Genomic DNA, 72089 nt, shown 5'->3' on the forward strand with positions numbered 1-72089 from the left:
GATGGCGCAATGCAGAGTTCAGATTCCTAGCCGATACACTCGGCACAACTAAACTACACGGAATCACGAAACCCTCAGTAAACCCCGCCAACAGCAACCGAGCCACCTCCCTATTTGGATACTTCCTTAAATAGGGGACCATCTGCAGTGTCCCAGGAGGTCAGTAGTGTAGCTTTAGGTATGCTGGGCTTTGTAGTGCAGGGTAACCCACTAACCTGGGACTCACTGTCGTCTTCAAACGGGTCAGCACTGGAACAGGCAGGTGATGAATGTCGTGACGCCAGTGCCAAGTAACGGTGGCACGCCTTTTGCTGATAGCAGGAATAACTGAGGAACCACGTAATAATAAAACAGAACTTGAACTTTACTTGTTCTTTAGTAGTCATCATGCATGGACATAGTTGGAAGCGCAGTTCCTTTGAAGACAGTTAGTTTCTGTACATTGAAGACAGGCCTTATGTAGCAAGGTGACTTCAGAGGGTTAAACACAGGACTTGCAGTACAGGCGGCTTGCACTCTATTCCTGACTGATCCTGAAACATGGAAACTATTCTCCAAGGCCCGATGCCCTAGCTCTGGCGTATATCCTTGGGTCTGTACTTATCAAGTACCTCCTCTGCTGCTTCGAGTACCTCTCGCTTTATTAGACTTGCCTCTGCTTCTTTCTGTTTCCTCAGGCTGGTTAACTGTGGCGTTCCTGCTTTAGCAAATAAGGACTCAGGAGGGGAACCTTCTCCTTGGATCTGGAACCCGGTTACAGGGATTACAATACCCTCTTCTAGTCTGCAGGCTCCAGGCCTGCTCTGCTCTCACAGGCCCATGGCCTGGCCTTAACTCGGACACAGTCTAATCTCCCTCTCCCTATTCTTCTCCCTGACTGGGCCTTATATAACCTAGGGCTCCCTAGCTCCCTCTAGTGACTCAGAGCTGGAATAACACCCGTAGCAGGCCTGCACATGCACATTTCACAGTAACAGGGAAGTACATAGCATTACATTATGAAGATGACTTATACCAACCTCCCCATAAATAAGGGGAAACGACAGCACACAAGTGACCCTTCTGTAGTGACGGGCATTACAGCTCCCGTACACTACACATCTCTTCCACCTTCACCGGCGTCACCCCTCTTCTGTGTAACCTCGGGTCCCTTACCCCTCCCACGCCGGAAACACTGCGACAAACTGTGGGAGCCACCGCAACCGGAGCACTCGTGCTTGTACCGGCAGTCCGACAAGAACCTGCAATGCCCTTCATTATACTGCCAGCAACAACCCTTTCTGTTCCTTCCTTGAAATTCCGAGGCCGAGGGACCCCCGGCCGCTCCCTGAAAGGGCTGAGAACCTCCCCTAGGCGCCGCCATCAGCCGCATCCAGAGACCAATGTCCTTATGATCCCATCGTATGCTGGGCCTGACCGCCTTCCGCTGCCGGAACTGCTCATCATACCTAAGCCACGCCACACCCCCGTACGTCCGATGAGCCTCTCCTATTGCGTCCATATAGCAGAACAGTGCAGAGCAATGTTCAGGCGATTTCTCCCCAACCACACTGGCCAGAATCGCAAAGGCCTGAAGCCAATTCTGAAACGTACGCGGGATCAATTTATAGCGCCTCCGTTCTTCCTCCTCCTTCTTACTCTCATCAGGTTTACCCCTATCCAAATTAAATTTTTCCAACGGAAGCAATGAGAATATTTCCACATACTCATCCTTCCATATCTTGTCCCTAATGTCCTGCTTCAAGTGAGCCCCCAGCGGCCCCTCAAAACACACATAGATCTCCCCCTTTGCAGCATCCGCCAACCGAACTCCATCCCCCACATCACTACTAACACCCGCCACCGCCCTTGAACCTGAGGCCTGCGAACCAACAGCGGAGACACTCACCCCAGAACCACCAGTACCCTGCACCATCCCCGGATCCAATGCCCCCAACGCCTGAGCCGACCCCCAAACCGACGCCGGAGAGACAGGCGCCCCAGTCCCCAGCCATGAAAGCAACGACAGCATACCAGACAGTACCTCCCGAGCTAAAACATCCACCCCCCCCCAACTATGCTGTACTGGACCCCCAACCAGCATCTGACACGACATCGTCTCACCTGGCCGTCCCCGGATGGATCCTCCGGCAGCCGCGGATCCGCTCCCAGACACTCCCACCGGCGTGCTTGCTCCGCAGGGCACGGCGACCTCCAGAAGGAAAACATCTCCTCCGCCCGCCGTGACGTCCGCTCCCGAATCCAGTTCTCCCTCCTCCAACTGCGATGCCTCCCCCTCCTGCGGATGGCGAGAGGGGAGGGTATTACTCCTACTCCTCGATGTGTGGGCCCGAACACTCGGCCGCAGGCTGTCCAGTCCTTCTGCCCCCAACTGAAGAGGCTCTGCAGCAGCTGCACTGCAAGCCGCCTCTCCATGCCCCTGCTCAGGGGGCAGAGCCACATTATTCCACTCATCAATACTTTGGGTGCAATGACGCCGGCCCACCACTAGGGGCCGCTCCGCATCCACTTCAACACCAGCTCCTGCGCTCTCCCCGGACACCTCACGCCTCAGCTGCCGGCCTGTATCCATCCGCCGCAGCGCCGACACACCAGCAACTTCAGCCGCCCCAAGGCCCAAACCGGAAGACGGCCCGGCCGCACTGCTTCCTCCAGGTTCAGGTAAGTACCTCCTGGCTCGCTCCCCGCGCGGGACATCTGGCGGGGACGCAGCCGCCGGCGATCTCACCGTCCCTCGTGCAGTATGGGAAACAGGCCTAGGGGGAACCCGGCCCTCTCCCGCCGGCCCGCCACGCGATCCCGGATTCCTCCCGCTGTGCCTGAGGGCCCAACCGGCTACAGACACCTCAGACCGCAGCGGAGGGTCCCTGGCGGGGCTCCTTATACGTCGGCGGACCCGAGGGGTGGATTCAGGGCTCAAACGCTCGGGGGGGGACGGATCTCCTGGCCCTGACAGCGCGAGCGGACACAACCGGAGGCGGGGGGGGGGGGGTTAAGAGCAGCCTGGATGGTCTGCTGAAGAAAATCCATACCATGCAACTCCACCGCAGCCCGCACCGACGCCAAAAGTTCATTCATGGAGGCCATGACCACAAAAACTCGCTGGCTCAAGCTGGCAACTGACCAGTAGCCCCTCCCTCAGTTCCTTATATACAGCCCGCGAAAATACCAGCTCCCCCCACTCCGTACAGCAGACCAGCCCCCCAACCATGCACCAACCCAGCATCATTAACCCCTTACTCGCCTACGGTCTTCCCCCTAAGTCAGTACGCCCTGCGCTATGTCTGCGCCTCGCTCCGTTGCTATTATTATATATGGACAGAAAAAAACTGAAACACTGATTGCAATTGCAGACAAAACTGGTTAAACTTGCTAGCAAACCAACATTTTTTTTTTCCTGAACAGACCCTGATTCATTCCATGCCACTCATGGGAAATAAGCCTAAGCGCAAATATGCTCTATATGTTGCAGATTACTTGAGGATTTAATTTTTTTTTTTCTTCATACATAAAGTCCGCAACGCAATTATGTACCAGCAAAGTGAATAAGATTTGCCAAACCTCATGTACGCATTGCATATTTTGTACATGCACAAATTGACTTTCTGTGTTGGTCATAAAGTCTGCAGCATTTCAATTGTTTGTGTGATTGTTTTTGCACCTTACGTAGAGTGTTTCTACCCATATACAAGGGGTGGCCAACCTTACAGACACAGAGAGCCCCCCCCAAAAAATGACTACCAGGAACCAAGCTATACTTTTACACACGAGTCACCGTATTTTTCGCCCTACAAGATGCACCTAGGTTTTAACAAAGAAAAATAAGAGATTTTTTTTTTTCATCTGATCTGAGGTCTGACAAAAATATTTCTTATTTTTCATTAGCATAGAAAAAAAGAAAAAATATATTTTTCATCAGACCTCTGATCAGACTCCCAAATCAGATCCCCAATCCTCTTCTGACCTAAAATAAGATCCCCAAACCTCATCAGACCCCCAAAATAAGACCCCCAATGCTCGGATCAGACAACACAAATCAGACTACCAGTGTCAGACCCCCAGTGCTCAGATCTCCCCCCATGCTCAGATCTCCCCCTTCTCAGATCTGATCCCCCCATGCTCAGACCTGACCAACCTATGCTCAAACAAGACCCCCCATGCTCATATCTGCTCCCCATGCTCATATCTGCCCCCATGCTCATATCTGCCCCCATGCACATATCTGCCCCCCATGCACATATCTGCCCCCCCCATTCTCAGATCTGCCCCCCCCCCCATTCTCAGATCTGCCCCCCCATGCTCAAATCTGCCCCCCCCCCCATGCTCAGATCAGAACCCCATTGCCCAGATCAGGGGTCCCCCCCCCCATGCTCAGATCAGAACCTACCATGCTTAGATCAGATCCCCATGCTCAGTTCTATCATTTAAAAAAATCTCTTCCCTCTCCTGATCAGGCACTGGGCTCCTGCTCAGGCACCTGCTACTCTGCAGGTCTGACATGCTCTCCAGTGGGACCTGATGAGCACAACGTCAGGTAATAGTGCATGTCTCCACATACTACGTTCTCACACTGTGTGCATCTGTCACGGCCATGGTTATGGTCGTGACTCCTTGAGACCCGCATGCATTTGCCCGCGGTCTTTTCCTTGTCAATCACAGGTGAGGGCCAGTATCTTGCCTCACATGTGGTTGCCGCTGGCAACTTGTGGTTGTTGGGCAGTGGAGCAGCCGGAGCTGGTGGCTGGGCGGCTCGCTGTCCATGCGTGCGGTGGTCTTTGGTAATGTGTGTATGTTATGCACTTTTGCACTTGGTGTTATGTTTGGTGTGCACTGTGACATTTTCCCTTCACTGTAGCTGCCCGTGGCAACGTTTGGTTTGATGTACATGTGGTGGCAGTGTCTCGGCCTTTTGGCCGGCTCCCAGGACACGTTTGCCACACACGTCGTTGTCATCGGTAACAACTGCAGTGAGTATTTGTGTGAATTTCCCTTTATGTGGTCTCACTACACTTCCTGGTGTTGGAAGGGTTAATTCCCTTCTGTGTGTGTGTGTGTACACTGGGTGTGTCTGTGTGGGTGTGACTACTTGGGCCTGTAAAGCCTCAGTGTTAATCTTCAGTCTGAGGGGTACTTCAGCCATGACTAGCTGGAGTAGCCTCCTGTCTTATATCACCTGCCAGTGGGGGACAACCTTGTGGTCATAAGTTTAAGTTTATGTGATGTTCTGTTGATGTTTTTCTTTTGTTATTTGGTGCAGCTATGGATCTGGGTTCCTGTGTGTGGATGTGTGTGTGTGCTGTGTTCATTTTGTATTGTGTGGACATCAGCTTGCCAGCACAGGGATCTAGTCAGCAAGGCTGTGGCAGGTGGCTGGAACTAGTGCAGTTCACCTACCATATCCATAGGACTGTTTCTGTTCCCCTGCAGCTTGGCCAGTGAGACTCCTGTTCCTCCGTCTCCAAAAGGAACAGGTCGTCTTACCCTATTCCTAGTTCAGGGACCGGCCGAGGGTGAGCAGGGATCCGAGGTTCCTGAGCATGGGCCCTCCTACCTTCAAGGTCGGCCCATGCAGCTAGGAGTTAGGGTCGGATTAGGGATGCGTTAGGAGGTTACCTGCTCCCTAATTCTCTCGTCCTGGCCGAGCAGCCGTTAATATCTTCTGGAATATCTTCCCCATCCCCAGCCGTGGCAGCATCAGGACATAGTGGAGAGTAAGCTGGAGCTGCAAAGTAGCAACCAGGGGCAGACTGACAACTCATGGGGCCCCCGGGCAAAAAGAGACTATGGGGCCCCTGTGTCCCCGCCCACCCTCAAGCCACACCCACACACAGCCCCACCCACATATTGCACCGCGTCGGCTCCAGGCTCATATGGGCCTTTGGGCGATAAAGTTTCAGTGGGCCCCCCTATACAGTGATAACGCTCTGAGTACAGATAATATAGTAGATGTCCCCAGCAGATAACACAGTGATGACTATCTGAGTACAGAGAATGTAGTAGTGTTACCTGCAGTCCTATGTAAAAACACAGATAACACTAGTCCTGATAATGTGGTAGTCTTACCTGCAGTCCTATGTAAAACCACAGATAACACTAGTCCTAATAATGTGGTAGTGTTACCTGCAGTCCTATGTAAAACTACAGAAAACATGAGTGCTGATAATGTGGTAGTGTTACCTACATCCTTAGTGTGCCTCCCTGTCTCACTCCCATGGACTCAATGATGGCGGCGCTGCCTCCTCTTCCATCTTCTTCTTCTTCTTGCCCCACACAGAATGTCCTGATGCAGCTGCGTCAAAACATAGGAACACTGTGAGCATCGTGATGGTGACACACAGGGAGAGACACACACACAGGGACAGACTCTCACAGAGTACGGCCCAGACAGCTCGTCTGTAGACAGATCCCAGAAATCACAGAGAACATCTGGCTGAAAGAAAGAACCAAGCAGCTTCAGGTGGATCTCACCCTGGAAAAGCTTATGTTAGATGGAGATAGCAGGTTGTATTTAGGGCTCTCTGTGTGCTGACACACTGTAACGCAGGTGCTGTAATGGAGGCAGCAAGGTACAGAAGGGCTGGGACCACCACTAGGAGGTTGATGAACGCGCAGGCCGCAGGCGGTACTGCACCTGCGCAAGTTTTCTGGCCACAGACAGGAAGAAGGACGGGGCATTCCCTATGACATGGGGAGGGGGCGGAACCGTTTGCCGGGCTGTGGGAGGTTATTTGATAATCAGGAGGCGTTCTTGGGAACTTCAGGGGGGCGTCACTGGGCACCGGAAAGTGAAAAAAACGCCCCTCTGGGCACCTTGGACCATAATTAGCATAACATAAAAATCGCTTTTATATCAAAACTACTAAACAAAATAAAGTAAAAAGAAGAGTCCTGGAAATAAGGTACTTTAGTCAACATAGCGATGGTGCCAGCTTAAAATGGTAAAAGGAGATTACAGATTCCCTTTAACCGCCTCCTGGTGTTAATAAGGAATAGGAGGTAATTCAAGAGCAGAGAGCTGGTAGTGAAGGGGTTAATGACAGAAAATGTCAGAGACTACACACATACCTGCATTTCTTTACACAGCATGTATAGGGGGGGCAGACTGGAGTTGTTAGAAAGAGGCCCCGCCCATTAGACTACCAGTCTCCACCTCCTTGGGTCACTGTCCAACAAGTACAGCAGCACATGATCATGTGATCCGCTTGACCTCGCCCATACAGGATCACAGGGTCGCGACATCATCACAGGTCCTTTACCTCCTCCAAATGCACAGCCTGTGAGCCTGACTCCTCCCACACAGGATCAGATGGTCGTGACATCATCACAGGTCCTTTACCTCCTCCAAATGCACAGCCTGTGAGCCTGACTCCTCCCACACAGGATCAGATGGTCGTGACATCATCACAGGTCCTTTACCTCCTCCTGCTGAACAGCCTGGAGACTGACCCCGCCCACACAGAATCACATGGTAGTGACATCATGAAAGGTCTTTTAGCCTCCTAGAAAAAGCCTCTAATGTATGGGCTCCTGGGAGGTCACGTGACACGGGAATGTAAAATACGTGGTGAAAAATAGCTCCTTAGCACGACTGCAGCGGGCCCCCATCCCAGAATTATTGTTTGCCACAAGGCATGTAAGGGGACCGAGCAAACATGTGGGAGAAGGTGCTCTGGTCAGATGAGACCAAGGTTGAACTTTTTAGCCTAAATGCAAAGCGCTATTTGTGGCGGAAAACTAACACTGCACATCACCCCGAACACACCATCCTCATTGTGATACATGGTGGTTGTAGCATTATGCTGTGGGGATGCTTTTCTTCAGCAGGGACAGGAAAGCTGGTCAGAGTTGATGGGAAGATGGTTGGAGCTAAATACAGGGCAATCCTGTTGGAAGACCTGGTAGAGGCTGCTAAAGACTTGAGACTGGAGCACAAGTTTCCCTTCTAACAGGACAACGACCATAAACATACGGCCAGAGCTACAATGGAATGGAATGCTGTGAAGGCTGGACGCATGCACTCTGCATACTGGCTGTGGGCTGTTACCCATGTAGGCTGGTTGCCTGGGTGCTGCATGCAGGCTACAGTGTTCTGTGTGTCAACGTGGGCCTGTGAATGTGTATAACAGACCGATTAACTCTCCTATTACAGTAAAACGGATGTAAATGCAGTGTTTTGAACCCCCAAAAAATGGCTTAAAGTTACCGACACAATTAACAGATTGATTAACTCTCCTATTACATTAAGACAGATGCAAATGTGGAGTTTGGAACACCAAAAAATGACTATAGGTCACCCACAGGAGTTGAATTGCCTACATGTCACCCACAGACTGAAAAGCCACACTAAAACCCTAATACTGTCCCTCAGTGCAGCAGCATCCTGTCCCTACACTAGTCAGAGCAGAATGGCAGCGCAACATGTGACCCGGCATTTATGCATTCAGGGTCACGTGCTGCAAATACTAGGCATGACTGTGATGGCTTTCAAGTGCCCACAGCTTAAAAGCTTGTTGATTAACGGCATTTAGCCTTTCAGTAAGCTTTAAATTAAATCTTATGATGCTGTCCTACGCGTTACTATCCCATATCTATACCTCCTTTAAAAATGCTTCAGGCGACGATGGATGAGGATTTGGCACAGGAGGAAGAGGAACAGGGATCATTCCCATGGTGTGTCATTCCCACATGGCTCAGAGGGTGGTTTCCTGCAGAAACTGGGGTCAGGTACACAACTGTCCAGCCAGGGCACATTTTTGGAGGATGAGGATGATGAGAGGAGGAATAACCGCATTCACAGCAGGGTGGCACCCAAATCGGCTCACGGGCATCAATGGTGCATGGCTTATGGGATACAGAGATCACAGACAATACACCTCCCACCGAGGATAGCTTGTTGTTGCCTTTTGGAAGCCTGGCACACATGAGCGACCACATGCTGCAGTGCCAGCGCAACAACCACCGAGTTGCCCTGATTGTTACCAGGGCTGATTACTGGGTGGCTGGATTCACTCTACAAGGACAACATGCCATCCTTACTTCCGTCACTGTACCGTCATCGGATGATGCACGAGTAAAAGCGCACACTGGCAGACGCGCTACTGACGGCATTATCATCTGACACTGGGAGGTTCAGTGGAAGCACGAAGAGGAGGAAGTTGCCGCCAACACAGCTGGGACACTGCCAGCACCTCAGAAGGGAGGGTTAGCATGGCTGAAACATGGAAAACCTTTGTCAGCAGGCTACAGCGTCCAGCTCCATCATCTGATATGGACCATCTTAGCAGGAAACAGCATTTAAGGAACATGGTGAAAGAGCACGTGTGCACAAGTCTGCATATACTGACTGATGGGTCTGCCCATTTCAATTCTGAGTCTCCAAATTGGGCACTTGGCTTGAGCTTGTTCTTTATGCCTTGGAGGTGCTGGCCTTCCCAGCGAAAGTGTATTGTCCAAACGTGTGTTTAGCATGGCAGAGGGTGTAATCATGGACAGGCGCATCCACCTGTCCACAGTCGAGGACAAGCTCACGTTCATTAAAATTAACCAGGCATGGATCCCACAGGACTTATCCGTACCTTTGGCAGAGTAGAGAGCCGCACTCTCTTTGCAGTTTTTCAATGTTTTCTGTGGGCCTCCACAAACCCCCCCAAAAAGTCCGAAAAAATTAATAAATTAAGAAAAAAAAATGTTGGCTACCTCCTCCGTCTCTTCCGCTATTTACAGCTACGTCCGCCTCTTCCACCTGTACCATCACATCTACCTCCTTTTCCATTCAGACCTCCACCTCCTAGCTCAAGATTATGATGTAGAGAAGTATAGCAGCCTCACCCAGCCATTGTTATACTCCAGCGAAGTTAGTTTGTTCTCCAAAATCCAAAAAGCAAACCTAAAAAATGAAATAAAATAAAAAAAAATAATAATAAAAAAAAGGTTACCTACCTCCTCCACCTACACCGCTGTAACGGTCATGTACACACACACACGAGGGGAGGAGGATAGTGACCACTGCGCTCCACCCTTAACCCTGGCCCTGCCTACTTGCCTCACGAGTCTTGATGACAGGGGACAACTAAACGGCAGTCCCTAACTTAGAATACGTGCGGGAAGGACAGACAAGACAAATAACAGATAGTGAACGGACCGGGTCAAAACCAAGAGGACAACGCAGTACAGAGGGATAAGCAAAGAAAGTTTAGGAGAAGCCGGGGTCGTAAATACCAGGAGAGTCGTGACGTACCAAAGGAGTCCGCAAAGAATAGTCAGGTGAAAGCCGAGGTCAATATACCAGGAAGGATGCGCAGTACAGGAGGAGCAGGCAAAGGATCGTCAGGGAACAGGATCAGGTAAGTACACAGGTATCCAACAACTGCCAGGAACCTAAATCAACAGGCAACCTGTGGCCAGCAGGCTGCCTGTATTTATAGTGGGGAGTGAGGATCATGTGACATGGCCAGCCCTAGTGGCAGGGAGCCTCCAGCTAGCAAAGCTGCCCTGGGAACGAGGTCAAACACAAATCCTCGCTCCCGAAGCTAAGCAGCTAGTCTGCGGCTGATGGGAGACCGAGTGCGCCTTCGGCCCCCCATTACAACCGCCACTTCCATCTCTTCCTCCACTCGGACCTCCACCTCCTACAGTAGCTCAATATTATTATTTCTTATATTGGCAGAGTTCAGAAGTATACCGTCCGCACCCCAAAAAATGGCCAAAGGTCACACACAGAATCAAAAGCCAAATAAAAAAATAAATAAATGTGTCAGCTTCCTCTTCCACCTACATCACCACATCCACCTTCTCTTCCACTCGGACCTCCACCTCCTGGCTCAAGATTATTATTTTTTACATTGGCAGAGTAGAGAAGTATACCGTCCACACCCCAAAAAATGGCTATAAGTCACACACAGAATTTACAGACAAATTTTAAAAAAATAGGAAAAAAAATTATGAAAAAAACAAACAAACCTGTTGACTTCCTCCTCCACCTACTCTGCTTTTTCCACCGCAATGAGTGCTTCCATTATGGAACGTCTCCCAGCCCCATTCCTTCTGATAGTCTTCAGGCCTAATGCCTGTAGCCTATAAGAGGCCATTGTGAAATCTGCTCTGAAAAATCTGGACTGTGCATAAAGGATTGCTTCAAAGTGTACAACACATCCATTAAATAATACTTTTATCCTTTCTGTACAGTACATTGCAATTGTACCTTCTTTTTACACTATTAACTTGATATAAAATGCTATACACATCCTGCATGATACAATAAATAGATACACGGATGACAAATTCTAAAAAAGAGACAAGACAAAAATACAAGAGCACTCCCAAAGCACTAACTGTAAAATCTAAGCCATACCCTATGTGATATGATAAATAAGTATGAGGTTCTTAACAAAATCTGTGCCTACCTACCACAGCAAGGTAACCTAAATCCGGATGGGAACCTACTCTATTCAATACCTATCTCTATGCCATATTGACATCTAAATTCAGGAGAGTGAAATCCACACATATACTCTTTTGCTATAATTGTTACCTCTGTGTGCCATAAAGCATCCATTGAGAGGAGGAGCAAACCTAGTGTGATACATATAGTTGTTTGCTCTTCTTCTCTTTGGATGCTCCTGAATGTAGATGCCTATGTGGCATAGAGATAGGAGTGTGGAAACCTTTGAAGTGTATACCAACTGTCTTTTGTTTTCACCCTCTCTTTGAAGGGTACCTGTGCAATACTACTCATGTTTGTAGTCCTGGTACCACTAATGGTATTTGTTATTATGACCTACATTTATTTTTCATGTTTTTGTCATGTTTGCTATAATCTTGGTAGATGTCCTTGTGATTATTCTTACAATACTGTGCATGAGTCTACTGTTAGGCAACTTTCTTGTCCTGTTAGAATCCAAGCTAGCATTCCTAAGCATTTCTCCCCTATAGATAAAAAGGTACTTAAGCTCTTATCCTTAAATGTGAAGGGCTTAAACAGCAATTTAAAAGGTCACTCATGTGGCGGGAGTTAAAATCTCAGAAACGTGATATTGCTTGTTTGGAAGAGACACATTTATCATTCTCTAACTCACCCACACTCACTCATAGAGATTTTAAACATACTAAATACTCTACCTTTCCTAAGAAGAATCAGGGAATACTTATTGCCTTTAAAGCATCAGTTGCACTTTAGATCCATCGATCCTGGATAGATCCCCATAGCAGATACATTATTATACACTATAATACTAAATACTACACCTAGTGAATAGGGATGAGCGAACTCGAACTGTATAGTTCGGGTTCGTACCGAATTTTGGGGTGTCCGTGACACGGACCCGAACCCGGACATTTTCGTAAAAGTCCGGGTTCGGGTTCGGTGTTCGTCGCTTTCTTCGCGCTTTTGTGACGCTTTCTTGGCGCTTTTTGAAAGGCTGCAAAGCAGCCAATCAACAAGCGTCATACTACTTGCCCCAAGAGGCCATCACAGCCATGCCTACTATTGGCATGGCTGTGATTGGCCAGAGCACCATGTGACCCAGCCTCTATTTAAGCTGGAGTCACATAGCGCCGCCCGTCACTCTGCTCTGATTAGCGTAGGGAGAGGTTGCGGCTGCGACAGTAGGGCGAGATTAGGCAGATTAACTCCTCCAAAGGACTTGATTAACTGATCGATCTGCAGCTGTGGATCATTGAGCTGCTGATCCTCAATTGCTCACTGTTTTTAGGCTGCACAGACCGTTTGTCAGTCACATTTTTCTGGGGTGATCGGCGGCCATTTTGTGTCTTGTGGTGCGCCAGCACAAGCTGCGACCAAGTGCATTTAACCCTCAATGGTGTGGTTGTTTTTTGGCTAAAGCCTACATCAGGGTGAAGCTGTCACACCAAGTGCATTTAACCAGCAATAGTCTGTTCATTTTTTGGCCATATACAAAATCAGGGGCAAGCTGCGCCTGTCACCAAGTGCATTTAACCCTCAATGGTGTGGTTGTTTTTTGGCTAAAGCCTACATCAGGGTGAAGCTGTCACACCAAGTGCATTTAACCAGCAATAGTCTGTTCATTTTTTGGCCATATACTAAATCAGGGGCAAGCTGCGCCTGTCACCAAGTGCATTTAACCCTCAATGGTGTGGTTGTTTTTTGGCTAAAGCCTACATCAGGGTGAAGCTGTCACACCAAGTGCATTTAACCAGCAATAGTCTGTTTATTTTTTGGCCATATCCCAGTCTAATTCTGTCACTAAATCCATACCGGTCACCCAGCGCCTAAATACTAGGCCTCAAATTTATATCCAGCTAAATCTGTCCCTAGTGCTGTAGCTGGGCGAGTTATTTAGTGTCCGTTCAAGCACATTTCTTGTTCTGGGTTGAAATACAATTCCCAATTTAGCAATTTCATAATTTAGTGGTTTCTGCTATATCAGAGCTATTTGAAATCTATCCCTAAAAGGGTATATAATATTCAAGGTGCACATTGGGTCATTCAGAATAACTTCACACACACCCGCTACTGTGTATTTCCAAGTCTAATTCTGTCACTAAACCCATACCTGTCACGCAGCGCCTAAATACTAGGCCTCAAATTTATATCCAGCTAAATCTGTCCCTAGTGCTGTAGCTGGGCGAGTTATTTAGTGTCCGTTCAAGCACATTTCTTGTTCTGGGTTGAAATACAATTCCCAATTTAGCAATTTCATAATTTAGTGGTTTCTGCTATATCAGAGCTATTTGAAATCTATCCCTAAAAGGGTATATAATATTCAAGGTGCACATTGGGTCATTCAGAATAACTTCACACACACCCGCTACTGTGTATTTCCAAGTCTAATTCTGGCACTAAACCCATACCTGTCACCCAGCGCCTAAATACTAGGCCTCAAATTTATATCCCGCTAAATCTGTCCTTAGTGCTGTAGCTGGGCGAGTTATTTAGTGTCCGTTCAAGCACATTTCTTGTTCTGGGTTGAAATACAATTCCCAATTTAGCAATTTCATAATTTAGTGGTTTCTGCTATATCAGAGCTATTTGAAATCTATCCCTAAAAGGGTATATAATATTCAAGGTGCACATTGGGTCATTCAGAATAACTTCACACACACCCGCTACTGTGTATTTCCAAGTCTAATTCTGGCACTAAACCCATACCTGTCACCCAGCGCCTAAATACTAGGCCTCAAATTTATATCCCGCTAAATCTGTCCTTAGTGCTGTAGCTGGGCGAGTTATTTAGTGTCCGTTCAAGCACATTTCTTGTTCTGGGTTGAAATACAATTCCCAATTTAGCAATTTCATAATTTAGTGGTTTCTGCTATATCAGAGCTATTTGAAATCTATCCCTAAAAGGGTATATAATATTCAAGGTGCACATTGGGTCATTCAGAATAACTTCACACACACCCGCTACTGTGTATTTCCAAGTCTAATTCTGGCACTAAACCCATACCTGTCACCCAGCGCCTAAATACTAGGCCTCAAATTTATATCCCGCTAAATCTGTCCTTAGTGCTGTAGCTGGGCGAGTTATTTAGTGTCCGTTCAAGCACATTTCTTGTTCTGGGTTGAAATACAATTCCCAATTTAGCAATTTCATAATTTAGTGGTTTCTGCTATATCAGAGCTATTTGAAATCTATCCCTAAAAGGGTATATAATATTCAAGGTGCACATTGGGTCATTCAGAATAACTTCACACACACCCGCTACTGTGTATTTCCAAGTCTAATTCTGGCACTAAACCCATACCTGTCACCCAGCGCCTAAATACTAGGCCTCAAATTTATATCCCGCTAAATCTGTCCTTAGTGCTGTAGCTGGGCGAGTTATTTAGTGTCCGTTCAAGCACATTTCTTGTTCTGGGTTGAAATACAATTCCCAATTTAGCAATTTCATAATTTAGTGGTTTCTGCTATATCAGAGCTATTTGAAATCTATCCCTAAAAGGGTATATAATATTCAAGGTGCACATTGGGTCATTCAGAATAACTTCACACACACCCGCTACTGTGTATTTCCAAGTCTAATTCTGGCACTAAACCCATACCTGTCACCCAGCGCCTAAATACTAGGCCTCAAATTTATATCCCGCTAAATCTGTCCTTAGTGCTGTAGCTGGGCGAGTTATTTAGTGTCCGTTCAAGCACATTTCTTGTTCTGGGTTGAAATACAATTCCCAATTTAGCAATTTCATAATTTAGTGGTTTCTGCTATATCAGAGCTATTTGAAATCTATCCCTAAAAGGGTATATAATATTCAAGGTGCACATTGGGTCATTCAGAATAACTTCACACACACCCGCTACTGTGTATTTCCAAGTCTAATTCTGGCACTAAACCCATACCTGTCACCCAGCGCCTAAATACTAGGCCTCAAATTTATATCCCGCTAAATCTGTCCTTAGTGCTGTAGCTGGGCGAGTTATTTAGTGTCCGTTCAAGCACATTTCTTGTTCTGGGTTGAAATACAATTCCCAATTTAGCAATTTCATAATTTAGTGGTTTCTGCTATATCAGAGCTATTTGAAATCTATCCCTAAAAGGGTATATAATATTCAAGGTGCACATTGGGTCATTCAGAATAACTTCACACACACCCGCTACTGTGTATTTCCAAGTCTAATTCTGGCACTAAACCCATACCTGTCACCCAGCGCCTAAATACTAGGCCTCAAATTTATATCCCGCTAAATCTGTCCTTAGTGCTGTAGCTGGGCGAGTTATTTAGTGTCCGTTCAAGCACATTTCTTGTTCTGGGTTGAAATACAATTCCCAATTTAGCAATTTCATAATTTAGTGGTTTCTGCTATATCAGAGCTATTTGAAATCTATCCCTAAAAGGGTATATAATATTCAAGGTGCACATTGGGTCATTCAGAATAACTTCACACACACCCGCTACTGTGTATTTCCAAGTCTAATTCTGGCACTAAACCCATACCTGTCACCCAGCGCCTAAATACTAGGCCTCAAATTTATATCCCGCTAAATCTGTCCCTTAGTGCTGTAGCTGGGCGAGTTATTTAGTGTCCGTTCAAGCACATTTCTTGTTCTGGGTTGAAATACAATTCCCAATTTAGCAATTTCATAATTTAGTGGTTTCTGCTATATCAGAGCTATTTGAAATCTATCCCTAAAAGGGTATATAATATTCAAGGTGCACATAGGGTCATTCAGAATAACTTCACACACCCGCTACTGTGCATTTCCAAGTCTAATTCTGTCACTAAACCCATACCTGTCACCCAGCGCCTAAATACTAGGCCTCAAATTTATATCCCGCTAAATCTCTCGTTACCGCTGTCCTGTTGTGGCTGGGAAAGTTATTTAGTGTCCGTCAAAGCACATTTTTTGTTCTGGGTTGAAATACAATTCCCAATTTAGCAATTTCATAATTTAGTGGTTTCTGCTATATCAGAGCTATTTGAAATCTATCCCTAAAAGGGTATATCATATTGCAAGGTGCACATAGGGTCATTCAGAATAACTTCACACACACGCTTCTGTGCATTTCCAAGTCTAATTCTGTCACTAAATCCATACCGGTCACCCAGCGCCTAAATACTAGGCCTCAAATTTATATCCCGCTGAATTTGAATACAATACATTGGGCCAAATAATATATTTGTTGTTGTGGTGAACCATAACAATGAGAAAAACATCTAGTAAGGGACGCGGACGTGGACATGGTCGTGGTGGTGTTAGTGGACCCTCTGGTGCTGGGAGAGGACGTGGCCGTTCTGCCACATCCACACGTCCTAGTGTACCAACTACCTCAGGTCCCAGTAGCCGCCAGAATTTACAGCGATATATGGTGGGGCCCAATGCCGTTCTAAGGATGGTAAGGCCTGAGCAGGTACAGGCATTAGTCAATTGGGTGGCCGACAGTGGATCCAGCACGTTCACATTATCTCCCACCCAGTCTTCTGCAGAAAGCGCACAGATGGCGCCTGAAAACCAACCCCATCAGTCTGTCACATCACCCCCATGCATACCAGGGAAACTGTCTCAGCCTCAAGTTATGCAGCAGTCTCTTATGCTGTTTGAAGACTCCGCTGGCAGGGTTTCCCAAGGGCATCCACCTAGCCCTTCCCCAGCGGTGAAAGACATAGAATGCACTGACGCACAACCACTTATGTTTCCTGATGATGAGGACATGGGAATACCACCTCAGCATGTCTCTGATGATGACGAAACACAGGTGCCAACTGCTGCGTCTTTCTGCAGTGTGCAGACTGAACAGGAGGTCAGGGATCAAGACTGGGTGGAAGACGATGCAGGGGACGATGAGGTCCTAGACCCCACATGGAATGAAGGTCGTGCCACTGACTTTCACAGTTCGGAGGAAGAGGCAGTGGTGAGACCGAGCCAACAGCGTAGCAAAAGAGGGAGCAGTGGGCAAAAGCAGAACACCCGCCGCCAAGAGACTCCGCCTGCTACTGACCGCCGCCATCTGGGACCGAGCACCCCAAAGGCAGCTTCAAGGAGTTCCCTGGCATGGCACTTCTTCAAACAATGTGCTGACGACAAGACCCGAGTGGTTTGCACGCTGTGCCATCAGAGCCTGAAGCGAGGCATTAACGTTCTGAACCTGAGCACAACCTGCATGACCAGGCACCTGCATGCAAAGCATGAACTGCAGTGGAGTAAACACCTTAAAACCAAGGAAGTCACTCAGGCTCCCCCTGCTACCTCTTCTGCTGCTGCCGCCTCGGCCTATTCTGCTGCTGCCGCCTCGGCCTCTTCCTCCGCCTCTGGAGGAACGTTGGCACCTGCCGCCCAGCAAACAGGGGATGTACCACCAACACCACCACCACCACCTCCGTCACCAAGCGTCTCAACCATGTCACACGCCAGCGTTCAGCTCTCCATCTCACAAACATTTGATAGAAAGCGTAAATTCCCACCTAGCCACCCTCGATCCCTGGCCCTGAATGCCAGCATTTCTAAACTACTGGCCTATGAAATGCTGTCATTTAGGCTGGTGGACACAGACAGCTTCAAACAGCTCATGTCGCTTGCTGTCCCACAGTATGTTGTTCCCAGCCGGCACTACTTCTCCAAGAGAGCCGTGCCTTCCCTGCACAACCAAGTATCCGATAAAATCAAGTGTGCACTGCGCAACGCCATCTGTGGCAAGGTCCACCTAACCACAGATACGTGGACCAGTAAGCACGGCCAGGGACGCTATATCTCCCTAACTGCACACTGGGTAAATGTAGTGGCAGCTGGGCCCCAGGCGGAGAGCTGTTTGGCGCACGTCCTTCCGCCGCCAAGGATCGCAGGGCAACATTCTTTGCCTCCTGTTGCCACCTCCTCCTTCTCGGCTTCCTCCTCCTCTTCTTCCACCTGCTCATCCAGTCAGCCACACACCTTCACCACCAACTTCAGCACAGCCCGGGGTAAACGTCAGCAGGCCATTCTGAAACTCATATGTTTGGGGGACAGGCCCCACACCGCACAGGAGTTGTGGCGGGGTATAGAACAACAGACCGACGAGTGGTTGCTGCCGGTGAGCCTCAAGCCCGGCCTGGTGGTGTGTGATAATGGGCGAAATCTCGTTGCAGCTCTGGGACTAGCCAATTTGACGCACATCCCTTGCTTGGCGCATGTGCTGAATTTGGTGGTGCAGAAGTTCATTCACAACTACCCCGACATGTCAGAGCTGCTGCATAAAGTGCGGGCCGTCTGTTCGCGCTTCCGGCGTTCACATCCTGCTGCTGCTCGCCTGTCTGCGCTACAGCGTAACTTCGGCCTTCCCGCTCACCGCCTCATATGCGACGTGCCCACCAGGTGGAACTCCACCTTGCACATGCTGGACAGACTGTGCGAGCAGCAGCAGGCCATAGTGGAGTTTCAGCTGCAGCACGCACGGGTCAGTCGCACTACAGAACAGCACCACTTCACCACCAATGACTGGGCCTCCATGCGAGACCTGTGTGCCCTGTTGCGCTGTTTCGAGTACTCCACCAACATGGCCAGTGGCGATGACACCGTTATCAGCGTTACAATACCACTTCTATGTCTCCTTGAGAAAACACTTAGGGCGATGATGGAAGAGGAGGTGGCCCAGGAGGAGGAGGAGGAGGAGGAGGAAGAGGGGTCATTTTTAGCACTTTCAGGCCAGTCTCTTCGAAGTGACTCAGAGGGAGGTTTTTGGCAACAGCAGAGGCCAGGTACAAATGTGGCCAGCCAGGGCCCACTACTGGAGGACGAGGAGGACGAGGATGAGGAGGAGGTGGAGGAGGATGAGGATGAAGCATGGTCACAGCGGGGTGGCACCCAACGCAGCTCGGGTCCATCACTGGTGCGTGGCTGGGGGGAAAGGCAGGACGATGACGATACGCCTCCCACAGAGGACAGCTTGTCCTTATCCCTGGGCAGCCTGGCACACATGAGCGACTACATGCTGCAGTGCCTGCGCAACGACAGCAGAGTTGCCCACATTTTAACCTGTGCGGACTACTGGGTTGCCACCCTGCTGGATCCACGCTACAAAGACAATGTGCCCACCTTACTTCCTGCACTGGAGCGTGATAGGAAGATGCGCGAGTACAAGCGCACGTTGGTAGACGCGCTACTGAGAGCATTCCCAAATGTCACAGGGGAACAAGTGGAAGCCCAAGGCCAAGGCAGAGGAGGAGCAAGAGGTCGCCAAGGCAGCTGTGTCACGGCCAGCTCCTCTGAGGGCAGGGTTAGCATGGCAGAGATGTGGAAAACTTTTGTCAACACGCCACAGCTAACTGCACCACCACCTGATACGCAACGTGTTAGCAGGAGGCAACATTTCACTAACATGGTGGAACAGTACGTGTGCACACCCCTCCACGTACTGACTGATGGTTCGGCCCCATTCAACTTCTGGGTCTCTAAATTGTCCACGTGGCCAGAGCTAGCCTTTTATGCCTTGGAGGTGCTGGCCTGCCCGGCAGCCAGCGTTTTGTCTGAACGTGTATTCAGCACGGCAGGGGGCGTCATTACAGACAAACGCAGCCGCCTGTCTACAGCCAATGTGGACAAGCTGACGTTCATAAAAATGAACCAGGCATGGATCCCACAGGACCTGTCCGTCCCTTGTCCAGATTAGACATTAACTACCTCCCCATAACCATATATTATTGGACTCCAGGGCACTTCCTCATTCAATCCTATTTTTATTTTCATTTTACCATTATATTGCGATGCTACCCAAAGTTGAATGAACCTCTCCTCTGCCTGTGTGCTAGGCCTAAATATATGCCAATGGACTGTTGCAGTGGTGGCTGACATGAAGCCTGATTCTCTGCTATGACATGCAGACTAATTCTCTGCTGACATGAAGCCAGATTGTCTGTTACGGGACCTCTCTCCTCTGCCTGGGTGCTGGGCCTAAATTTATGACAATGGACTGTTGCAGTGGTGGCTGACGTGAAGCCTCATTCTCTGCTATGACATGCAGACTGATTCTCTGCTGACATGAAGCCAGATTGTCTGTTACGGGACCTCTCTCCTCTGCCTGTGTGCTAGGCCTAAATATATGCCAATGGACTGTTGCAGTGGTGGCTGACGTGAAGCCTGATTCTCTGCTATGACATGCAGACTGATTCTCTGCTGACATGAAGCCAGATCCTCTGTTACGGGACCTCTCTCCTCTGCCTGTGTGTGTGCTGGGCCTAAATATATGCCAATGGACTGTTGCAGTGGTGGCTGACGTGAAGCCTCATTCTCTGCTATGACATGCAGACTAATTCTCTGCTGACATGAAGACAGATTCTCTGTTACGGGACCTCCCTCCTCTGCCTGGGTGCTGGGCCTAAATATATGCCAATGGACTGTTGCAGTGGTGGGTGACGTGAAGCCTCATTCTCTGCTATGACATGCAGACTAATTCTCTGCTGACATGAAGCCAGATTGTCTGTTACGGGACCTCTCTCCTCTGCCTGTGTGTGTGCTGGGCCTAAATATATGCCAATGGACTGTTGCAGTGGTGGCTGACGTGAAGCCTCATTCTCTGCTATGACATGCAGACTAATTCTCTGCTGACATGAAGCCAGATTGTCTGTTACGGGACCTCTCTCCTCTGCCTGGGTGCTGGGCCTAAATTTATGACAATGGACTGTTGCAGTGGTGGCTGACGTGAAGCCTGATTCTCTGCTATGACATGCAGACTGATTCTCTGCTGACATGAAGCCAGATCCTCTGTTACGGGACCTCTCTCCTCTGCCTGTGTGTGTGCTGGGCCTAAATATATGCCAATGGACTGTTGCAGTGGTGGCTGACGTGAAGCCTCATTCTCTGCTATGACATGCAGACTGATTCTCTGCTGACATGAAGCCAGATTCTCTGTTACGGGACCTCTCTCCTCTGCCTGTGTGTGTGCTGGGCCTAAATATATGCCAATGGACTGTTGCAGTGGTGGCTGACGTGAAGCCTCATTCTCTGCTATGACATGCAGACTAATTCTCTGCTGACATGATGTCACGAGGGTGTCAAGAGCCACGTCTGACTCTGTTATACCCGGGGTCAGGAAGTCGCAGCGGGTGGCTGCGCGCTCTATGTCTAAAGATCACGGTGTTTCTTAGTGTTTGTTTTCTGTGTTTGCCTTGCTATCCTTTTTGTCTCACTCAGGGATCCGTAGCTTCTCCTCCTCAGCTGTTTCTTGTCTGCCACTCCCAAACTCCTTATATTCTCCTCTCACACTTCTCTTGTTGCCAGTTATAGAGCTTCCTGCCTGGACATCTATACTGACCCACTGGAGCTGAGAATCTGGTTGTTGTTCCAGAGTGCTACCCTCCGGATCCCTGTTGGGCTTTTGTTGTCTCCTGTTGTTGCCCACCTGGGATTATATGTTTAGTTTGTATTGTCTGTCCTCCCCTTGGTGTTTTCCTCTAGAGCTAGTGGTGCGGACTAGTGTTCCCACCGCCCTGTTCACTATCTAGGGCTCATCCTAGGGAAAGCCAGGGTTTTAGGCACGTGATCGGCGTACGGGTGAGGAACCCGTCTAGGGACGACAGGGCAGCCAGGTGCCAGACGCAAGGTGAGTCAGGGGTCACCACCTTCCCTCTCACTAGGGCAGGGCCTCCCTCTGTTCCTCCCTCCGTGTCACGTATGTGACAGTTACGCCGATCGTGATATTATAACTGGCCCTTATTTTTTGAGGAGAAAAAAAAAAAAAAAAAATTATTTAAATTTTTTTTTCTCTACTTAGAATCCAATATGGATCCTATTGCTGCTTTGGCAAAACAGCTTCAAGGCCTGTCTTTGGAGGTGGCAGGATTGAAGGCGTCTGTCCTCCAACAGCAGCAGCAAATGCAGCAGACCGTAAGCCCAGCGGTTGCTATGGGTAACCAGGTTGTTACAGAACCCAAGGTTGTTCTTCCTGACAGATTCTCTGGGGGAAGGGACAAATTTGTGTTGTTCCGTGAGGCCTGCAAATTATATTTTAAGCTGCGCCCTTACTCCTCAGGTAATGAAGAACAGCGGGTGGGGATTGTTATTTCCCTGCTTCAGGGGGACCCGCAATCCTGGGCGTTCTCGTTACCCCCTGGTTCCCAGGCTCTCCGGTCAGTGGAGGGATTTTTTGGGGCTTTGGGTCTCATATATGATGACCCTGACCGTGTCGCCCTGGCTGAGTCGAAGTTACGGAGACTCCTACAGGGAGATCGGCCAGCAGAGGAATATTGCTCAGAGTTCCGCAGGTGGGCTACGGATACTCAGTGGAACGACCCGGCTCTCAGGAGTCAGTTCTGCTCTGGGTTATCTGAAAGGGTTAAGGATGCGCTGGCGCTGTATGAGACCCCCCTTTCCCTTGATGCTGTTATGTCCCTCTCTATCAGGATAGATAGACGTCTTAGGGAGAGATCGAAAATTCCTGAGCAATCGGTAACCTCTCCCAAGCAGCAGTTAGTCTGTACGGACTTGGATGAGCCTATGCAGCTAGGAGGAACTTCTCGTCAGGTCCGTCCTCCTGAGGTTCGCCGTAGGTGGGGGGCTTGTTTTTTCTGTGGGGGGAAGGGTCATTTCATTAATGTCTGTCCCTCCTTTCCCAAAAACAAAAGACCGTCGGAAAACTACTAACCCCAGGCTGTGCGGAGGATGTCAGCCGGGGGGTATACGTTTCCTCCATACGAACATCTCAATTTGTGTTGCCAGCGGTTATTGTTTTTGGTGTTAAGACGGAGTCTATTTCTTTTTTTCTAGACAGTGGTGCAGGGGTAAATTTGATAGATGCCCATTTTGCCCGCACTATGGGTTTGTCTCTCTGTACGCTGCAGAGACCCATTCCCATATTCGCTATTGACTCTGCTCCTCTGTCTCAGAGAAACCTCACTCACGTTGTCCATAACTTACATCTTCGGGTAGGGGACCACCATAAGGAGCGTCTTTCATGTTACGTTCTGGAGGGCCTTCCCTCTCCTGTGGTATTGGGTCTTCCCTGGTTGGTAGCGCACAATCCAGTGGTGGATTGGCAGGCCAGGGAGATATTGGAGTGGAGTGAGCATTGCAGAGAGAATTGCTTAAATAACAATTGCTTAATCGCCTCCATAGCTTCCCTACCTACATTTATTTCGGACTTTGAGGACGTTTTTTCTGAAAAGGGTTGTCAGAAGCTACCACCTCATCGTCCTTATGATTGCCCGGTTAACCTGATTCCCGGTGCAAAATTACCCAAGTCCAGGTTGTATAATCTTTCGGGTCCAGAGAGACAAGCCATGAAAGATTATATCTCCGAGAGTCTGGCCAAGGGACACATCAGACCCTCTTCTTCACCCGTGGCTGCAGGGTTTTTCTTTGTTAAAAAGAAAGATGGGGGCCTGCGTCCTTGCCTAGATTTCCGTGAGCTAAACCGGATAACCGTCCGAGACCCATACCCTCTTCCTCTCATTCCTGACCTTTTTAATCAGATTGCGGGTGCTAGGTGGTTCTCCAAACTTGATCTTAGGGGGGCCTACAATCTGATTCGTATCAAGGAAGGGGATGAGTGGAAGACAGCTTTTAACACCCCTGAGGGGCATTACGAAAATTTAGTCATGCCTTTCGGTCTGACCAATGCCCCTGCTGTCTTCCAACATTTCGTTAATGATATTTTTAGTCATCTCATCGGCAGGTTTGTAGTCATATACCTAGATGATATCTTAATTTATTCGGCTGATCTGAAAACACATGAAGTACATGTCAGGCAAGTACTGCAGGTCCTACGGACGAATAAATTATATGCGAAAATTGAAAAATGTGTCTTCGCCGTTCAGGAAATACAATTCCTGGGATATCTATTATCTGCTTCAGGTTTCCGTATGGATCCTGGGAAGGTCCAGGCAATTTTAGATTGGGATCTTCCTGAGAACCTTAAAGCTCTACAACGGTTTTTGGGTTTCGCAAATTTCTACAGAAAGTTTATTAAAAATTATTCAGTGATCGTTAAACCCCTTACTGACATGACTAGGAAGGGGACTGATTTTTCTAAATGGTCTGACGCCGCTAAAATTGCATTTTCCTCTCTAAAAGAGAGATTTACCTCGGCACCTGTTCTAATTCAACCTGATGTCTCCCAGCCTTTTATTGTTGAAGTTGATGCGTCGGAGGTGGGAGTGGGGGCTGTATTGTCTCAGGGTCCGTCTCCTGGCAAATGGCGTCCTTGCGCTTTCTTTTCCAAAAAATTATCTGCAGCAGAAAAGAACTATGATATTGGAAATAGGGAACTGTTGGCGATTAAACTGGCGTTTGAAGAGTGGCGTCACTTCTTAGAGGGAGCAATCCACCCCGTCACGGTAATTACGGATCACAAAAACCTTCTGTACCTAGAATCGGCTAAGCGTCTCACCCCTAGACAAGCTAGGTGGTCGCTATTCTTTACCAGATTTAACTTTGTAATCACCTATCGTCCTGGGGCAAAAAATACCAAGGCAGACGCATTGTCTCGTAGTTTCCCTGGAGGGGGTAATGTTAGTGATCCGGTACCTATTTTACAAAGAGGAGTGGTTGTCTCGGCTGTACACTCTGTTCTAGAGGGAAAGGTGTTAGAGGCCCAGGGGGACGCCCCGGCCTCTTGCCCCTCAGAGAAATTGTTTGTACCGTTAAACCTGCGTCTTGAGTTATTGAAGGAACATCATAATTCGGCACTTGCTGGGCACCCAGGTAGTAAAGCAACCTTGGAGCTGTTGTCTCGTCGTTTTTGGTGGCCAAGGTTGCGTCAGGATGTAATAGATTTCGTGTCTACTTGTTCTACTTGTGCACGCGCGAAAGTCTCTCATACACGTCCAGCAGGGTCTTTATTGCCACTTTTCATCCCCAATAGACCATGGACACATCTATCAATGGATTTCATCACTGACTTACCTTTGTCTGCGGGTAAAACAGTTATCTTGGTAGTAGTAGACAGGTTTAGCAAAATGGTACACTTTATTGCGCTACCCGCACTTCCTAATGCTAAGACTCTTGCTCAGGTGTTTATCAGTGAAATCGTGAAGCTTCACGGGGTCCCTTCCGATGTGGTTTCGGATCGGGGAACCCAGTTTATTTCTAAGTTTTGGAAAGCTTTTTGTACCCGTTTAGGGGTACACTTATCCTTTTCCTCAGCTTTCCATCCTCAGTCGAATGGACAGACTGAGCGTACCAACCAAAACCTAGAAACATATTTAAGGTGTTTTGCGTCTGAAAACCAAGAGGTGTGGTCATCATATTTACCGTTAGCCGAGTTTGCCATAAATAATCGCCGTCAGGAATCCACTGGCAAGTCACCATTTCTTGGTGCATACGGTTTTCATCCCCAATTTTGTACTTTCAAAGAGGGGGGGTCTTCTGGGGTTCCCGAAGAGGAACGGTTTTCTTCATCTCTTTCATCGGTATGGCAGAAGGTGCAAGCTAACTTGAAAAATATGAGTGGTAAATACAAATGCATGGCCGATAAGAAACGGTCGCCAGGTCCGGACCTAGGAGTGAATGACTATGTGTGGTTGTCTACTAGGAATATTAAGTTGAAGGTTCCCTCTTGGAAACTGGGTCCTAGGTTCATTGGTCCTTATAAAATTGTAGCCGTCATTAACCCTGTGGCTTTTCGCCTGGAGCTACCTCAGACTTTTAAGATCCATAACGTCTTCCATAAGTCGTTGCTCAAGAAGTATGTTCCACCTCTAGAACCATCACCGCTGCCACCTCCTCCTGTTGTTGTGGATGGTAATCTGGAGTTTCAAATATCCAGAATTGTTGATTCTCGTCGGGTCCGCCGCTCTCTTCAGTATCTGGTGCATTGGAGGGGTTACGGTCCCGAGGAAAGAATGTGGGTTCCAGCGTCAGAGGTAAACGCCAACAGGTTGATTCAGGCTTTCCATGTCTCTCATCCGGAGAGACCTGGTCCTGAGTGTCCGGAGGCCCCTCGTGAAAGGGGGGGTACTGTCACGAGGGTGTCAAGAGCCACGTCTGACTCTGTTATACCCGGGGTCAGGAAGTCGCAGCGGGTGGCTGCGCGCTCTATGTCTAAAGATCACGGTGTTTCTTAGTGTTTGTTTTCTGTGTTTGCCTTGCTATCCTTTTTGTCTCACTCAGGGATCCGTAGCTTCTCCTCCTCAGCTGTTTCTTGTCTGCCACTCCCAAACTCCTTATATTCTCCTCTCACACTTCTCTTGTTGCCAGTTATAGAGCTTCCTGCCTGGACATCTATACTGACCCACTGGAGCTGAGAATCTGGTTGTTGTTCCAGAGTGCTACCCTCCGGATCCCTGTTGGGCTTTTGTTGTCTCCTGTTGTTGCCCACCTGGGATTATATGTTTAGTTTGTATTGTCTGTCCTCCCCTTGGTGTTTTCCTCTAGAGCTAGTGGTGCGGACTAGTGTTCCCACCGCCCTGTTCACTATCTAGGGCTCATCCTAGGGAAAGCCAGGGTTTTAGGCACGTGATCGGCGTACGGGTGAGGAACCCGTCTAGGGACGACAGGGCAGCCAGGTGCCAGACGCAAGGTGAGTCAGGGGTCACCACCTTCCCTCTCACTAGGGCAGGGCCTCCCTCTGTTCCTCCCTCCGTGTCACGTATGTGACAGTTACGCCGATCGTGATACATGAAGACAGATTCTCTGTTACGGGACCTCCCTCCTCTGCCTGGGTGCTGGGCCTAAATATATGCCAATGGACTGTTGCAGTGGTGGCTGACGTGAAGCCTCATTCTCTGCTATGACATGCAGACTAATTCTCTGCTGACATGAAGACAGATTCTCTGTTACGGGACCTCTCTCCTCTGCCTGGGTGCCGGGGCCTAAATATCTGAGAATGGACTGTTCCAGTGGTGGGTGACGGGAAGCCAGATTCTCTGCTATGGAACCTCTCTCCAATTGATTTTGGTTAATTTTTATTTATTTAATTTTTAATTTAATTCATTTCCCTATCCACATTTGTTTGCAGGGGATTTACCTACATGTTGCTGCCTTTTGCAGCCATCTAGCTCTTTCCTGGGCTGTTTTACAGCCTTTTTAGTGCCGAAAAGTTTGGGTCCCCATTGACTTCAATGGGGTTCGGGTTCGGGACGAAGTTCGGATCGGGTTCGGATCCCGAACCCGAACATTTCCGGGATGTTCGGCCGAACTTCTCGAACCCGAACATCCAGGTGTTCGCTCAACTCTACTAGTGAATGTCTATGCACCCAATTCCCATTCTGAGCTCTTTCTTTGGTGTCTGCTGGGTAAACTGCAAAAAGTACAGTGCCTTACAAAAGTATTCACCCCCTTGACTTTTTTCATATTTTGGTGCCTCAGAACCTGGAATTAACATGGTTTGTTTGAGGATTTGCATAATTTAATTTACAGAACATGTCCACAACTTTGAAGATATTTGTTTTCTTTTTTGTGAAGCAAACAACAAATAGGAAAAAATAACAGAAAAAATAAATGTGCATAACTATTCACCCCCCTAAAGTCAATACTTTGCAGAGCCACCTTTTGCGGCAATGACAGCTCCAACTCGCTTTGGATAAGTCTCTATGAGCTTGCCACATCTTACCACTGGGATTTTTGCCCATTCATCCTTGCAAAACTGCTCCAGCTCCTTCAAGTTGGATGGTTTGTGCTTGTGAACAGCAATCTTTAAGTCTGACCACAGATTTTCTATTGGATTGAGATCTGGGCTTTTACTAGGCCATTTCAACACCTTTACATGATTCCCCTTAAACCACTCAAGTGTTGCTTTAGCAGTGTGTTTGGCGTCATTGTCCTACTGGAAGGTGAACCTCCATCCTAGCCTCAAATCACGCACAGAATGGTACGGTTGCTCAAGAATATCCCTGGATTTAGCACCATCCATCTTTTCCTCAGTTTCCCAGTCCTGGCTGCTGAAAAACATCCCCACAGCATGATGCTGTCACCACCATGTTTCACTGTGGGGATGGTGTTCTTTGGGTGATGTGATGTGTTGGGTTTGCACCAGACATAGTGTATTCTTTGATGGCCGAAAGTTAAATTTTAGTCTCATCAGACCAGAGCACCTTCCGCCATACATTTTGGGAGTCTCCCACATGCCTTTTCGCAAACTTACAATGTGCCTTTTTGTTTTTAGCTGAAGTAATGTCTTTCTTCTGGCCACTCTGCCATAAAGCCCAACTCTATGGAGCGTACGGCTTATTGTTATTCTATGTACAGATACTCCAGTCTCTGCTGTGGAACTCTACAGCTCCTCCAGGGTTACCTTAGGTCTCTGTGCTGCCACTCTGATTAATACCCTCCTTGCCTGGTCCATGAGTTTTGGTGAGCTGCCGTCTCTTGGCAGGTTTGCTCTTGTGCCATGTTCTTTCTATTTAGTCATGATAGATTTGATGGTGATCCTGGGGATCATCAAAGATTTGGATATTTTTTTATAACCTAACCCTGACTTGTACTTCTCAACAACATTGTCCCTTACTTGTTTGGAGAGTTCCTTAGTCTTCATGGCAGTGCTTGGTTAGTGATGCCTCTTGCTTGGGTGTTGCAGCCTCTGGGGCCTTTCAAAAAAGGTGTATATATGTAATGACAGATCATGTGACACTTAGATTGCACACAGGTAGACATCATTTCACTAATTATGTGACTTCTGAAGGTAATTGGTTGCACCAGAGCTTTTTATGGGCTTCTGTCACGACCCTTGGTCGTGACTCCTTGGGAGCCGCATGCAGTTACCCGCGGTTTTGGTGTTGTGTCGGCCGCAGCTAGGGGCACTTGGTGGTTTGCCTCAGGTGTTTTTTTTTTTTTTTTCTTTTTACCGCCAGCAACGGCATGCGTGGCAAACATTTTCTGGGGAACAGCCAGCAGGCCGAGACCCTGCCACCACATGCACACAACAACAACGTTGCCGCGGACAACCGCAGGTGAAGGGAGGTGTCTACGTGCATACAAAACATGAACTCGTGCACAACAAACAGACAAAGGAAGTGCACACAAAAACACGTTGCCAAGGGCAACACACAAAGTGCACACTGATAAACAACACACTGTGCACACCAATAAAAGGCACACCTATAGGAGAGGTTGCCAGGAGCAACCGCATGCCTACCGCAGCAAGCTGCCTAACACCACTCAGGCTGCACTGCTGCCAAATACCCAATGTTGCCAGCGGCAACCACAGGTGAGGCAACATACTATAGCCCTCACCTGTGATTGACAACAACACCAAGACCGCAGGCAACTGCATGCGGCCACAAGAGTCACGACCAATGACCAAGGGTCGTGACAGCTTCCTAACAAAGGGGGTGAATACATACACACATGCCAATTTTTTGTTTCTCTATTTCTAAACAATAGTTTTATTTATATATTTTTCTCATTTCACTTCTACCAACTTAGACTATTGTGTTCTGATCCATCACATAAAATTACTTTTGGAAGGCACTGTAAATGCATTTCGGGATTATTATTTGCACCTATATAATTTTGTTGAAGACCAAAATACCGCTCAACTCACTCAAACAGGTACCTTTCTGGAGAAGATGAATCTTCCCCAGTTGTTTCCTGAACATCTAGAGGACCTCAACAGACCTCAACGATATCCCCTGAGGAAATTGCAGAAGTGATCCGCTCACTCCCTCTTAAAAAGGCCACGGGTCCCGACAGATTCTCCTTTCTGTACTATAAACAGTTTAGTCTCCTTCTCTTAAAACATCTTTCCTCTATATACTCCACAGCAATGAGGCCAAGCTCCTTTCCATCAGAAATGCTGGAGGCACAAAGAGTAACCATTGCAAAACTTGGGAAATCACCCCTCTACACAGCTAGCTACCAACCGATCTCTTTGCTGAATTTACGCAAATATCCTAGCAAATAGGCTCCTGGCATTTATTTTCTCGTTAAAGGGGTTGTCCTGGTTCAGAGCTGAACCCGGACATTCCTCCATTTTCATCCAGGCAGCCCCCCTGACTTGAGCATTGGAGCAGTTCATGCTCTGACGCTCTCCTTTGCCCTGCTCTAAATTGTGCAGGGTAAAGAAAATTTTGGGAGATCCGGTGATGCACCGGGCTCTCCATGGGGCTGCCAGGAAGCTCGGTGACATCACTGGCACTGATGGGTGGTATTTAGCGCTGCCCTAAAGCCTGCCCATCAGAGCCGGTGACATCACCGAACACACTGAGCTTCTGCTCGGCAGTGTGTTATGATAAACAAAAGAGCCAGTGCCCTGCACGATTTAGTGCATGGCAAGGGAGCGGATCGGAGCAGGAGATGCTCTGATGCTAGCCTTAGGGGGGCTGCCTGGGTGAAAATAAGAGTATGTCCGGGTTCAGCTCTGAACCCTGACAACCCCTTTAATATCAATAGATCACAGGTTTTGCTTCAGGGCGACAGGAGCTGGATAACACTAAATGTCTCCTATCCAATAGCAGAGGCCTCCGGCTCCCTGGCCATCATTTTCACCATTGATGCTGAAAAGACATTTGACCACATCAACTGGCCCTATGCCTTCTCGTATTGCAGAAGTTTGGCTTCTCTGGCCCAGTTTACTCAGCCATCTCTGCCCTAAATTCCATCTGCGCGAGTGTTTACCAATGGCACTCCATCCACCACCTTCCCTCTGACTAATGGTACCAGAAATGGGTTTCTGCTCTTTGTACTATCTACCTTTGGCAAAACTAAATCAGTCGGGACCAGAAAATATTGGGCATCAATGTGGGATCTAAAGAGCACAAGCTTGCTCTTTTTGCAGAAGACCTCATTGTTATTAAAGTTGAGTGAACCCGAACATTTACGTAAAAGTTCAGGTTCGGTGTTGCGCGATTTTTATGGCGCATTTTGAAAGGCTGTAAAGAAGCCAATAAACAAGCGTCATACTACTTGCCCCACAAGGCAATCACAGCCATGCCTACTATTGGCATGGCTGTGATTAGCCAACTGCCATCTATGTCAGAAATACGGCTTTTTGGTTACTGGGGTGAAAAAACCCTCTAATATACTGCACATCTAGGATTACACGTGCATAAGTGACTGTCACATTTAGGCCAGAAATGCGGCTTTTTGGTTACTAGGGTGAGAAAAACCCTCTAATATGCTGCACATCTGGGATTAGACGTGCATAAGTGACTGTCACATTTAGGCCAGAAATACATCTTTTTGCTTACTGGGGTGAAAAAACCCTCTAATATACTGCACATCTGGGATTAGAAAAGCATAAGTGACTGTCACATTTAGGCCAGACATACGCTTTTTGGTTACTGGGGGGAAAAAACCCTCTAATATACAGCACATCTGGGATAAGAGGTGCATAAGTGAGTGTCACATTTAGGCCAGAAATGCGGCTTTTTGGTTACTGGGGTGAAAAAAACCCTCTAATATACTGCACATCTAGGATTAGACAAGCATAAGTGGCTGTCACATTTAGGCCAGAAATACGGCTTTTTGGTTACTGGGGTGAAAAAACATCTGATATACTGCACATCTGGGATAAGACATGCGTACGTGAGTGTCACATTTAGGCCACAAAAACCGCTGTCATATAGAGTTAAAAAAAAACTGGAGTGCAATATCCTACATCAGGGTTTTTATTGGCGGGTAATTATTTTTCTTATTGTGGCATCACTACACCCCTTGAAAATTTCCTTAAAGGATATAGTTTCCATAACATGGTCACTTCTCGGGGGGCTCTTTTTTATTTCACACCAGAGCTTCTGCAATTGTTAGCCCATACTATCACTAAATTAGGCAACAAATGTGCATGGTGCACTTTCACTTCAGATCTCACATATCCAGACAACAGTTTAAGGACACTTGTCAGGTGTTTTCTTTAATAAGAAAAACTGTATAATAATTAGAGAGTAGGGACGAGCAGGTTCGACGGTTTCGAATGAACTTTAGTTCAATATTCAGTCCGGGTACTGAACTTGACCCGAACTCGAACCCAAACCCCTTAGAAGTAAATGGGGACCTGAACTTTGGTGCTGTAAAATGGCTGTAAAATAGTTATAGTAAGGGCTAGAGGGCTGCGAAAGAAAGAAAAATAGGGGTAAGGCTATGTTCACATCTGCGTTCAAGCTCTCCGTTCCTGTAGTCCGTCCGGAAGTAGAAAAAAAAATCTAAAAACGTATCCGTTCAACCTCCCATAGAAACTAATTGACGTATGTATGCATACGTTTGACTCCGTTAGTTGGTAATACGTTCGGAATACGTTTTTTCAGACGGAAAACAAAATCCTGCTTGCAGGATTTTTTTCTACGTTCAGAAAAGCGGATTCTTGACGGAGCGTCCATTCACGTTCATTGTAGTAAATGAGAAACGGATTGTTCAATTTTTATTTCGCGGACATAGCGTTCCTAAAGTACGTTTTTTTTGTTGCTGAACATGCGCAGAACAAACAGGAACTTACAAACGAAGACAGGAAACAAGGGAGTGTCATGTGACAGTCACGTGAGCGCTACTCCTCACCATTTCTGAAGGCTGATGTGCAAGTTGGAGAAAGTCTCAAGAAAAGGGTATGAATTGATGCAATTGAAAAGTATTTACTTCAATCATCTACTGGTGCATGCTATTTGGCTACTGGGGGCTAATATCTTGAAACTGTGGATGCTATTAGGCACATGGGGGATGTTATTAGTCTTTTGTGAGATGCTATTACGCTACTGGGACATGTTATTTGGCTACTGGGGGCAAATATTTTGAAACTGTGGATGCTATAAGGCTATGGGAGGATGCTATAAGGCTACTGGGGAATGCTATTATGCTACTGTTGAAGCCTGTTGGAGGATGCTATTGCGCAAGTGGGGGATGCTATTCGGCTACTGCGGGGGTGCTACTAGGCTACTGGGGGATGCTATAAGGCTGCTGGAGAATGCTATAAGGCTACTGGGGGATGCTATAATGCTACTGGGGAATGCTGTAAGGTTGATATAATTTTAATGACTAGAGGAGCAATTTAGTGTTTTGACTAATCCCTGTTTTTACCCTTGTTGCATCTTGTGCCAATGTGTATGTTGAAATATGTCTATAAGCTCTTGTCTATAATGTTTCTGTAACGTTTTCAGATGTCTTCGCCTTCTCCTTCGGTTTGCAGTCAAAGTACCCCCTCCTTTCACATGCAGGTAAAAATCTTTAAATAAAAATCTATTATTAATGATCCAAATAATAAATATGTTTGAACCACAATACATATTTATATATTTCAGGGACACTCCGACACTGAATCCTCTGCTGGCGAGGAATTGCGTTTTTCTCCTGAACCAATGGAGTCAGTAAGTGTGGAATGTTATATTTAGATTTTTTGGTTTCTACACATCCATAATTGGTACAATGGATATAAACTCGAAAGGTACATGATTTGCCAACACCGCAAAAGGATAGATAGGCCAATGTATTGGCAAAAAGATATGAAAGAGTGTATATGGGTGATGCATTTTGGTTGCTGCAGGGCAGGCAGACGGCAATTTTCAATGAATCCAAAACTGTGCTTGTTTTTCAGACACAGGAGGGTTCACATTCCATTGAAAATCCGCGAAGTAGACGTCATAACGATGACGATGTGAGTATCTATACTTAGGTTCTCTAAATAAATCAATTTTCTTTTGTGATAACTATATTATTTATTAGGACCCAAACAGTCAAATTGAAAATCCATCACCTGTTCAAAAAAGAACTTCCAGGCGTGGTGGTCGCGGACAACGTGGTCGTGGCAGTCGTGGTGGACGTGTAGGCCGTGTGAGTAGGCACATGTGCTGTGATGTGAGCTGTCCACACTGCCCTCAGTATACAGTATCTTATATCACCTATAAGATAACGTGGCCATCATACCTCAAATTTTTTTTATTATTAGAACAAATGACCATGAGGATTGGAGACATTTGTTTTACCCAAACCAAAGTTTAAGTGTTGCTTATGCCATAATGGACATACCATGAACAGGGGCTACCCTCTTATAAAATAAAAAGCAATGACCCGCTCGCCAAGTCTATATCTTTATAGCCGTTCACACCCAAAGACCAAATACAAGGAAATCCAAAAAAAATTTATATTTTTTTATTAAAACAAAAGATGCAGTGGGCAGTGGTTGGCACATGCAACATATTCGCTATACAAGTTTTATCCAAAAGACTTAAGTGCTATTGGAATTGCAGGTAGCTTTTATAGGTAATGATAACATTTGTTTAAAACCAAATAGGGTAGACAGCAAGAATTGGACGAGGAAGATAGGCAATTTCTCCCAATCATAAACTGTGAACTGCTAATACAGCTAGTAGAAGCAAGGCCAGCTTTATGGGACCAAACAGACCCCAAGCACTCGGACCACAACACGACTCGTCGACAATGGCAAGAGGTCTATGCCAATTTGGTTCCCACATGGAACGATTTGAGTCGTCAGGCTAAAAAAAATTGTGGTACATTAATTTCATTCCTTTTGTTAAATCATTTGGTTTTAGAAGATTTGATAGTGATGTTTCTAGTTGGAAGAATAGTGAAGTGAGCATAAGTTTTCTGTTTGGAAAACTTTGTTTCAACAACTGATACAGCCAATTCAGGTACCGGGCAAAATAACAGTTAAATACAATGCAGAATTTTGGACTGCCTGGGGCAACAGTTTTTTATGCAATCCGATGTCAACAGAAAAGAATATATAACATTATATACGGTTATTAAAATTGTTCTTTATTTTCTAGCTGAAATCATATCAACACGCTGGAGGTCAATACGCGATAGGTTTATGCGTGACCTCAATCATGAACGAACGGCGCCAAGTGGTTCGGGTACTTCTCGGAGGAAACCTTACCAATATGCACCACATCTTCAATTTCTTCAACGTTGTTTTCAGCAGCGCATGTGAGTTAAATTTCCTAAAGAGAAGACAAAAAAAAATTATGAATATAGAAATTATACCTTTTATTTCCCTATCTATTTTAGGACTCATTCAAGCACACTCCCTCCTGAAGCAGAACCTGTTGAACATGAGGACTCAACCGAACAATTGTCTGGACGATCTACCGATCAAACTTCATTACCATCTCAGTCACAGGATTCTGCTCTGGAGTCGCGCGGCCGGCAAACTGAGACATGTGCTCAGATTGAAGATACTCGACAGTTCATTTCTTCTGCCTTTGACAGAGTTTTAAGTAGGCCGAGGCCACTTCGAAGACCACATAGAGTCTTTGAGGATCTTGCACTGATCTTCCGAGATTGTTTATTAAAAATAGAGGAGGAGCAAACTCGGTATAAGCAAGAGTTAACTTCCATGATCAATCATGTCGAGGTAGTTTGTCGTCCAGAACCCCTTAACCATAATCAGCAGTTTCTCTTAACGTTAAGTCATTGGATGGACAACATGACTCCAGAGCAGAATTGTGATTGTCGAGTGACATTGATCAAAACTGTTTGGAATATTAAACACGCACCATCCTCTAATTTTGTTCCTCTGGCTCAGTCGTATCCACCAGCCACCTCCTACCCAACATCCATGACTTCTCCACCTGCTCACTCATACTCTGAGCCACATATCGCTCCCCAGTCACAAAACTTTCAACAGTCACAAAACTTTCAACAGTCACAAAACTTTCAACAGTCACAAAACTTTCAACAGTCACAAAACTTAGCCCTATCCCAAAACTTGCAGTGGGCAGTGGTTGGCACATGCAACATATTCGCTATACAAGTTTTATCCAAAAGACTTAAGTGCTATTGGAATTGCAGGTAGCTTTTATAGGTAATGATAACATTTGTTTAAAACCAAATAGGGTAAACAGCAAGAATTGGACGAGGAAGATAGGCAATTTCTCCCAATCATAAACTGTGAACTGCTAATACAGCTAGTAGAAGCAAGGCCAGCTTTATGGGACCAAACAGACCCCAAGCACTCGGACCACAACACGACTCGTCGACAATGGCAAGAGGTCTATGCCAATTTGGTTCCCACATGGAACGATTTGAGTCGTCAGGCTAAAAAAAATTGTGGTACATTAATTTCATTCCTTTTGTTAAATCATTTGGTTTTAGAAGATTTGATAGTGATGTTTCTAGTTGGAAGAATAGTGAAGTGAGCATAAGTTTTCTGTTTGGAAAACTTTGTTTCAACAACTGATACAGCCAATTCAGGTACCGGGCAAAATAACAGTTAAATACAATGCAGAATTTTGGACTGCCTGGGGCAACAGTTTTTTATGCAATCCGATGTCAACAGAAAAGAATATATAACATTATATACGGTTATTAAAATTGTTCTTTATTTTCTAGCTGAAATCATATCAACACGCTGGAGGTCAATACGCGATAGGTTTATGCGTGACCTCAATCATGAACGAACGGCGCCAAGTGGTTCGGGTACTTCTCGGAGGAAACCTTACCAATATGCACCACATCTTCAATTTCTTCAACGTTGTTTTCAGCAGCGCATGTGAGTTAAATTTCCTAAAGAGAAGACAAAAAAAAATTATGAATATAGAAATTATACCTTTTATTTCCCTATCTATTTTAGGACTCATTCAAGCACACTCCCTCCTGAAGCAGAACCTGTTGAACATGAGGACTCAACCGAACAATTGTCTGGACGATCTACCGATCAAACTTCATTACCATCTCAGTCACAGGATTCTGCTCTGGAGTCGCGCGGCCGGCAAACTGAGACATGTGCTCAGATTGAAGATACTCGACAGTTCATTTCTTCTGCCTTTGACAGAGTTTTAAGTAGGCCGAGGCCACTTCGAAGACCACATAGAGTCTTTGAGGATCTTGCACTGATCTTCCGAGATTGTTTATTAAAAATAGAGGAGGAGCAAACTCGGTATAAGCAAGAGTTAACTTCCATGATCAATCATGTCGAGGTAGTTTGTCGTCCAGAACCCCTTAACCATAATCAGCAGTTTCTCTTAACGTTAAGTCATTGGATGGACAACATGACTCCAGAGCAGAATTGTGATTGTCGAGTGACATTGATCAAAACTGTTTGGAATATTAAACACGCACCATCCTCTAATTTTGTTCCTCTGGCTCAGTCGTATCCACCAGCCACCTCCTACCCAACATCCATGACTTCTCCACCTGCTCACTCATACTCTGAGCCACATATCGCTCCCCAGTCACAAAACTTTCAACAGTCACAAAACTTTCAACAGTCACAAAACTTTCAACAGTCACAAAACTTTCAACAGTCACAAAACTTAGCCCTATCCCAAAACTTTAGCCACTCCCAAAACTTTCCCCCATCCAAAACTTTACCTACATACCACAACTTCCCACAGGCCCAAAACGTAGGCACTGCACAAAACTTTCCAACTTTACAGAACTTTCCATCAACATCCCACATCTTTATTCCATCCCAAAGCCATCCACCGTCCCAAAGACAACCTACGTCCCACCAATACCCAACGGCTCACACATTTCCACCTTCTCAAAGCGATAGCACATCCGTCAGATATCAACCTGCATCAACCTTTCAAGAGACTTTAAGCCAATCTCAATCACAGCTACCTTCCTATGTCTCTGCACAAACACCTTTCCAATCCAACAACACTGGAAGTTCCCAAACACGTCTACAGACACCAAGTCCAGATGTGATTTCTATGTCAACTCAAAATAAAATCTCCATAAACGAAGGTGTTTCCACCTCCGTTTTTCCCACTCCAACCACTTTTACTACCCCTTTCTCAAACAAATCTGTTCCATACCAATCTGATACTGATTCATATTCCCTTCATACCCCACAACATCAACAACAGGGTGAATATGTCAGACCACAACTTTCGTTCATGCAATCACTTCTAGACCAAAGTGCAGAAGATGCTGGGTCCCCAACTGCAGCCCCAGGAAAGGCTCCATTCACTCAACCACCACCCTAGTAAACAAAATATATATTATGTTTTAAAGTTTATAAATGAGTACCTCACAAGGTTTATATTGACCACTGTGTCAATTTGTTGAAGTTTATAAATAAGTACCTCACAAGGTTTATATTGACCGCTGTGTCAATTTTTGCACTTTAATGATGTTGAACTTGAAAGATTTTATATGTTTTATACTTTTATATTATTAGATTAATAAGGAGGTTTCAGATATGTGTGTAATTATTGTGCACTTATCAGCTTTCAGAAGCCCATACAAGCTGCTAAATATAGGCAGGTGGTTTGATTTCCTCGTTCGGACGTTTAGATTTTCAAGAACTAACATGATAATCATAGCAGATTGGACCCTAAAAAGAGTAATTGGCCTTATTATTCATGATTTCTTTATCTCCTGCCCAAGGTGCTGATGACTTACAGTTTTCCAACTAGTCTTTTTTCCTTATATTAAGGAGAAAAATGCCATTCATCAGCACATGGGTCAGAGACACAGAGATTAGCTACCATGACTAGACTCAGATTGGTTCAACTCTTTTACAGTAATGGACTGCAATGATTATGATGATAGTTCTTGTTTACCACTTGTGAGTGAGTGACACAGTACACAAATCTATATACTGTCACTTATTCACCACCTTGCGTGGTCTGCACAAAGCTGATGACTTTTTCAGTCTCCCACCTGTTGTTGTTCCATTGCTATTGTCTCGCTATCGTGATCCTCCATTGTACACTTGCTTGAAAACAATGCAAATACAATAATAGAAATGGCATATGTCATTACTATTTTCTTTGATATAATGTCTCATGCACAAGACTGAACACACTCAGAGACATGGTGTTTGTCAAAAAAAAATTGTACCTGCTGATGTAATTTAAAGGGGTACTGGAGGACACACCATCAGTGATTACACTGATTCTTTGCATGTTGTGCCACCCACATGGCTGTAGTCTAGCACTTTCTACATCATATTGATGATGCACAGTAGCCCTGTGTTTGGTGCATAGCAGCATTGAAATAACTGATGATGTGCACTTCCATTTGCATGTTTCATGTCACCATATAACTTCTTGCCCGCTCAAGGAAGACATGTCTCGCGGTGCATACTGTAGTGTGATTATTCTGAACTTGGTATGATGATGCTATCACATAGCATGTGCAATCAAGAGAATGGTGTACACTTCAGTCACAGATAGAACAACTTTTTCACAATGGACATTTTGTTATTCCTACATGTACGGTAGAGCTTATCCTTTTCTTATGTGAATTCTAGTTCCATTGTGTTGAGCTACGTGCTTTTATGGAAGTTTATTTGTAAACTTATGCAAATGATTATTTAAATATAAAAATATGTTTAAAAAAAAGTATTTATCTAAATAAATACTTTTATAATTTCAAATATTCTTTGTCAGTGGTTTTCATACTTTCAAGACTCAAAACGACAAACAAGGAATATGGAGATGGTTGGAGAGGCTTACCTTTTGCTGAATCCAAGGCAATAAATGTAGGTAGACCGATACATCATGGTTGACTCAACAATAAACAACAATATATTAAGAAGAAACAATAAAATAAACTATTATGTACATAACTAATTACAACTTTCAACTGTACATATTTAATAAACAAACAGTAACAAACAATAGAGAATATTTGTTCAAATATGTTCATCCTGCCAATGCACAGATCCAGCTGAAGAAATGAAATATTCTGCAAATTGATCGCGCATGCGACTCACAGCAACTGTTGATCTTGGGCCAGTTTCTATGTTATCTCCTGGTGGATTTAATGCCAGTGGCTCCGTAGGCAAAGGCTCTTTGGTCAGTACATAATTGTGCAACACAACGCATGCTTTTATGACATCATCCACAGTATCTGTTTTCAATTGTATTGGACGAGTGAATATTCGCCATTTTGCAGTCAATATGCCAAAAGCACACTCGACCATTCTTCTTGCTCGAGTCAGTCTGTAATTGAACACTCTTTTGCGATAGTCTAGACCACGGCTGGCATATGGCTTCAGTAAATTTCCACACATTTGGAAAGCTTCATCTCCAACTAGAACAAATGGAAGTGCAGGGTTTGTAGTACCTGGTAAAGGCCTGGGCTCTGGTATACCAAAGTTTCCGGAGTACAGCCTTTTTCCCATATTAGAATTTTTAAAAACACGTGAGTCATTGGTTCGTCCAAAAGCTCCAATATCAACAGCCACAAATTTGTAATTTGCATCAACAATTGCCATTAGTATCACAGAAAAATACTTTTTATAGTTAAAAAAGGAGGATCCACTACGTGGGGGCTTCAAGAGCCTCACATGCTTCCCATCCACTGCACCAATACAATTGGGAAACTGTGTCACCTCATAAAACTTGTCGGCTATGCTATCTTTAACAATGTAAGATATTGTAGATTTCCCTAGTCGAAATTGAAAATGAAGACTGGAAAAACTTTCACCACTAGCCAGAAACCTACAAAAAAATAAAATGAAATTTAACATAATTGTTACACAAATATTATTCACAATAAAAAAAAAATGCAGCAAAACAACTTTTTGGATTGTCCCACAAGCATTAATTCAAGATCCTTCACAGCAAACAGATCAACATTACCTAGCAGGTTGAACGGAAAATGGTATCAAATTTGGATGCATTTACATATTTTAGGTAACTACTATATTTAAAAACTTTTCTCTTGAGATTAATCATATACTCACAATAATAATAAAAACAAAAAGGCTCTGAAACACAGTAGAAGCAATAATGGAAAGTTGTACCATACATACCGCAGAGTGACCATGAGTCGTTCTTCTGGAGTTACACTTCGACGAAATTTCGTATCCTTCCGTCTCAATCGGCGACGTAAACGTTGGGAAAGGTCATCAAAGCTTGCGACACTTACACGGAGATATTCTGCAAATTTGACAGGGTGTTTTCGGAGTTCTTGATAAAGGGTCGAATATACACCTCGTGTCATTCGGCATGATGTAATGGGATGCACCCAATATCGCCGTCTCCTTTTCATGGATGACATTCGCATCTTTCGAAGTTTCCATATCATATAGTCCACAGAAAAAAGGACATGAGCAGGCAGCATTGTTCCTCTTCCAGCAATTGGATGTCACAATATGGCACCATTTTTATATAGCATGCAGATAGGGGAGGGACAACTGAAAAAAAAAAAAAAGGGAAAAAAACGGATCCGTTATCGGAGTAACTAAACGGATTGAACGGACATTAACTGACATTTTTAATCCGTTTATTAACGTATCCGTTAGATGGTATCCGTTTAAAAACGTAGCAAAATATGTCCGTTACGTTCCGTTATGAATGAATCCGTTTCAATTTTGAAACGGACGCAAGTCAGAACGGAAAGCCGAACGGAGGACTGAACGCTGATGTGAACGAGGCCTAAGAGTAGGACAATTGCCCTGCGTACAAATGTGGGTAGGGAAATGACTTAAAATAACATAGAAGAAAAAATAAAAAAATAATAATCTTGAACCTGGAGGCGGAGGTCCAAGTGGAGTAGATGGTTGAGGAGGCGGTGGACGTAGCGGTGTAGGTGGAAGAGGAGGTAGCCAACATGTTTTTTTTTCTTTTTTTTTCTTTTTCTTTGTAGAGGTCCCAAAACATTGGAAAATGGAAACAGAACAAACAAACTGCGCTGGAATATTATTCACCTCCACCTCCTGGTTCAAGATTGAGTAGAAGGAGAAGGTGGACATGGCGGTGTAGGTGAAATAGGCGGAGGAGGTAGCCAACACAGTTTTTTTTTTTTTCATATATTTCTTTTTATTCTTATTTTTTTTAATTTGGGGAGGCAACAAAACATTGGGAAATGTCAAACAGAACGGGCAAACTGCGCTGGAGTATAACAATGGCTGGGTGCGGCCGGAAGTGATGGACGAACATTGGCCGGGAGGGTTCACCAGCAAACACTTACTAAAAATACACAAATAGTCCCACAACATGGACAGTGATATACCAGAGGGGGATCATTGGCAAAAATTCCCACAAAAAATAAGTATTTTAATCAGGGGACATTTTTATGCGTCTTAAAGGGAAACTCTCGAAAATGTGCCCTGCTGGAGCCTAGAAAATGTTATAACCTATCGGTTTGATGTATACAAATGTGCAGCACTCCACATTTTTTTTGTATCCTGCAGAGTCCATAAAAAAAAAGAATACGTTAATGTAAAATTTTTTCTACCATGGAATTGTATGGTAAATGGACGCCACTGTATAGCATCAGTCTGAGGCATCTGTTAAAGCATATATTTTTGGTATACATTAAATGGATGGTAAAAATAGGATGTGAACCCAGCCCTATCCCTGAATAATAATACAATTAGGTGGTCATTTATTATATAGAAAAAAGTCTATGTTAGGCGTATTTCTGACACAGATTGTGGCGCAAAGATACTTAGCATTGCAATATGCATATTTTTACCACTCATGCCAGGTCTAAAAAAAGGATGGCGTGGGCAGGGAAAGGGATACAGTTATGGCCATCCAGATATTGGATATCACCGCCATACATTGACCGGATAACACCTCTGCACAGTGACCGGATAACACTGCCATACAGTGACCGGATAAAAGAGTACAAGAGGGCACAGTACAGGGAATGACTAGGGGCACTGCACAGGATGTTATAAGAGGGCACAATGCAGGGTATAAGGGGGCACAGTACGGGGTGAATGCGGTTCATACGCCACCATAATAAGAGGCAGAGGAGTGAGACAAGGGTGTGGCATTATGTGGCAACAGATAAATTAAATTTAACTGTTGGCCAGTACAGGCCAGTACAGGCACCAAAAATTAGCCAATAGGCATTCACCTGACAGCAAATAACTTTGGATTCTGTGGCTGGAGGTACATTAGGCAGTCACAAGATAAATATGTAACTGTCAGCCAGTACAGGCCCCAAAAATTAGCCAATAGGCATTCATCTGACAGCAAAGAACTTTGGATTCTGTGGCTGGAGGTATATTAGGCTTTTACAGGATAAAAATATAACTGTCGGCCAGTATAGGCCCCAAAAATTAGGCAATAGGCATTCACCTGACAGCAAAGAACTTTGGATTCTGTGGCTGGAGTTACATTAGGCGGTCACAGGATAAAAATGTAACTTTCGGTCAGTACAGGCCCCAAAAATTGGGCAATAGGCATTCACCTGACAGCAAAGAACTTTGGATTCTGTGGCTGGAGGTACATTAGGCGTTCAAAGGATAAATATGTAACTGTAGGCCAGTACAGGCCCCAAAAATTAGGCAATAGGCATTCACCTGACAGCAAAGAACTTTGGATTCTGTGGCTGGAGTTACATTAGGCGGTCACAGGATAAAAATGTAACTTTCGGTCAGTACAGGCCCCAAAAATTGGGCAATAGGCATTCACCTGACAGCAAAGAACGTTGGATTCTGTGGCTGGAGGTACATTAGGCTTTTACAGGATAAAAATATAACTGTTGGCCAGTATAGGCCCCAAAAATTAGCCAATAGGCATTCACCTGACAGCAAAGAACTTTGGATTCTGTGACTAGAGGTACATTAGGCTTTTACAGAATAAAAATGTAACTGTCAGCCAGTACAGGCCCCAAAAATTAGACAATAGGCATTCACCTGACAGCAAAGAACTTTGAAATCTGTGGCTGGAAGTATATTAGGCGGTCACAGGATAAAAATGTAACTGTCGGACAGTACAGGCCCCAAAAATTAGGCAATAGGCATTTACCTGACAGCAAAGAACTTTGGATTCTGTGGCTGGAGGTACATTAGGCTTTTACAGGATACAAATGTAACTGTCATCCAGTACAGGCCCCAAAAATTTGACAATAGGCATTCACCTGACAGCAAAGAACTTTGGATTCTGTGGCTGGTGGTACGTTAAGCGGTCAAAGGATAAAAAAGTAACTGTCGGCCAGTACAGGCCCCAAAAATTAGCCAATAGGCATTCACCTGACACCAAAGAACTTTGGATTCTGTGGCTGGAAGTACATTAGGCAATCACTGGATATAAATGTAACTGTCAGCCAGTACAGGCCCCAAAAATTAGCCAATAAGCATTCACCTAACAGCAAAGAACTTTGGATTCTGTGGCTGGAGGTATATTCGGCGGCCACAGGATAAAAATGTAACTGTTGGCCAGTACAGGCCCCAAGAATTAGCCAATAGGCATTCACCTGACAGCAAAGAACTTTGGATTCTGTGGCTGGAGGTACATTAGGCGGCCACAGGATAAAAATGTAACTGTTGGCCAGTACAGGCCCCAAGAATTAGCCAATAGGCATTCACCTGACACCAAAGAACTTTGGATTCTGTGGCTGGAGGTACATTAGGTTTTTACAGGATAAAAATATAACTGTGGGCCAGTACAGGCCCCGACAATTTGACAATAAGCATTCACCTGACAGCAAAGAACTTTGGATTCTGTGGCTGGAAGTACATTAGGCAGTCACCGGATAAAAAAGTAACTTGCGGCCAGTGCAGGCCCCAGAAATTAGCCAAAAGGCATTAACCTGACAGCAAAGAACTTTGGATTCTGGTTAACGACGTTTTTAAAAATCAGTTTTGAATACCTTGAGGGGTGTAGTTTCTTAGATGGGGTCACTTTTATGGAGTTTTTACTCTAGGGGTGCATCAGGGGGACATGGTGCCAAAAAAAAAGATCCATCAAAATCTGCCTTCCAGAAACCATACGGCGTTCCTTTCATTCTGCCCCCTGCCGTTTGGTCATATAGCAGTTTATGACCACATAAGGGATGTTTCTGTAAACTGCAGTATGAGGCTAATAAATATTAAGTTTTGTTTGGCTGTTAACCCTTGCTTTGTTATTGAAAAAAAATGGATTAAAATAGAAAATTTGCCCAAATATAGCTTTTTTGGCACAGTCTTTTTTTTTTTACCATGTTCATCTGAGGGGTTAGGTGGGTATTTTTATAGAGCAGATTCTTACGGATGCGGCGATACCTAATATGTCTACTTTATTTATTTTAGTTTTACAAAATAATATTTTTGATTTTTTTTTGTTTTAGGCCCCTTTCACATAGGCGAGTTCTCTGCGCGGGTGCAATGCATGAGTTGAACGCATTGCACCCGCACTGAATCCGGACCCATACATTTTCACGCATCACTTGTGCGTTGTGTAAAAATTTCAGCAAGCTCTATTTTATGCGTTTTTCACGCAACGCAGGCCTCATAGAAGTGAATGGGGCTGCGTGAAAATCGCATGCATCCACAAGCAAGTGCGGATGCGGTGCGATTTTCACACAAGGTTGCTAGGAGACGATCGGGAGGGGAACCGATCATTATTATTTCCTCTTATAACATGGTTCTAAGGGAAAATACCGTATTTTTCGCCCTATAAGACGCACCGGCCCATAAGACGCACCTAGGTTTTTGGGTAAGAAAATAAGAAAACATTTTTTTTTTACCAAAAGTTGTGCTTTTGGTGGGTTTGGAACTAATGGTGGTCTGTGGATGGCACTATTACTGGGGATCTGTGGATGACGGACACTGTTATGGGGGATCTGTGGATGACGGACACTGTTATGGGGGATCTGTGGATGACGGACACTGTTATGAGGGGATCTGTGGATGACGGACACTGTTATGGGGGATCTGTGGATGACGGACACTGTTATGGGGGGATCTGTTGATGACGGACACTGTTATGGGGGGATATGGTGATGACGGACACTGTTATGGGGGGATCTGTGGACACTGTTATGGGGGGATCTGTGGATGACGGACACTTATGGGGGGATCTGTGGATGACAGACACTTATGGGGGGATCTGTGGATGACAGTCACTTATGAGGGGATCTGTGACGGACACTGTTACAGGGGGATCTGTGGCTGGCACTGTTACAAGGGGGATCTGTGGATGGCACTGTTATATATGTGCCATCCACAGACCCCCCAACCCATAACAGTGCCATCCACAGACCCCCCAGCCCATAACAGTGCCATCCACAGACTCCCCCAGCCCATAACTGTGCCATCCACAGATTTTCACGCATCACTTGTGCGTTGTGTAAAAATTGCAGCAAGCTCTATTTTATGCGTTTTTCACGCAACGCAGGCCTCATAGAAGTGAATGGGGCTGCGTGAAAATCGCATGCATCCACAAGCAAGTGCGGATGCGGTGCTATTTTCACACAAGGTTGCTAGGAGACGATCGGGAGGGGGACCCGATCATTATTATTTCCTCTTATAACATGGTTCTAAGGGAAAATACCGTATTTTTCGCCCTATAAGACGCACCGGCCCATAAGACGCACCTAGGTTTTTGGGTAAGAAAATAAGAAAACATTTTTTTTTTTACCAAAAGGTGTGCTTTTGGTGGGTTTGGAACTAATGGTGGTCTGTGGATGGCACTATTACTGGGGATCTGTGGATGACGGACACTGTTATGGGGGATCTGTGGATGACGGACACTGTTATGGGGGATCTGTGGATGACGGACACTGTTATGAGGGGATCTGTGGATGACGGACACTGTTATGGGGGATCTGTGGATGACGGACACTGTTATGGGGGGATCTGTGGATGACGGACACTGTTATGGGGGGATATGGTGATGACGGACACTGTTATGGGGGGATCTGTGGATGACGGACACTGTTATGGGGGGATCTGTGGATGATGGACACTGTTATGGGGGATCTGTGGACACTGTTATGGGGGGATCTGTGGATGATGGACACTTATGGGGGGATCTGTGGATGACGGACACTTATGGGGGATCTGTGGATGACAGACACTTATGGGGGGATCTGTGGATGACAGTCACTTATGAGGGGATCTGTGACGGACACTGTTACAGGGGGATCTGTGGCTGGCACTGTTACAAGGGGGATCTGTGGATGGCACTGTTATATATGTGCCATCCACAGACCCCCCAACCCATAACAGTGCCATCCACAGACCCCCCAGCCCATAACAGTGCCATCCACAGACTCCCCCAGCCCATAACTGTGCCATCCACAGATGTCCCCCATAAAAATGTCATCCACAGATCCCCCCACCCGCTGCTCCAGTATACAAATATAATGTCTTATTCAATTAAAAGTTATTACACATGCCCCCCCCCCAACTCCTAATAGTACCGTACATCCTAACTGCTTCAGTACAACCCAGGCAGGCCAGGCGGCATGTCACTCACTGACGTCACTTGCCCGCACCGCCTGCTTCATTCATAAAGTAGGAGGCCCAGGCACGTGACATCAGGGAGTTACGCTGCCGCTCGCCCGGCCTGCCTGCCTGCATTCTACTGAAGCGGTTAAGATGTAAGGTACTATTAGAAGTGAGGGGGCATGTTTAATAACTATTAATTGAATAAGACATTTTATATTAGTATATCGGAGCGGCGGGGCTATATTACACTGACTGCACCGGCCCGCCGCTATTGCCGGCCCCCAGCTACTCCTCCCAGTCCCTACCCCGCTCTCGCAGCCAGAGATGTAAAACTTCCAGCATTTGCCCCATAAGACGCAGGGGCATTTCCCCCCCATTTTGGGGGGAGAAAAAGAGTGTCTTATGGGGCGAAAAATACGGTAATAGCATTCTGAATACATAATGCATAGTACAATAGGGCTGAAGGGGTCAAAAAATAAAAAAATAAAATTGAACTCACCTTAATCCACTTGTTCGCGCAGCCGGCATCTCTAAGCCGTCTTCATCTAAGAGAAATAGGACCTTTGATGATGTCACATAGTGATGGATCATGTGATAGACCATGTGATGAACGTAGTGACGTCATCAAAGGTCATATTCCTCACAGTTGAAGACAGAAGAGACGCCGGCTGCGCGAACAAGTGGATTAAGGTGAGTTAAATTTTTTATTTTTTATTTTAACCCCTCCAGCCCTATTGTACTATGCATTCTGTATTCAGAATGCTATTATTTTCCCTTATAGCGATGTTATAAGGGGAAATAATACAATCTACACAACCTTAAACCCAAACCTGAACTTCTGTGAAGAAGTCCGGGTCTGGGTACCACATTCAGTTTTTTATCACGCTTGTGCAAAACGCATTGCACGATAAAAACTGAACAATGGAATGCAATCGCAGTCAAAACTGACTGCAATTGCGTACCTACTCGCGCGGGTTTGCCGCAACGCATCCGGACACGCTCATGTGAAAGAGGCCTTAGTGTCTCAAGTCTGAGAACCATTTTTTTATCCGATTGTCAGTGGCTAAATTTGGATATAAATTTAGTACTCCATGGAAGTGTGGTACTCCCTGAAGCAACCAATAATGCAGAGGCCCGGTGTCACGGATGGTGTTACAGAAAACTAGAAGACACAAATGAAGATCCGACTGACTTGATCCAAAACTAAGGAACAATAGGGTAAGCCCTGTAAGAGCCCTAGCTCTCTCCCTTACTGCTCAGCCTATGCAAAAATCTCAATGGTAGAAAATTGCATACCCTCGTTCCTCGACTGTATGACACCTGAACACCCTATAATAGTGAGGAGACACGACCACCGGCTCCCTACACTTAATACGGAGGGAGTCAGGGTCACCTAGGATCAAGCCCATAGGCAAACAGAAATAAAAAAAACAGACTTATCTTGTGGATGCAACAGTAACAGCTTCTAGCATCAGCACACTCCAGGAAGTTGTAAAAACCGCAAAGTGATGCAGTATGGGAGGAGATTAAAGGGATGCAATCAGTGCAACTAGATGACAGCTGAGAGAGGAAAATGAGATGACAAAACAAAAGCAAAACAAAAGAACCTCAAGCAGGAGGTTCTGAAGAACGTCTGTCAGAGCTTCTCAGATATCTGGCGGTGACACCCGGATGATCGGGGCGTGTGTCACACTGAGTAGGGGTGTCCTTCCGTATCCTTCTCCTGTGACACACTCTGCACTTGTTTGGGTTATGTCCCTTCTTTCCAGTATGGGGGACCACACCTGGCAAGTGTTGGCCAGGGACGATCCGGGTGCCTCCAGTTCCCGAGGTACTTCGTCCTGCTCTTTCCCGGTCAGAAAAGATCAGGGCCTTGAGGACTGCCTCATAGAACTGAAGGAATGTCCCTGTGTTGCCAGCGCTCCTGGACAGCACAAAAGAGTTGTACAAGGCAACCTGTACCAAGTAGACTGCAACTTTTTTGTGCCATGCCCGGGTTTCGCGCATGGCGTTATATGGCTTGAGGAATTGATCAGAGAGATCAACTCCTCCCATATACCGATTGTAGTCGACGATACAATCGGGTTTCAGGACAGTTGCCGCGGTACCTTGCACAGGGAAAGGGGTGATGCTGTTACCATGAATTGTGGACAGTACAAGGACATCCCTCTTGTCTTTATAGCTGACCAGCAACAGGTTTCCACTGGTAAGGGCACAGGTCTCACCCCTGGGGATAGGTACCTGGAGGGGGTAGGTAGGGAGGCCGCGTTGATTTTTCCACACAGTCCCACAAGCGGATGTGGATCTGGCGGTGAGGGACTGGAGCAAGGGGATACTAGTATAAAAGTTATCCACGTACAGGAGGTAACCCTTATCTAGCAGTGGGTGCAGAAGGTCCCACACAAGTTTCCCGCTAACACCCAGAGTGGGGGGACATTCTGGGTGTTGAATACGGGAATCTCGCCCCATGAAACTTGTAAGTGCACCCTGAGGTACTCTCACAAAGTTTGTACAGCTTCATGCCATACCTCGCCCGCTTAGAGGGAACATACTGGTGGAAAAGGAGTCTCCCCTTGAAAGCAATGAGATACTTATCAACCGCGACCTCCCTTCCAGGTACATAGGCCTGTACAAATTTGGCCCCAAAGTTATCGATGACCGGCCTGATTTTGTACAGGCGGTCATAGGCAGGAACACCTTGGGGGGGGACATGCTGCATTATCTGCATAATGCAGGCATTTCTGGATGGCCTCAAACCGGGAGCGTGTCATGGCCGAACTGTAAAGTGGGATCTGGTAGAGGACATCCCCACTCCAGTAATGCCTGACACTAGGTTTCTTGACTAGGCCCATGTGCAGCACGAGGCCCCAAAATGTCCTCATCTCGGCTGCACTGACCGGGGTCCAGCCACCGGGCCTAGCCAAAAAGGAGCCCAGGTGTTGAGCAACAAACTGTTTGGCATACAGGTTTGTTTGCTCCATCATTAGATTTGCAAAGTGGTCACTGAAAAAAAGACTAAAATAGTTGTATTCAGTGAAGCCCACTGTGGAAATCTGGATTCCTGGTTGGCCTACAAAATCAGGAATCACAGGCTCAAAACGCTCTGGGGTACACCAGACAAGTTCACCGGCAGGGTTCTCCGGTGGATTTAACTGGTGGGCCCCAGAGCTGTTCATACTAGGGTGGGCCACAGGGCCCCTAGCATGGTGGTCCCCTTGCTCCCCCTGGCAGTGTCTCCCCCACCTTGGGGGCTCATCATCATCGCTAGATGATGAGGAGGACGTGGATGACAAAAGGAAAGTGGGGCCATCCTCGTCCTCACTCGGACTCTCGGAGTCGGAGGCAAGCTGGGCATATGCCTCCTCGGCCGAGAACATCCGGTGGGCCATAGGGGAGTGTGTGTCTGCATGCGTGTGTGCGTGTAAATCTTTATTCAGTGTGCGTGTGTGTGGGGGCATGGGTGTTCACGAATTTAGCCTAAACCTAACAGACCAAAAAAAAAAAGACTAACTAAAAAAAGGGCAGAAAATTGGGGAAAAAAATTTAAAATCGCTGATCAAACGTCCGAAGTTGATCAGTGGTGGGGTGTGCGATGCGCTAACTGTGGCTGGACGCTAAGAGTGCCAGCCACAGTCAGGCTACGCACAAAAAAAAAAAACTGCCTGCGCCCCAAAAAAGTTGTGGGGGTGAGGGGGGGGGCAGGGGGGCAAGCTGCAGCACCCCTGGGGTGTCTAGGGTCACACAGCTGTGCTGTGGACCCCAGACACCAGCACAGCTGTGCACACACTCCCCTATCGCCGAGCGGAAGTGATCGGAAATACATAGGATGTACTGGTACAACCTGTGTCCTTAAAGGATAACTGTCACACTTAGATCCTAATTTCAGCATGGCAACGTCTCACCTGGCACATTGAATAGGTTCTGGGGAGCTTAGGGGTGCAGTGGAAGAGACGGTAGCAGCGGAAAAGGAGGAGTCAGCCGAGGAGGAGAGGGAGGGTAGAGTAGGAGGAGGAGAAGAAGAGGCAGGCCTGCATGTAATCCATGGCGGTAACACCAAATCTACACGGGTGCCACGGGTTGCATGCTTGACGGTCGTCAGAAGGTTCACCCAGTGGACCTTCCCTGCCCGTGTTTGCAAGACCACGTTTCTGTGGTCAGATGTATCTCAGCACCGACACTGTGTGCCAGAGATAAATTTACTTGCCGCTGAACCTGGCCATATAGCTCTGGTATGCCCTTCTGGGAGAAATATTTGCTTCCCGGGACCTTCCATTGCGGTGTCCCAATGGCCAAAAATTTTCTAAAAGCCCCTGAGTCCATTAGCTTATATGGCTAACAGTTATGACAACCCAGCGGTCAGCCGTTGGGCAAGAGAGTTTTCCGTTGTTATCATCTTTTTTTGCTCAAACATTTGGGGCAAGGAAGCCTGCCTTTTGCCAGATGAACGTGATGACAGCATGGTGGAAGGTGGAGTGGAGGACAACTGGGAGTAGAGAGGAGAAGAGGCAGGACGGGGAGTGCCAGGAGTGTGGCTTTGTGGGTTCTTACAGTGTTGCTCACACTTGGCTCGGGAATGGGAGGCCAGGTGCCTTCTTAAGGCGGTCGTCCCTAGGTGAGTGTTGGGCTTACCCGAGCCAAAACAAGCGTGCAGCGTTTTCCCTGTACCTTAACGGGTGGCTGAAAATGCTTAGTACAAGCGGCATTTCCCACCTGCAATCAGTACCCTATGCTCCTGATGAAATGTCACCCAGTTTGGGATGACACAGAAACGCGTCGAGCAGATGTTAGGCAGGGATTTAATAATTAAGAATCTAAATAGGGGACAGTATAGTTCTGCACGAGGACCCGCAAGGGTGTTGTAACTAATTAGTGCATAAGGTACATAGCACTTCCCCTTGATACTGCAGCTCCTATGGCTTGCTGTCCTCTATTGAGAAGTAGTGTTGAGCGGCATGTCCCATATTCGAATTCGCGAAATTTCGTGAATATTCGAAAGAATATTCGTAAAATATTCGCGAATATTTGAATTCGTTATTATTTCGCATATGCGATAATTAGAATTTTCGCATTGCATAATACATATTATGCGATGCAAAATTCGCATGTGCGCTAATGAAATCGCCTTACTAAGATTCGCAACTCAATTCAATCACTAATGTATGAATGCAAAGCCCTTTTCCTCTGTTCTGGGACAAGTGTAGATATTCGCATGTGCGCTAATAAAATCGCCTTACGAAGATTCGCGCCTTAATCACTTTCTAGGCAATGTGAGTAAGATCTGAGCTTTTGGACTTTTGGGAATCAATCGAGATACAGTGGGGGGTGATGACAGTAGTTGACAGAGTACAGATCAATGTAATCTGTAAGGTGGAAACTAAAATAAAAAATATGAATATTCGTAAATTGAATTTTACGAAGTTCTAAGTATTCGCGAATATGGTGCTATACTATATGAATGCACAGGCCTTTGCCTCTCTGTTCTGGGGACAAGTGTAGATATTCGCATGTGCGCTAATAAAATCGCCTTACGAAGATTCGCAACTCAATCACTTTCTAGGCAATGTGAGTAAGAGCTGAGCTTTTGGACTTTTGGGAATCAATCGAGATACAGTGGGGGGTGATGACAGTAGTTGACAGAGTACAGATCAATGTAATCTGTAAGGTGGAAACTAAAATAAAAAATACGAATATTCGTAAATCGAATTTTACGAAGTTCGAAATATTCGCGAATATGGTGCTATACTATATGAATGCACAGGCCTTTGCCTCTCTGTTCTGGGGACAAGTGTAGATATTCGTATGTGCGTTAATAAAATCGCCTTACGAAGATTCGCAACCCAATTCAATCACTAATGTATGAATGCAAAGCCCTTTGCCTCTGTTCTGGGACAAGTGTAGATATTCGCATGTGCGCTAATAAAATCGCCGTACGAAGATTCGCGCCTCAATCACTTTCTAGGCAATGTGAGTAAGATCTGAGCTTTTGGACTTTTGGGAATCAATCGAGATACAGTGGGGGGTGATGACAGTAGTTGACAGAGTACAGATCAATGTCATCTGTAAGGTGGAAAGTAAAATAAAAAATACGAATATTCGTAAATCGAATTTTACGAAGTTCGAAATATTCGCGAATATGGTGCTATACTATATGAATGCACAGGCCTTTGCCTCTCTGTTCTGGGGACAAGTGTAGATATTCGCATGTGCGTTAATAAAATCGCCTTACGAAGATTCGCAACTCAATTCAATCACTAATGTATGAATGCAAAGCCCTTTGCCTCTGTTCTGGGACAAGTGCCGATATTCGCCTGTGCGCTAATATAATTGCCTTACGAAGATTCGCACCTCAATCACTTTCTAGGCAATGTGAGACTTTTGGGAATCAATCGAGATACAGTGGGGGGTGATGACAGTAGTTGACAGAGTACAGATCAATGTAATCTGTAAGGTGGAAAGTAAAATAAAAAATACGAATATTCGTAAATCGAATTTTACGAAGTTCGAAATATTCGCGAATATGGTGCTATACTATATGAATGCACAGGCCTTTGCCTTCTCTGTTCTGGGGACAAGTGTAGATATTCGCATGTGCGCTAATAAAATCGCCTTACGAAGATTCACAACTCAATTCACTAATGTATGAATGCAAAGCCCTTTGCCTCTGTTCTGGGACAAGTGCCGATATTCGCATGTGCGCTAATAAAATCGCCTTACGAAGATTCGCGCCTCAATCACTTTCTAGGCAATGTGAGTAAGATCTGAGCTTTTGGACCTTTGGGAAACAATCAATTATATGTGTACTGTAATTTTGTGGAAAAAAAATAAATGAATATTCGTTTTTACGAATATATAGCACTATATTCAAAATATTCGCGAAATCGCGAAGTTGCGATATTCGTGAAAAAAATTCGAATTTCGAATATTCGCGCTCAACACTATTGAGAAGCTGTTACGATGTATCCTCCTATCTGTCATTGAGACACTATTTATGACAGCTAGAAAGGTTAGTTCACAGCAAGTGTGTGCTGTATTCCAGGCTATCTGGAGGTAAATAAGCCACTATATTCCTCCAACACTTAGTTTTAGTGTGGGAGAGACAAGCTCCGTTATTTTTATGAGCCACTCTTCCATACTTCAGCCTGATACATGAGTTTCTATTGGCGGGTAGCCATATTTTTTAGATGATCTCCTAAGAAAGTACATTTTAAAGTGTTCCATTCAGTCAGTTGACCCTTACCGCAACTTATGCATTGACAGCATAGGCTGCAGATGGCAACACTATTGTCAGCAGCGGACACGTTAAAAAAAGTCCACACTGCGGAGCCATGTGCCGGCGTCCTGGGAGCGCCAGATGTGACTGTGCATAGTGGATGGCTCATTCCAGATACATTAGAAGTCTGCTTTTTGCCTCCTGTGCACTGTAAGTTCTGCCTGTTTCTCCTCCTTCTCCTCCCTATCTGCTGATCCATCTCTCCCTCTGAACTCCCCTCCTCTTCCTCTCTTGTGGACACCCACATGACGTTCATCGACACGTCATAATCGGATTCGTCACCTTCACCACCACTGATATTAGAGATCTCGGAGTAGGCAGCAACAGCGGGGACCACCCTCCTTGGGCTGATCTGGGTACTGTCGTCAGACTGCTGGGTGGCGACCGTTGATACCTCCTCTTCCTGATCCGATGCCAATGATGGCTGCACATCGGTAAAGTCTTGTAATGGATGGGAAAATAATTTCTATGACTCGAGCGGAGGGGATATGGTGGTGGTGGTGGTGTCTTCGGGGTGCACACAGTAGAGAGCGGGGAGCCATTTAACCAAGTCTGGTGCATCCTTTGACATAATCGCACAAACCTTTTGCAACTTCCCACTTAGGCTCCGGCCTGGTGCACCTGCCCGACCCCTACCACCCCTGCAGAATGGCCTGCCTCTTTCTCTGCCTGTAATTTTCAAAATGACCCTGGGACAAAAGTCCGTAAAGAAGAGCAGTATTTGTGGAAGAAGGTATATCACACCCCTGCCTCAATCAGTTTTGTTGGGGGGCCACTGGTATATCACACCAGTAGAAATTATTGGTTCCAATAGCGTTTGTCACCCTGTGTAGCTGCGGTAACGCAGCAAAACCGCAAACAAATGATGCACCACCTAAATGCACTATATAGAAAGTATATTATTGGTATATAACACCCCTGCTTCAATCAGTTTTTTGGGGGGCAACTGGTAAATCACACCAGTAGAAATTATTTCTTCAAATAGTGTTTTTCACTCTGTGTAGATGCGGTAATGCAGCAAAACCGCAGACAAATGCTGCACTACCTAAATGCACTATATAGAAAGTATATTATCGGTATATAACACCCCTGCTTCAATCAGTTTTTTGGGGGGTCAACTGGTAAATCACACCAGTAGAAAATATTTCGTCAAATAGTGTTTTTTACTCTGTGGAAGATGCGGTAACGCAGCAAAACCACAGACAAATTCTGCACTACCTAAATGCATTATATAGAAAGTATATTATTGGTATATAACACCCCTACTTCAATCAATTTTTTTGGGGGGCAACTGGTAAATCACACCAGTAGAATTGTTTTGTTTCAATAGCGTTTGTCACTCTGTGTAGATGCGGTGACGCAGCAAAACCGCACACAAATGCTGCACTACCTAAGTGCACTATATAGAAAGTATATTATTGGCATACAACACCTCTGCCTCTATCAGTTTTTTTTGGGGGGAACTGGTAAATCACACCAGTAGAAATGATTGGTTCCAAAAGCATTTGTCACTCTGTGTAGATGCGGTAACGCAGCAAAACCGCAAACAAATGCTGCACTACCTAAATGCACTATATAGAAAGTATATTATTGGTATATAACACCCCTGCTTCAATAAGTTTTTTTGTGGGGCAACTGGTAAATCACACTAGTAGAAATTATTTTTTCCAATAGCATTTGGCACTCTGTGTGGCTGCAGTATCGCAGCAGAACCGCACACAACTGCTGCACTGCACCATACAATTGCACTATAATATTCGATCTATGTTAGAAAGTATATTATAAGTATATTACACCCCTCAGTATGTCACACCTATCGATAGCACACCTATACTAGTCCCTAAAAGGAGTTTTATGGCCCTATTAGCTAGCGTTTTGAGTCCCTAACTGTCTGTCCCTGCTCCACACAGCAACCTCTCCCTACACTGGCAAAAGACTGAATGCAAAATGGCGGCCAGAGCAGGTTTATTTATAAGGTAGGGGGTATGTCCATGTGCTGAAACGCCTCAGTTGGCTGTCCTGTACCACCTGATGGATGTGTCATGGGTCAAAGTTCTTCACAATGTAAAAGAATTTGGCGGCCGTAAATATCGCCATATGTTCGCATGTTCGGCGAATAGCGAACGAGCAAAGTTCGCCGGGAAACGACCGCCGGGTGAACTGCAAGGCCATCTCTAGCGGCCGGTATCTACTCATCAGACAAGTCCCACGGGATCCATGCCTGGTTCATTTTAATGAACGTGTGCTTGTCCATATTGGCTGTGGACAGACGGATGCGCCTGTCCATGATCACACCTCTTGCTGTGCTATACACTCATTCAGACAACACACCTGCCGCAAGGCTGGCCAGCACCCCTAAGGAGTAAAGGGCAAGCTCAGGCTATGTGTCCAGTTTTGAGACCCAGATGTTAAATGGGGCAGACCAATCACTCAGTACGTGCAGACGTGTGCACACATACTCTTCCAATATGTTGCTGAAACGCTATCAGATGGTGGTGCTGGATGTTGTAGCATGCTGACAAAGGTTTTCCACATTTCAGCCATGCTAACTATCCCTTCTGAGGTGGTGCTGGTACCCCAGCTGCGTTGGCTACTTCCGCCGCCTCGTGCTTCAACTGAGCCTCCGCTGTCAGGTGGGAACACCATCAGTAGTGCGTCTACCAGCGTGCGCTTATATTCATTCATCTGCCGATCACACTGTAGTGATGAAAGTAAGGATGGCACGTAGTCCTTGTAGCGGGGATCCAGCACAGTGGTCACCTAATAATCAGCACTGGTAACAATCAAGGCAACTCTGTGGTCATTGCTCAATCACTGCAGCATGTAGTTGCTCAAGTGTGCAAGGCTGCCCAGAGGCAACAACAAGCTGTCCTTGGTGGGAGGTGTATTGTCTGTGTCCTCTGTATGATGCCTTTGAGCTTGTTTGGGTGCCACCCTGCTCTGAACCCCGCTTCCTCATCATCATTATCATCCTCCTCGTCCTCCAAAACTGTGCCCTGGCTGGACAGTTGAGTACCTGGCTACTGCTGGTGCAGAAACCCACCCTCCGAGCCACGTGTGGACTACTGGCCTGATAACCCTGTTCCTCGTCCTCTTCCTCTTGTGCCACCACCTCATCCATCATCGCATGAAGCATTTTTTCAAGGAGGCATTGAAGTAAGATAGTAACGCTGTGGACAGCGTCATTAGCGTTGGCCTTGTTGGTGGAGTACTCGAAACAGCACAACATGGCACACAAGTCCATCTTGGAGGCCCACTCGTTGGTCATTAAGTGGTGCTGTTCCTCAGAACAACACCTGCTGCTTGTACAGCCCAAGGTGGAGTTCCACATTGTAGGTAAGTCGTATATGAGGTGGTGAGCGGGAAGGCAGAAATTACGCTGCAGGGCAGACAGGCGGGCAGCAGGGTGAGAACGCTGAAAGTGCACACAGACGTCTCACACTTTATGCAGCAGCTCTGAAATCTCTGACAGGGGCATGGCTATAGGGGGTGCAGAGGTAGCAGTCGCTACCTTGCCCAAAAGCCTGAAGGGGCCGAAAGACCCTTGCGCTGCATAACGACACACTGGTATTATAGAAAGTTTATGTGGGTCAAGTCATACCTCTGATTGAGGGAAAGGGGGACTAAGCTGAACTCTTGATGATGATGATGATGATGTATAATCTTGTGTACATGCAGTCTTACCCTTTGGGCCTCGATGCGCTTAGCTGACTAATTCAACAGGGAGGAAGAAAAGAAGGCATGACACTTTGCCATGGGCCACAAAGGTCTAGAGAATAAGGCTCTTATACCAGCGACCAATTTCCTAGCACTTATCAAATGGAGAGTCAAGAAAAAGGGGAGGAAGGTAGGGGGATCTCAAGGTTCAAATGGTTTGGATGAGATATAGAGAATGTGAAGAAAACAATTTAATAAATGTGGGGGGAAAGTATCTTTAAGATAAAAGAACATTACCAACCGTGAATTTATAGACTAAGATTTAAGAAAACCCCCAAAATTATATAAACCAAATAAGTGTTATATAGGAAGATCAAACGCCTGTTTGAAAAGTAAGGTTTTCAGGGCACGTCTACCCAGTAAGCAGGTAGGGAGATATAACGCCGGTGCCCATGCTTACTGCTCCACGTATCGGTGTTTATGTGGACCTGAATTTGTCCACCACTTGTTTGTGCAGGGCAGGGATGGCCTGCCTGGAAAAGTAGTGGTGGCTGGGAACCATGTACTGTAGGAGAGTCACTGACATAAGATTTTTAAAAGTGTCAGTCTACACCAGATGGAATTGCAGCATTTGAAAGGCCAGGAATTTGGAAATGCTGGCATTCAGGACCAGGGCTTATGGGTGGGTAAGGTACTTACTGTTTCTCACCAGTGTTTGGGGGATAGACAGCTAAACACTTGAATGGGACTGTGAGGAGATGCTTGGTGACAGTGCTGGTGGTGGTGGTGGTGGTACTGTCACATCCTCTCTTTCCAGATGGGTCTGTCACTCCGGGGGGGGGAGGGGAAGGGGGGGGGTGAGACTGCAGTAAAAGAGGGAGCAGGAGGAGCCTCAGATCTTTCATGGTTTTTCAGGTGTCTACTCCACTGCAGCTCGTGCTTTGCATTCAGATGCCTAGTCATGCAGGTGGTGCTCAGGTTTAGAACATTTATACCTCACTTCAGGCTCTGATTGTACAGCGTACAAACCAACCCATGTCTTTTCAATAGCACTGCCATGCCAGGGAACTCTTTTGAGCTGGCTTTGGTGTGATCTGTCCCTTGGCGTGTTGGGCAGTAGCAAGTGTACCGGCTATGGGTGGCCGCTGTAGTTTTGCACCCTGTTCCCTCTTATGCTGTGCGGCTGGCGCTGTGTGACCACTACCTCTTCCGCTGACCTGCACATGTCACTCAGATGACCTTCATTCCATGTGGGGGTCTAGGACCTCATGATTCTCCACATCATCTCCCACCCACTCCTAACCCCTGCCCTCCTTGCCGGTCTGCACACTACAGAAAACCGGCAGCAGCTGACACCTGTGTTTCATTATCATCATCAGAGAGCTGTGGCGGTATTCCCACATCCTCATCCTCAAACATAAGTGGTTGGGCATCTGTGCACTCACTCTCTTTCACTTCTGGGGCAGGGCTAGGTGGATGACCCATGTAACCCCCGCCAGTAAAGTCATCATAAGTGACTGCTGCATGACTTGAGGCTTAGACTGCTTGGCTGATATGCAAGGGGTTGAGGTGGAAAACAGATGCCCATAGGCCAAGGGTGCCAACTCTGAGCTTTCAACAGGGGACCGAATAGAAAATGTGCTGGAACTGGAGGCACTGCCAGCCATCTAATCTAATACTGCCTCTTATTGTTCTGGCCTCACCATTCATACAGCAGTATTCGGGCCTACAAAATGACGCAGAACGTCCTGTCACCTGCGTGCACCAGAGGAAAGAAAGTGATTGATTTGGGTGCATAGCTGGCACAGATCAACAACATCCTCTCCCTGCAGCAAGAGCTCCACCACCACCAATTAACAGACTGATTAACTATTCAATTACAGTGTAACGGATGCAAAGGAGTTGTATTGCACCCCAAAAAATGGCTATAGGTCACTCACAGAGTGATCATCCAGATGACAAGCCTAACACTGTCCCTCACTGCAGCAGCGCTCTGTCCCTACACTACAGTAGTTAGAGCAGAATGGCGTTGCAACATGCGATCTGGCATTTATGCAGGAAGAGCCACGTGCTGCACCAGACAATCACAGCCATGCCAATATTAGGCATGATTGTGATGGCTTCAAAGTCCCCACAACTTACAAGCTTGCTAATTGGCCACGCTAAAGCCTTTCAACAAGCTTTATTTATCATCCGAACATCAAACCCAAACACTGACTTTCTCAGCAAAAGTCTGTGTTCCGGTGCCCAGACATCGTAATGTTCGTTACGAGAATCGAGAGAAAAAGAATCCAGGGAATCCAGAGAAAAAAAGTAGACTGGTTTACGAGCTCCATTTATACAAGCAGGCAAATAACGCAAGGTTATGAGTCATCACATGTTTGATTTCAAGTGGGTTTGTATTAAGTGTGTAACTTACGATTACGTCACGTGACTTGAGATCCAGGGACTTTAGGAGGGGACTACAGTGTTATATACTAATCAGTGCACTATATTGTATTTCCTACTTTCTTAGTATGTGTTCCATTATTGATAGCGCAGTCCAGTGCACATTGTGTCTAATGTATGCAGTCCTGAAACAGCCGTTTTAGGGTGCATATATTTGTTTAATATGTGAGCAAATTGCCCATTTGGAATCGCACATCGAGTATCTAAACAGCCGAGTTTCAACACTGAGAGGCGTTGACAATTTGAAAAAGACTTTGCTGCTCACTGAGTAAGCACTCTTTGGGGTAGATGGGGGGGAAAGGTGGTAGAGAGGAGGCTGAGGAAAGTGAGGTAGCTAGCTCGGTAACAGTTAGAAAGCGGGGTAGAGTGAAGAGTGCCAGAGAGGCTAGCCCTGAGCTAACACACCCCAAAAAGTTTGCAAGGTTGGCAGATGAGGGGGATGTCAGTTCAGAGAGAGCACTGCTGCAGCCAGACACTTCCTATGCCAGTCAGGGGAATGTCAGCTCCAGTAAGCAGGGGACCAGGAGAGCAGGGCAGGCCAGACAGGTTCTGGTAGTGGGAGACTCAATTATTAGGAGTACAGAAATAGCGATCTGACACAAAGACCGGGATCGTCGAACGGTGTGTTGTCTTCCTGGCACTCGAGTTCGACACATTGCAGATTAGGTTGAAAGATTACTGGGAGGGCCTGGAGAAGATCCAGCGGTCATGGTCCATATTGGAACCAATGACAAAGTTAGAGGTAGGTGGAGCGTCCTTAAAAAAGATTTTAGGGATGTAACGGATCTCCTAGCACCCCGACCGGGTACCTCCGTTGATGGATGCTCTTAGTGCTTCCCGATGGCTCCAAGCACTCAACTTGACACCATAACCACCACAGACCCCACGAACCGCCGCAGCTTGGTTGGGGTCTCACCGTCCTCCACCCACGCTGGACCCAAGACCAGGCTTCAGCTTCCAGTGGGTGAACCTCTCCTAAATCCAGAGAGCAGGAACCATGAACAAGCTCTTACAAGAGCTTATACTCAGGGGAGTATTGTGATATAGCAATCCCCAAGAGTGTAATTCCCCAAACATGAGACAAAACTTCATGAAGGGGTAAACTAGGAACTCTTTATTTGAACACACAAGCATTGATTTATACACATCTTCCAACAAGGTTACCACCCACAGGGTTTTGTAAAAACAGCTAATAACCACGTACATTACACTCAGACACTCCCACACAAAATCCTCCCCTCTACCTGTGATACAATTACCTCACACTGAGTTGATGCAGTCATCACAGGCAAGAGAATATACAATGTCTTCTGTCCTGGAGACAACCGAGACGTAATTCAATTATCTCTCAGGACAAAGGGACATCGCCAATACACACAGAGAGACAATGGAACAATCCTCACTACTCAACGTATACAATGTCCCACCCTTTACAATACACATAGACATTTAACATCCCAAAATGGCACGAATTAGACCAGGGGTTCAAGTTAGTACAAGTCCTTTGTGAACAAAGGAGGCCTGGCTGATGAGAGGGCCCATAATCCTGGGGCAAGAGGCTGGAAGCCAGTCCCCTCCAAAACCCAGTGGCGAGGTTGGTTTCGCCACAAGGGATTTAAGTCAAAAGCTTAGGGCAAGGATCTCCTCAAAGGTAGTATTTTCCGAAATACTGCCTGTACCACGAGCCACACAAGAAAGGTAGCTGGAGATTAGGGAGGTAAACAAGTGGCTCAAGAACTGGTGTAGGAAGGGGGGGGGGTTTGGGTTCCTGGAGAACTGAGCCGACTTCTCTCTCGGCCACAGGCTCTATCATAGGGATGGGATGCACCTTAATGGGGAAGGGGTAACTGTGTTGGGGGAGAAGATGGCTAGAAGGTTGGAGGAGTGTTTAAACTAGGGACTGAAGGGAGGGCAACTAAAGTTATAGGATATAGTGAAGCTAGAGACCAGGGGCAAGTTAATGGGACTGGGGGAGGAATGGATGGAGGGACTAAAGAGTTCAGAAGGAAAGATGTAGGGCAAAAAATATACATATGGAGGGGCACTCAATATGGGAAGTATGGTACGCAGCAATGTTTAATACAAACACTCCAGATAATTGGCCATAATATAGTAAAACATATCATAAATTACACATATCTTGAAATACATATATTAAAATTCATGTGGTTATTATATAATATATACTAAAACATATACTAAAACATCAAAGCTGGCACAGGTGAAAAAATTGTGTTCCTAAGGCACTGGTGTATCTTAGTGACATACAGCCCGAAGTTGATATGTCCCCCGGATCAGGTAGTAAACCTAGTTCAGATCGTAGATGAGTCCGGACCAGTAATAAATATCCGGCAGTTAAAGAGCACACAGCCCGACTCAATTTGTAACGGTATGGCTGTGTTAGTAGAAATAATATTCCTCCCTCAATTCGGGTGGAGAGATGTTAGTTAACATTACAATCGTAGTACTTTACCGCTTCCAAACCATTAGTGTTGGACAATAGACTCTTTGCATTTCATACTGAGAATTCAAAGTACGGACATTTATGCTATAATCCCGTACCTATCTTTGCTTCCAAGGCGGCTGTCCCAGAGGCTGAGGAGAATCTAGGACCCAGCAGACTGGAAAGAAGCTACAGGAAGCAGCTACTGGGTCACATGGGACACTACTTTGTGCCTAGAGACCGCACGGGATGCCGCGCTGGTCCTGCCAGAATTGACACCGTCCACAGCACGAACCGGAGACTTCGGGAGCTGTAAAGTACTACGATTGTAGTGTTACTAACTAACATCTCTCCACCCGAATTGAGGGAGGAATTGAGTCAGGCTGTGTGCTCTTTAACTGCCGAATATTCATTACTAGTCCGGACTCATCTACGATCTGAGCTAGGTTTACTACCTGATCCGGGGGACATATTAACTTCGTGCTGTATGTCACTAAGATACACCAGTGCCTTTGGAACACAATTTTTTCACCTGTGCCAGCTTTGATGTTTTAGTATATATTATAAAATAACCACATAAATTTTAATATATGTATTTCAAGATATGTGTATTTTATGATATGTTTTAATATATTATGTCCAATTATCTGGAGTGTTTGTATTAAACATTGCTGTGTACCATAATTCCCATATAGTGAGTGCCCCTCCATATTTCTATTAATTTAGCATTTTTTGGTACGATCGAGTCCAGTGAAGTGTGCATCCATTTTGTTGCATTCAATAGGTGAGCCACAGAATTATTTCTAACATTAAAAAATATACATAAACTTCTTGAATATATGTATACTAATGCCAGAAGCCTGACTAATAAAACTGGTGAACTGGAATTAGTGATGTGTGAGGAGGACTATGACATAGTGGGAATAACTGAGACATGGCTGGATGATAGCTATAACAGGGCAGTTAATATACAGGGTTACCGTCTGTTTAGAAAGGATCGTCAAAACCGGAGAGGGGGAGGGGACTGCCTTTATGTAAAGTCCTGTCTAAAGCCTACACTCCGTGAAGATATAAGTGAGGGACATGAACATGTCGAGTCACTGCGGTTAGAAATACATGGAGGCAAAAACAATAATAAATTATTAATAGGAGTTTATTATAAACCACCTAATATACCAGAGTCCACAGAAAATCTGCTACTAAAAGAGATAGACGAGGCAATGAGGTGGTTATTATGGGGGACTTCAACTATCCAGATATAGACTTGGAAACTGAAACCTGTACATCTCATAAAGGAAACAGGTTCTTGGCAAAACCCAACTGGTTCAGGACCCGACTAGAGGGACGGCCATACTGGACTTAGTATTAACTAATAGACCTGACAGAACAGCAGACGTGCAAGTTGGGGACACCTGGGAAATAGTGACCATAAAGTAATAACCTTCCAATTATCATTTTTTTTTAAATCCCCGTACCAAACTTCAAAATAGCTAAGACCTCACAGTGTTTTTTTGCCTTCCTCTGGATCAACTTGCAGAATAACAGGCTGAACTGGATGGACAAATAAATGTCTTTTTCGTCCTTATGTACTATGTTACTATGAAACCGAAAATTCTGGTCCGAGTTCGCTCATTCCTAGTACTTTGTTGTTTAAATATAAATCTGAACGTGTTTTGTATATTACACATTTAAAACAAATATTTATATCGTATATAGGCAGATCATATTATGTTTCTGTTTTGTAGGTTTCATGGGTTTGCTTTTTTTTATACTTCTATCACCTTTCTTTCAATAATCTACTGATCTTTACTGAAATATTCAGATATTATGATTGGAATTCCCTTAAATATTTTTAATTTACAATAAAATAACCAAATTAGACAAAATTTACATTTTTATTTTGAATTTAATAGGAATAATATCTAAAAATAAAAAGAATAATCCAGTCAGTCACAATATGCTCACTTGATCATATACTACCAAGCATGTGGAATTTCTATTGACATAAAACAAATGTTGCACACTCACCCTCACCAAACTTATGGTTGTCTTTAATATGATTTTAGCAACAAGTTTATTTTTAAAAGATATGACAAAATTTACAAAGCAAGTCAGTATTTCTACAATCACCAATTAAATATTATGAAACTGCAGTGTAAAGCTTTTATTTCTTCATGTGTATGTCTTTATTAAAACAGTAATCACCACTAGGTGATGGATACCCTGAAAAATACCTAGATAAAATGTTCATAAAGTCTTTCATAAACAGTTTTTCGTATAGTAGTGGCCACTGGTCAGAGGATAAAATAGAATAAAAGATGTGCCTTATAAGATAGGATAGTCCTTCATAAGAAAAAAAAAAGTGCTGAACAGAGGATGGTGCCCATTTGTGTGCTTGTGGCTCTGTTTGTATGGTATTTTCTAGATATCAATCGCCGCTCAGCAGAGGATAGATATTGCGCCTTTTCAATGTATTTTTGATAAAACAGCAGGCATGTACATATAGTTGCAATTCAAAGCTTCTGACAATATGTAACTGTTAGTTGTATCCATCACCTAGTGGTGACCACCTATTATTCTACAATTTTTACATTTTTTACTATTAAAAAGGACTTATATATAATGATATATCTTTTTGCTCATATGAATTTTTTTTGCTCATTTTACTTTTTCTCATTTTATTATACAATATTCATCTATCAGATCTCACAACCACTAGAATTAATCGATTGTACCCAAATTAGAGTGTGCCTGCTTGTCATTTTCCTTTCTAAAACAGTAATTCATTGAGCAAGTCTTAGTCTTTTTATATATATTTTGTTTTTGGGGGAGTTAAAACATCATGAATTTCATGAAGTTGTAACAAACATTCTTGGGTGGCTTTTTTAATTGTGGGTTTCTTCATACATTTTTAAACTCTGGTAGAAAAGCCTAAGGGAGAACAGTTAAGAAAAATAAAATCACCTGGACATGTTGTGTATGCTAAACTGAAAAATAAGAAAATGTCACAAGCTATTACACTATGGGAACGTTTTACTAAGCTAAATGTGCTGGAATTCTGGCTTACTTTAGGCAAAGAAACCTGACGTATATGATTTACACTATATTCCCGGAATGATTTAAAATGGCCACCAGCAACATGTCCTAGAATGTGAGCAGAACTGGTGGCTTCTACTTGCAGAGCTGCCTAGAGGGGATGAGGTAGCGGGACTTCACTACACTGCTCCACAATACATAATGATGTGATCCTGTCAATGATATGCCATCATAACTGAGCAGACTGACAGGAAACTCACCAATATGTAGTATATGCAAGTGCACAGCCTAGTGTATTGCAACCCCCCCTCCCAACTTCCCAGGCAGCTCTGCAAATGGTGGCAACCAGTCCTGCTCACATTCTAGGAGAACCCATCTAATTATACGCTTTAAACTTTTTGCACTACTCTTGACAAAGGGGCTTCCTTAGATACAAAAGTGCATGTCTTAGTGTGCAAGAGGCATGATTTAAAGAGGTACTGTATTCCACTCTTAATTTTTACACTTATTTGTATAGAGATGAAGTCATAGAATTTTTTTTTATATGCATGTATTTAATTTTAAAATTAATAATATTTATTATATCCACACAGAAAAAAATTATATTACTCATTTTATTCTTGTGTAAGGCATCCATAGGTGAGCTGATTAGGAATAAACATGGGATTAGTAATGCGACCCTCACGTGTGTCATTAACTGTACAGCTAGGCCTCTTTCACACTTGCGTTGTCCGGATCCGGCGTGTACTCCACTTGCCGGAATTACATGCCGGATCCGGAAAAACGCAAGTGTACTGAAAGCATTTGAAGACGGATCCGTCTTAAAAATGCTTTCAGTGTTACTATGGCACCCAGGACGCTATTAAAGTCCTGGGTGCCATAGTAGGAGCGGGGAGCGGTATACATACTCCCGTCCGCGCGGCTCCCGGGGCGCTCCAGAGTGACGTCAGAGCGCCCCATGCGCATGGATGACGTGCCATGCGATCACGTGATCCATGCGCTTGGGGCGCCCTGACGTCACTCTGGAGCGCCCCGGGAGCCGCACGGATGGTAAGTATGCTGCTCCCCGCTACACTTTACCATGGCTGCCAAGACTTTAGCGTCCCGGCAGCCATGGTAACCACTCTAAAAAAGCAAAACGTCGGATCCGGCAATGCGCCGAAACAACGTTTAGCTTAAGGCCGGATCCGGATCAATGCCTTTCAATGGGCACTAATTCCGGATCCGGCCTTGCGGCAAGTCTTCAGGATTTTTGGCCAGAGCAAAAATCGCAGCATGCTGCGGTATTTTCTCCGGCCAAAATACGTTCTGTTCCGGAACTGAAGACATCCTGATGCATCCTGAACGGATTTCACTCCATTCAGAATGCATTAGGATAAAACTGATCAGGATTCTTCCGGCATAGAGCCCCGACGACGGAACTCAATGCCGGAAGACAATAACGCAGGTGTGAAAGAGCCCTTACAGGTATTTGGGTAGTTTATGCAGTATTATCTGTGCATTATGCATGTCCGTGTCTGTGTACTAGAATCTCTTACAATTTTTTTTTTAAAACAAATCAAAAAGGAAAGAATTCCTACAATACTGTTTACTTCATACTCCTCCTTGATTTAAAGAGGATCTATTGACTCTCCTGAAATATCCGGAGATAGGATAGGTTCACATGACCATTTAAATGATGATGCATCAGAAAAACTGAAAACAATACAACAAAAAAGGATCCTTTATTTTAAGAATCTGTTGTGCTCATTTTGCATCTGTTTTAGCCATTTCAATCCGAGATCCATTATTTAAGGCCTCTTTCACACTTGCGTTGTCCAGATCCGTTGTATACTCCATTTGCCGTAACTACACGCCGGATCCGGAAAAACGCAAGTGAACTGAAAGCATTTGAAGACGGATCAGTCTTAAAGTCCAGGACGCTATTAAAGTCCTGGTTGCCATAGTAGTAGTGGGGAGCGGGGGAGCAGTGTACTTACCGTCCGTGCGGCTTCCGGGGCGCTCCAGAATGACGTCAGAGTGCCCCATGCGCATAGATGACGTGTCCATGCGATCACGTTATCCATGCGCGTGGGGCGCCATGACGTCACTCTGAAGCGCCCCGGGAGCCGCACGGACGGTAAGTACACTGCTCCCCCGCTCCCCACTACACTTTACCATGGCAAACAGGACTTTAGCGTCCTGGCAGCCGCAGCCATGGTAACCCTTCAGAAAAAGCTAAACGTCGGATCCGGTAATGCGCTGAAACGACGTTTAGCTTAAGGCCTAATCCGGATTAATGCCTTTCAATGGGCATTAATTCCGGATCCGGCCTTGTGGCAAGTGTTCAGGATTTTTGGCCGGAGTAAAAAGCGCAGCATGCTGCAGTATTTTCTCCGGCCAAAAAACGTTCCGGTCCGGAACTGAAGACATCCTGATGCATCCTGAATGGATTTCTCTCCATTCAGAATGCATGGGGACAATCCTGATCAGGATTCATCCGGCATAGAGCCCCGACGACGGAACTCTATGCCGGAACAGAACAACGCAAGTGTGAAAGAGGACTATTTTTGTTTGTTGATGGATCAGAAGAACAGAAAACTAAACAGTAATGTGAACCTAGCCTTACTTAGTACCTCTATTCCCCTCTTCTTGTTTCCACCTCTTAATAGAGAATGCCCTTTCACAATGCTGACAGTGTCAGACTGTGTAGTACACATTCTATTGAGCAAAGTAATACTCAGTTGCAGATTTTTCCCCCCTATATTTCCAGGAGAAATAGTTATATTACTATTTTACTTTTATTTTTCTTATTATTATTTTATTAGCAGAGCATGCTGTTTTCTAAGCAAAATACACAATGATTTCTAACCAATTAAATTATTATATTAAAGAATGAATTGGAGACTCCACAAGGACCCTCCGCAGAAGATTTGTTATAAATGCCAGAAAAATTATGTATTATCCAGCTGTATGTTTTCTTGTAAAATGACAGACAGAAACCTGACAGAGACCCCATTATAAGTCACTGTGGTCCATCGAGTGCCACTGTTTATGCCATGGAAATGGCTTTCCATCATTATCAGTTTTCTGTTCCTTAGAAATGATAATGACAGTCTAACCTGACTAGCAATAAGCAAGTTCCTTGAGTGTAACATAACTGTTTCTTCTAATTGTATCTGTGTATAATGGGCATGATCACCCTTTGGATGTAAGCAATAGGGATGAGCGAACTCGAACTGTATAGTTCGGGTTCGTACCGAATTTTGGGGTGTCCGTGACACGGACCCGAACCCGGACATTTTCGTAAAAGTCCGGGTTCGGGTTCGGTGTTCGTCGCTTTCTTCGCGCTTTTGTGACGCTTTCTTGGCGCTTTTTGAAAGGCTGCAAAGCAGCCAATCAACAAGCGTCATACTACTTGCCCCAAGAGGCCATCACAGCCATGCCTACTATTGGCATGGCTGTGATTGGCCAGAGCACCATGTGACCCAGCCTCTATTTAAGCTGGAGTCACATAGCGCCGCCCGTCACTCTGCTCTGATTAGCGTAGGGAGAGGTTGCGGCTGCGACAGTAGGGCGAGATTAGGCAGATTAACTCCTCCAAAGGACTTGATTAACTGATCGATCTGCAGCTGTGGATCATTGAGCTGCTGATCCTCAATTGCTCACTGTTTTTAGGCTGCCCAGACCGTTTGTCAGTCACATTTTTCTGGGGTGATCGGCGGCCGTCTTGTGGTGCGCCAGCACAAGCTGCGACCAAGTGCATTTAACCCTCAATGGTGTGGTTGTTTTTTGGCTAAAGCCTACATCAGGGTGAAGCTGTCACACCAAGTGCATTTAACCAGCAATAGTCTGTTCATTTTTTGGCCATATACAAAATCAGGGGCAAGCTGCGCCTGTCACCAAGTGCATTTAACCCTCAATGGTGTGGTTGTTTTTTGGCTAAAGCCTACATCAGGGTGAAGCTGTCACACCAAGTGCATTTAACCAGCAATAGTCTGTTCATTTTTTGGCCATATACTAAATCAGGGGCAAGCTGCGCCTGTCACCAAGTGCATTTAACCCTCAATGGTGTGGTTGTTTTTTGGCTAAAGCCTACATCAGGGTGAAGCTGTCACACCAAGTGCATTTAACCAGCAATAGTCTGTTTATTTTTTGGCCATATCCCAGTCTAATTCTGTCACTAAATCCATACCGGTCACCCAGCGCCTAAATACTAGGCCTCAAATTTATATCCCGCTAAATCTGTCCTTAGTGCTGTAGCTGGGCGAGTTATTTAGTGTCCGTTCAAGCACATTTCTTGTTCTGGGTTGAAATACAATTCCCAATTTAGCAATTTCATAATTTAGTGGTTTCTGCTATATCAGAGCTATTTGAAATCTATCCCTAAAAGGGTATATAATATTCAAGGTGCACATTGGGTCATTCAGAATAACTTCACACACACCCGCTACTGTGTATTTCCAAGTCTAATTCTGGCACTAAACCCATACCTGTCACCCAGCGCCTAAATACTAGGCCTCAAATTTATATCCCGCTAAATCTGTCCTTAGTGCTGTAGCTGGGCGAGTTATTTAGTGTCCGTTCAAGCACATTTCTTGTTCTGGGTTGAAATACAATTCCCAATTTAGCAATTTCATAATTTAGTGGTTTCTGCTATATCAGAGCTATTTGAAATCTATCCCTAAAAGGGTATATAATATTCAAGGTGCACATTGGGTCATTCAGAATAACTTCACACACACCCGCTACTGTGTATTTCCAAGTCTAATTCTGGCACTAAACCCATACCTGTCACCCAGCGCCTAAATACTAGGCCTCAAATTTATATCCAGCTAAATCTGTCCCTAGTGCTGTAGCTGGGCGAGTTATTTAGTGTCCGTTCAAGCACATTTCTTGTTCTGGGTTGAAATACAATTCCCAATTTAGCAATTTCATAATTTAGTGGTTTCTGCTATATCAGAGCTATTTGAAATCTATCCCTAAAAGGGTATATAATATTCAAGGTGCACATTGGGTCATTCAGAATAACTTCACACACACCCGCTACTGTGTATTTCCAAGTCTAATTCTGGCACTAAACCCATACCTGTCACCCAGCGCCTAAATACTAGGCCTCAAATTTATATCCCGCTAAATCTGTCCTTAGTGCTGTAGCTGGGCGAGTTATTTAGTGTCCGTTCAAGCACATTTCTTGTTCTGGGTTGAAATACAATTCCCAATTTAGCAATTTCATAATTTAGTGGTTTCTGCTATATCAGAGCTATTTGAAATCTATCCCTAAAAGGGTATATAATATTCAAGGTGCACATTGGGTCATTCAGAATAACTTCACACACACCCGCTACTGTGTATTTCCAAGTCTAATTCTGTCACTAAACCCATACCTGTCACCCAGCGCCTAAATACTAGGCCTCAAATTTATATCCCGCTAAATCTGTCCCTAGTGCTGTAGCTGGGCGAGTTATTTAGTGTCCGTTCAAGCACATTTCTTGTTCTGGGTTGAAATACAATTCCCAATTTAGCAATTTCATAATTTAGTGGTTTCTGCTATATCAGAGCTATTTGAAATCTATCCCTAAAAGGGTATATAATATTCAAGGTGCACATTGGGTCATTCAGAATAACTTCACACACACCCGCTACTGTGTATTTCCAAGTCTAATTCTGGCACTAAACCCATACCTGTCACCCAGCGCCTAAATACTAGGCCTCAAATTTATATCCAGCTAAATCTGTCCCTAGTGCTGTAGCTGGGCGAGTTATTTAGTGTCCGTTCAAGCACATTTCTTGTTCTGGGTTGAAATACAATTCCCAATTTAGCAATTTCATAATTTAGTGGTTTCTGCTATATCAGAGCTATTTGAAATCTATCCCTAAAAGGGTATATAATATTCAAGGTGCACATTGGGTCATTCAGA

General features: G+C 45.4%; 2 protein-coding genes across 2 annotated transcripts; both read left to right on the forward strand.

The window, feature by feature from the left end:
- Positions 1-33964: 33964 nt before the first annotated feature.
- On the forward strand, positions 33965-36404 carry LOC122931569. Its single transcript, XM_044285644.1, has 4 exons — positions 33965-34077; positions 35034-35193; positions 35275-35989; positions 36102-36404. Exons 2-4 carry the CDS (start codon positions 35078-35080, stop codon positions 36402-36404), a joined length of 1134 nt encoding a protein of 377 aa, XP_044141579.1. The 5' UTR covers positions 33965-34077; positions 35034-35077.
- On the forward strand, positions 36304-38198 carry LOC122931570. Its single transcript, XM_044285645.1, has 2 exons — positions 36304-36757; positions 36839-38198. Exons 1-2 carry the CDS (start codon positions 36525-36527, stop codon positions 38196-38198), a joined length of 1593 nt encoding a protein of 530 aa, XP_044141580.1. The 5' UTR covers positions 36304-36524.
- The last annotated feature ends 33891 nt before the right edge of the window (positions 38199-72089 follow it).

This window comes from Bufo gargarizans, chromosome 3 (assembly GCF_014858855.1).
Source record: "Bufo gargarizans isolate SCDJY-AF-19 chromosome 3, ASM1485885v1, whole genome shotgun sequence".
Lineage (NCBI taxonomy): Eukaryota > Metazoa > Chordata > Amphibia > Anura > Bufonidae > Bufo > Bufo gargarizans.

Bases quoted from the DNA above. Each gene is read 5' to 3' on its own strand.
- LOC122931569 (XM_044285644.1), top strand. From the start codon at position 35,078: ATGCGTGACCTCAATCATGAACGAACGGCGCCAAGTGGTTCGGGTACT. The intron at 35,194-35,274 runs GTGAGTTAAATT...TATCTATTTTAG, and splicing joins CGTTGTTTTCAGCAGCGCAT to GACTCATTCAAGCACACTCC. The intron at 35,990-36,101 runs GTTGGCACATGC...AAAACCAAATAG, and splicing joins AAAACTTGCAGTGGGCAGTG to GGTAAACAGCAAGAATTGGA.
- LOC122931570 (XM_044285645.1), top strand. From the start codon at position 36,525: ATGCAATCCGATGTCAACAGAAAAGAATATATAACATTATATACGGTT. The intron at 36,758-36,838 runs GTGAGTTAAATT...TATCTATTTTAG, and splicing joins CGTTGTTTTCAGCAGCGCAT to GACTCATTCAAGCACACTCC.